The 72,089-nt window shown below is 36.5% G+C and overlaps 4 protein-coding genes, 1 long non-coding RNA gene and 1 pseudogene across 6 annotated transcripts in view; 2 read left to right on the forward strand and 4 right to left on the reverse strand.

Moving 5' to 3' along the window:
• Positions 1–2,357: 2,357 nt before the first annotated feature.
• On the forward strand, positions 2,358–44,506 carry LOC126918197 (plastin-2). Of its 2 annotated transcripts, none has more exons than XM_050725854.1 (4): positions 2,358–2,727; positions 40,360–40,790; positions 42,099–43,317; positions 44,098–44,506. In XM_050725854.1, exons 1-4 carry the CDS (start codon positions 2,677–2,679, stop codon positions 44,293–44,295), a joined length of 1,899 nt encoding a protein of 632 aa, XP_050581811.1. In that variant the 5' UTR covers positions 2,358–2,676; the 3' UTR covers positions 44,296–44,506. The 2 variants fall into 2 exon arrangements, with proteins under 2 accessions (XP_050581811.1, XP_050581810.1); XM_050725853.1 differs by lacking the exon at positions 2,358–2,727 and adding an exon at positions 38,044–38,218.
• Positions 44,507–47,682: 3,176 nt separating this feature from the next.
• On the reverse strand, positions 47,683–50,490 carry LOC126918182 (uncharacterized; annotated as a pseudogene).
• Positions 50,491–50,721: 231 nt separating this feature from the next.
• LOC126918214 (uncharacterized) lies at positions 50,722–53,338 on the reverse strand. Its single transcript, XM_050725900.1, has 3 exons — positions 53,195–53,338; positions 51,629–52,284; positions 50,722–51,058 (listed from the first exon to the last, which is right to left on the reverse strand). The coding sequence occupies exons 1-3, from the start codon at positions 53,223–53,225 to the stop codon at positions 50,828–50,830; spliced, it is 918 nt and encodes a 305-aa protein (XP_050581857.1). The 5' UTR covers positions 53,226–53,338; the 3' UTR covers positions 50,722–50,827.
• LOC126918228 (uncharacterized) lies at positions 52,284–59,583 on the forward strand. The gene is made up of 2 exons (XR_007711273.1): positions 52,284–54,271; positions 58,268–59,583. It is a non-coding gene; the product is annotated as an uncharacterized LOC126918228 (long non-coding RNA).
• Positions 59,584–60,624: 1,041 nt separating this feature from the next.
• Positions 60,625–68,384, reverse strand: LOC126918212 (vitellogenin-like). The gene is made up of 3 exons (XM_050725898.1): positions 68,238–68,384; positions 61,604–62,298; positions 60,625–61,450 (listed from the first exon to the last, which is right to left on the reverse strand). Exons 1-3 carry the CDS (start codon positions 68,266–68,268, stop codon positions 61,217–61,219), a joined length of 960 nt encoding a protein of 319 aa, XP_050581855.1. The 5' UTR covers positions 68,269–68,384; the 3' UTR covers positions 60,625–61,216.
• A 3,033-nt stretch (positions 68,385–71,417) lies between these two features.
• Positions 71,418–72,089, reverse strand: part of LOC126918213 (uncharacterized) — a 2,470-nt gene continuing 1,798 nt past the window's right edge. The window contains exons 2-3 of the mRNA XM_050725899.1: positions 72,055–72,089; positions 71,418–71,813 (exon numbers count right to left, since the gene is read on the reverse strand). The exon at positions 72,055–72,089 is cut by the window's right edge and continues 630 nt beyond it. Coding sequence (XP_050581856.1) covers positions 71,562–71,813; positions 72,055–72,089 — 287 coding nt within the window. The 3' untranslated portion in view covers positions 71,418–71,561. The remainder of the gene's footprint in view (positions 71,814–72,054) is intronic.

Genomic DNA, 72,089 nt, shown 5'->3' on the forward strand with positions numbered 1-72,089 from the left:
TGTAATAAAGATAATGGCTATCGAATATCGTGTCACCTTTTCTTTTATTTGTTCTTGATAGAGCAGTTGCCATATCGAAGCAGAATAATAATGTACAGTGGCTCGCGAAAGCTCAAACAATTATCATAGAAAAGTTTCCTGGATGTTCTTATGGTCGTCGTACAACATTTTCCGAAATTTCTTTAACTTTTTAGCGAGATACTACTATCGTAATGTGTTGGCAAAGTTTGAAATGCATAAAGAAGTTACAAGATACGTATCGACAAATGTGTAGAGGTCGTAAAAGTATTTGGTAGACTATGAATAGTTGTTACGAACGTATAGTTAACGTTAAAGGTGTTCTTTTTAAATATATTAAAGGTTTATTAACGTCATTAATAATTGATTGCTCGTATATCTTTGCGATGTGTATGTTTGCAACGAAGATTTTGTAACTTCGGATTCTAAACTTTGATATTAATGATAGCTGTGTCTCGTTACTATACATTTATAGAAAATTTCGAGATATATAATATATCCAAAGTAGATTGCCTATTACAACATTTAGTAGAAATAAACAAAACTCTGCTTATGCTCCACTTCTTTAATTAAAAATGTGAGTTTGCATAAATGTCCGTAACGTAGTCACTACGGTATTAATGAAATTTCAAATTATTTTATATAACGCAAATTACATTCAAATATATTCTTGTGTCATTAAGTTTCCGCTTAAGATATTTAGTTTTATTCTACAGACGACTTTACATATGTGCAATTTCTTGTGTATGGAAGTAACATTTCGTTACTTTTATGGCATGAGATACTAGCAATTCCGTGACACGTTAAACAATTTTATCATAAAGGCAATTCAAGGTAAAAGAAAAGAGCTTAATCCTTCGCAGAACGAGCATTATTTCGTTTAATAAGAATTTTGATTCAATATAATTTGGCGATATATGGTGACGAATCGAAAGGTATTTTATGGTTCGTATTTGGTGAAAGAAGAAAACTATGACGAATGAAGTGATTCATAGAGAGAATGTCTTCTGTCAGATCGAAGAGACGCTCTTTGGACAACTTCCGCCCTCAGGTTTTTAAAAGTAAAACGCTTTGATAGCGGAAGGGAGTGGATCCAAATAAGAGATGCTTTTGTTCTCTAGAATATTCCACATTTCATCCATAAAACATAAGTTGAAGTATAAAATGTCAGAATTGAATATTTTTTACGTTACAGGATATTTATAAGAATATTTTTATCGACCAATATCGAGTAGAATATATCGTAGAAATATAACAGAAACATAGTTAACTACTTGCCTTATATCTTCAAGTCAGTTTCCAAACTGATCTTTTGTTCATATTTTAATTTCATTACGTAAGTAAACGATTAATGTTCAGTTAAAAAAAAAAAACAAATGACTCACGCACTTCCATTAGTTTAAACTTATCACTAAACTTCCATTAGTTTACTTAAGGTAAATAATAATAAATTTTAAGATAAATTTAAGAAACAGCTTCTATTGGGTTGGCAACTAAGTGATTGCGGATCTTGTCATTATATGATACTACTTAGTTGCCAATCCAATACTACATTATCGCTTTCCCGTACTTTTCAATATATGTAATCGATCGATGCTGCTTCAGAACAATTTATATATTATAGTTCTATCCGACTTGAACAGAGGCAGATTAAATTTATAAGAAAGTTTAAATCAAAATCCACTTCCAATAACTCAGACTGCGAGTTATTAAATACAAATTACACATAATATTACAAAAGTAATTTATATGGCATATATTGCTATAACAGTGAACGATTAAACGTTTATTCAAACAGCTTCCAAAGAAATCATAAGGCAAAGAGTCAACGAATATACCTATATATACATATAATAAGTAGACTGCGTATATTTAATAAGTTCATGTTTTCATAAATATAATTAAGAACATGAAATCTGGGTAAAAAATTGTTTTACCTATTAAATATTATAGAGAGTATTGTACTTTGGGTATTTTACATGAATATTGCATATCACATGGATTTTATGCACCTTTGCACCTTTAAATTTTTCATAATGTATAAAAGTCCACAGTCTGATAATAACGATTCGATATTTCTGGTTTGAAATCATCAAAAATTTGTTCCGTCAAAAAATATAACGATTGAAAAGAAAGAAAAGAAGGGAAGAGTCAATAAAGGATTGTTTGTGTGTTAAACAGATAAACTAAGCATGATAATGTTTACAACTTATAACATTTGAAGTTTTTCGATGAACCTGGCACGGACCTGTCCTATGGTGTCAAGACAGCAATGTCCCTTCTTTCTGGTTCGGTCGTTTTCGGGTGCGCTCGGCTGGCTGGCGCGCGCTTCGTTTGGTGTACAATGTACGGAGCCTCAGTATTTGCTGCGACTCCGTAATAGTAGGACGCGTCCTCGCGGTGTTTGACTGGTAACCGCGTCGTAACCAAAAACGCGTACGCGAGGTGCGAGAACGCCCCAGGTAACCGTTTTTGTAACTACCCGCGTGTACCCCGGGTGAAAATTACCGACTCGTGTTACACATTTTCTCTGTCTGATTGGTGTGTACCGCTGTACACTGGACATCAATTAAGAGAGAGGAGAAAGAGGGAGTGAAAAGGGCTACACGCAGGGACTGCAGAGAAAGGAAAGACGGAAGGATTATATATTCGAACAACATGGCCACTGCGATCGACGATCGGCAGGAGTTGCTGGAGCAATTTCAAGCGGTGAGTCCTTTTGCCTTTGTCCTTTTTACTGATCATCGAATTTCGAACAATCGACTCGTAAGGCATCCGTTACTATGGTTCTCGCGTTGATGTTGCACGTATTACTACGTATACCCCGGCTCCTTATCGATCGCCGGTTTTATCAGCATGCTTTCGTGGAAACCCACCCTCGTAGGGACTACGCCGGGTGTCGCCGCCCTGTACTCGGTTTATCCGTTTTTTACGCTAAGCCTTCGCGAAATTTCAAACGTACACATCGCGTTGACAATCGTCTCTATTTACAAATACGTGTATGGTAACAGAATGATTAGTTTGGTCGAAATTTGTTAATACGTCGACTGCCGGGCAAATTTTGTATTTCTTGCACACAGCGCCTGTGTGGTGTCGCTTGTTTCTATTATGTATATAGCATCCCTTAGTGAAGAAATTAGAAATTGTTTAATCTTTCTGTAGGTACAATTAAAACTTTTGTGAAACAGCAAAACTTTCACTACAAGACATATAATATAGAATATAATATATTTTTTTTGTGCATCATTTCTTAGAAATAGGGTTGTGAGTGCCATGATTCTCATTCCTATATTAAATATATTATTTTGAGTTAATATTTAATAATATTCAATCTTTTCCTTCTTACGAATGTTCATGTATGCTAGCTGCAAAAATGAAAGTATATTTTCACATTGTACATACGCGTGACTAATTGGCGAGAAAAATAATTCCCACCGTCCATAAAAGCATTAAGTACTTTATGAAAGAATTTAATATTTTACATTAGAGTATTAAAAACTTTATGAATATGTAATACGTATTATAATTGCCATAAATACTATATTACAATATGTTATATACAATAATGATAATCTATCAGGCAATCAATGTACTATAGCATCTTACCAACTGTTTTTCTAATAAGCCATACAAGCACCTATGAATCAGTGCAACATTATGCGGTTGTATTGTAACGAGGATATGAATCATGTGTAATTCGTTTAGAAAAATGACGCATGTACGTTCTGCGGGCACATTGTGTCGGTCTGAGCTGCATCGAACGTCAACAATTTTTCAAATCGATCGAGCGCGTAATTACGTTCGATATCGAGTATCGTAACCCGGTCACTTTTCACTTATACTCTTCCGTACACAAGTTCACGCACGTGTAACATGTAACCACTCTCTCCACTTATTACTATACGTATACGTAACGTATTTTGCGCTGCGTGCTGTCATGCTTGTTAAATAGTCCGGATGAAGAAGTCCATTAACTGTAACATTCGTTATAAGTCACGCATTATCTATTGTTTTCGCGGTTCGCCTTACCGACATTTGCTTTATTTACATTCTGTCTTATGCCGATACGGCAAGCACCATATATTAACTGTACGAAATTTATTATCTTCCCGTGTTATTTACATGCTATATAAATGGAGGGTTCACGCAAAATCGACCCTTGCATATATTTTTATACTTTCTCAGGGGGAAAAATGTTCAAATAATTTAAGCATTTTTAATGTTTATTGGATAGTTTTTAACGTTTTTAAACAAAATATTCAGTGTATTATATAACATCACAAGTAGATCATGAAATTGGATTAATTGGATCAAGGTGTTTTTGGAGCAAAAAATTGAAAAATAAATTAAATTAGCATAGGGGCCAGTTCATTCTTACGTGGATTGATTGTTCTTCATAGTATAGCAAAAACGAACACATTGAAAAGGATATTGAAAACTATCAATTATCCTTTTTCTTAACTAAGGTTATGTTGTCATGTAAGAAAACAATGAGTTTGATATCTTGCAAAACTAACAATTATACTAATAGGAATATAAAAATAGTTGTATTTATTTAATAAGAACTATTTTGGTGAACATTAGTTTTAATGGAGGTTATTTTTATCAAACAATAAGTCAGGATATAGATCGATTTTAATATCGATTCCACCATGTCGCAAATCTCGCTTGTAACAACCATTAGAAAGCTGTCGCATCTTATTCTGGTTATTTTATCCATGTACCATGAAGATATCGATTTGTATTTGTATCGAAGTATTTATCGATATGGTATTTACCTGATAAATTTAAGACTTAATAATCAGTATGTATCTGAATGTAGTTAGTAACAATAATAATTTGATTATTAAATCTTGTTAATTTACCGATAGAGAAAGAAACGATTATATCGAGTACAATACAATTTGATACGAAGATACCAGAAAGCTGAATCACCAAAGAATGTGACAAAAGTCGCTTTGTATGTAAACCCTATAGTTGCTTCATCGTTTTAAGAGGATTTGCTTTCGATGTAACTTTCCTAACGGAACCGATCGTTCGACCTTTAATTTCCCCCGATAAATGTCTCTAAAATTCCTCGATACCGTTATGCCCATACTCGGAGAAGAGTTTCAGCTCTTGAACACTCGTGTCGCTGCACTCTAATGTACAAAAGGAAGACACGTGACCGTGATCGCACGTGCTCGTCCTTCAAATACCTACGCTTGTTCCAATTATATATCGCTATTACCGTTGGGATCGTTTCTTCGCAGATATACATGGTGCATCAAGATGTATGCACACCATTTACAGTTTTTCGATCGGTTTCGATGGGCGACAGCATCTCGTAACCAAGTGGTTATTCCTCGTTCTTACAAGTTCACTTTTCACGGTTGATTTTAACCGAGCTTGTGTGTCTCGTTTCGTGAAACCTTTTACTCTTGCTCGCGTGTCTGCGGCTGAGCATTAATTGAATTTGTTCTTGTATAGGAGTTTACAATGTTTCAATATAGAGCTCTTTAACCCTTTATAACTGGAATTTTGCTTACAGGAATAGTAATTGTAATTTTGATTTGGAAATTGAGAATCAATGAATATAACGTTATCTTGTAATTTTATTAACGTTATTTTAATTACGAAATTTGCTAGTATTTGTTAGCTAGTATACGAGTTGTTATTAAACTATTATCGGTTAATTTTTATAACAGAGGATTCATTATATTCTACTTTTTTTCTCTGTCGTGGTAAAACGATTTACGAAACCTAAAAGAGAACAGAGAAACAGAAGACGAGCTTCCCATATTTGTTTCTATCTATCGCTAATCCGACTATACGTACTCGTCGTGTTTTTTATTTCACGCGTAACCTATCGTCACCGTTTTATCGATCGAATCTGCAATTCATGAGTCACGGTCCTGGCCACCGTTTGGGTCGGATTTCTCGTGCATTTATTCGTTTCTGAGTATGGAAGGTAGGCAGGCAGCTAGCGTGGCGTTTAAACCAGCAGGATACAATTATAACCGTTGATGCGGATGGTGCTTAGAAACGAGATGAGAATCCCCTCGGAAACAATGACCTTGCTCAAGTACAAGGGAGATGGCGAAATTGCTCCCTTCCGCCGGCATTGTCGAGAAAGTCTTCAATTATCTTATTGATCGCGTTACCGGTGCGAGAACACAACCCCTTCCGCGACATCCTGCCCGTTGCAACGTTGCGAAAACGCACGTACGAATGTGTATGTGTACGTCGAAGAGCACCGAGGGGACCACCCTTGACGTCACGCTCAGCGTGGGCCTAGCCGCGCCACGTTTAAATTTTCAATCGCCATATCTCGCGATTTTATACAGCTGGATAGATTTTGAAGTCGTAAAATGATAAAATAGGAAAATTTGAAATATCGGAGTAATATGGATACACGGGAATCTCAAGATAAACGATTGGAACGATAATCGAGATATTTCTTGATGAAATTATTTGCTAGGTTAATTATATGTAAAAATATCGCGTGATAGGAATAAAAGGCTGTAGGAAGTCGAAAATTTGACGAACGTGTTTATCGAAGTAATATTGAATGACGTTTATAATAGAATAATTGTAGTATATATTGGAATGATCGTGGAATTTAAATATAGTTGGGACTCGTTTAAATTATAGAAATTACATCGTGAAAAGAAAGTACAGTCGATCGTTAAGCGTTATCCTTCAATTGATACGGTTGATATTAATTATATATCGATGTCAATCACATTAATTAAGATTATACATGTACATACTTCAAGATGAAGTATCGTAACTTATATTTACCTCCGACTACTATAATCATTTATGACTCAAACGATATCGTTTATGGGTTACGATCATTTGACCTCTTGGAGTTCTTTGAACTCATAAAACAGACTTTTCACGATCGAGGTACTCGAACTAAAAAAGAAGCTTCATCTTATCAATCAGATTGACCCGAGGCAATTTGATATTCGTCGGGGTAATAGGGTTGTTTAAGTTATTCAAGCAGATCGAATTCTTGGACGGCAATTTCCGACGGTCAAGGTGCTCGAAGTATCGGAGTGCTTAACTCAGTTTCAGCTGGGGTTTAACTCGGTTCGTTTGGTTGGAGGACGCGGGACAGATCTAATAGACGTTCCCTCCGCTTCCTGCGCTGTCTCGGATTTACGTTCCGGTAGCGAAAGTCGTTAGTGGAAGTAATCGAGGTGGGATTCGTATTTGCACTTGGCCAAGAGTGCTCGAAAGGGAGTCGTAGGAGTCCTCGTCACTCTAGACTCTAGAGAGTCCTAAAGCGATTATAGAACACGGTGAAACATCTCGTACTTCTCGTCTCTTTCCTCCTTTATTTCTTTGTAATTGAATATCTTATGGAGGAATTACGTAGGAAACGTGGAATAATTTGGAATATTAATGGAAATAGGTTGTCTCTTACTGCGTTTCGTTAGTAGTGGATGACAAAACGAACAAAGTGTATGTTAATTATTTATCGCTTATATACGTAGACGCGTAATCACTTCGTTAATTTTTCATTCTAGACCTCTTGCTTCTGAGAGGAGAGTCACAGTTTTTATTTGATTATCGTTACGCTGATATTACGAATCCACGATTCAGTAGGTTATAGACTGCGGATGTTTATAGAACGCGTAAAAATATACGAATTACCCAAAGTAGAGTATTCGTTGCGTATGATATATTTGAGGGACGAAACGAATCTCTGTTTAAATTCTATTTCTTAACTTGTATTCCTAAAAGTGTGAATTTGCGCAATCATCCACAGTCTAGTTACGGATATATACAATCAACAATTCTGCGGATGTTACGTAACTTCATCCTTTTAATCTACCTTATTGAGAACGAAGAAACGAACGTTCAGTTTTCCTCTTGGTTAAAAGAGAAGAGAATTTGCGCATTTGCGATTTGACGACATAGGAAAGCCCGAGACTTTATTGACTAAAAAAATAATGGATATTTGGAGAGACAGAAAAGGGGGACTATAACGAAAGAAAATTTGTCGCGGCAAGGAAAAAATTCGCATTGGTCGGTGCGTAATAGGCGGAATTCCAGACACAGATCAGATAACGACATCCGGAGGGACGATTTCGAATTCTCGAAAGCGTCGATTCGACCGTGCCGAGTCCGCTTCGAAAACTCTGGTTACTCTGGTTACTCTGCTGGTTCATGCTGCATCGGCTTTAATGCCTGGCGTAGCAGGCTTTTTTAGCGCATCTAAATCACCCCTCGAGTATGTAAATATGCAGTACGCGATGGTGGCCGTGTGTCGGTGTGGATTACGGTCGCTTCGTTGCACAAGGGGTTGAGAGTCACCCCGTCAGAAACAATGTCGCGAAGAGTGTTCCTGTGAAAAGGGTGGCGATGTAGCCAGCTCCGGATATATCTTTTTCCGCTTTTTCTTCTCGCCTCTGGCGAGTTTCCAATTAAAAAATCCCGGAAATCTTCCGGTCGTATTAAGAATCTTGTCTTTCGTCTAATAGAACCAGAAGTTGGTTGCGTGGTATTTTTGGAAGATAGGTTGCTGGGCTTTGTACCGGTTTTTAAAGATTATCTTTATGGAAGAATCTACTCCATAGTTTTTACTTACTGAGAGAATACGAATAGATTTTCATTCATCGCTGCACTATTTCATGCTGTTGAATGAAAGTTTGAGTCGGTCGACGAAATACTTATAATCGAAGGTTGATGATACGTGAAAATTCATACGTTTGATTATTCTCGAGTTTAATAGAATGGAAATAAGCGACAGTTATATATTTAAAAACATATATTTTTCGCTTCTTTTTCTTCCTGCGAATCTCTTTTTTTAATTATGTTTTTAAGACACCTATACCTTCGGATATCAGTAAATGGAAGCTAGATTACAATCTAAAAAGTAACTTAAACTAGCTTATAGTAATATAAACATTTTAAGAACTTAATAGTTTAATCTTGGGGAGTACTAAATATACAGCAATATATAATATACTTTTCAATGATTTTTTCATTAACGTATCTTCCAAAAACCCTCGAATTAACTATCGAACATTATTCGTATCTCCTTCGTGTATTCTTTAGAAAAGAAAACGCTCAGAGAATAGAATCAAAGCTTAAAACAATTAAAGTCATGTGGTTAAATAGAGAGTACTAGAAACACATTCACCCTACGGTTGAACTAATTCTTCCGGTTGCGTTGGTAAAATGGCTTGCTGTAAATAAAGGAGCACGTGTTCGCAACCCCCTGAAGCGTCCTTACGGCGCGTAGGCACGTGTCGTTCTTTTCTTATCCAGACCATCGTGCTGTTGGTCCTTTCCAGCAAAGCGAAAATAGACTATCGACGTTGGACTCCTGAGAATTAAATACCCTACGTTTACGCGGACCCAGTTTACCATTCTCAGTTCGCAGCAGGGAATGAAAACACGCCTCCCCGAAACGATCGTAGAATGCATTTACGGCCGGTTTAGGGCGTAACCTAAATTTCGTGGAAGTAAAGGAACGTTATATATATTTAGCATAAATATTTTAAAAGCATTTATAAAGTAATCCTTAACAATGCGTTTATCGTTGATAAAATTTTCGTTGTACGTTTGCCTGTGCTGCGTGTTAACAAATAAATGACTTTCATACAGAAATTAATTTTATATTGTGAAATTTTGCACGAGTGCTTTGCGCCAATTGTTATTCAAGCTTTTCCCACGATTTCGTGGTTTTTTCATTTTTATTTAAATGTCCTTTTATTTTATTCTTTTATTTATTTATCTGATTAATTTTAATTTACGTTGCGCTTTACGTTGATATAACACAAACATACGATATATGATAATAAAATAATTTCATATATATTATGAAATTATTACTATATTATTACTATACTATTCATCGTATTTATCGAGTATTTTAGAAGATTTCAGTGACATCATATTCATAATTTATAATTTATATTTATATTAAGTTACTTGAATTATAATTTATGGTAGAAGCATATGCCTTGAATTTCAAATACGCCCAATGAACGCTTTAAGTAATTGAATAGCATTTAAATGGGTAATAGCAAACAACAGTAAAATTAGTTGTGTTCACCGATGTTTGTAACAGGCTCGTTTAAATAAAACCGAACGCGTTCAAATAAAACTGAACGCGTTCAGAGCAATTTCACAGAAGGTGCTCGGGATTTGTTATTATATTTCATGCATCGGGTGTTTCTCAGGTAACCGTGAGATCGTGGCTTCGGACCAAAACTATTTCACACCTGTGCGAGCATGAAATTAATGCAGCAATGCGTTATAATGTTCACGAAGGAGGTGTTGCAGGTTGTATCAGGTATACGTTATCGAGCTTGTGCCTGTGGATCGACCGAAACCATTCGTTTTTCGAGTTAAAGTAACCCATAAATAACTTACATTATCTGTTTGCTATTTACGCAATACGCAATTTCAACGATGCTTGGTTCTCTCGTTCTTGTTGTCTTTGAAAAATATTAATCAAACTAAGCCAACGTTGTATCTTGCTCATTCAATTTAAATATCTCACTTGTCGCCATACCAGATGCTACAGTTACATTCTCAACGATCCTCGGTCTCTTCTTCTTCGAAAATTTTTAATTAAATCGAACAATTTTTTATCTTATTCGTTTAATTAAATCGAATAACCTCCTATCTTATTCATTGAATTTAGTATCTCATTTATCGTCGTACGAGACGTTTTATTGGTTTTAAGCTTCAACGATGCTTGGTCTCATTTTCCCTTCGAGGAACTTAAGTAAATCGAACGATCTTTGTCATTCAGTTCGATATGTAATTTATCTTAACGCGAGATGTGACAATTACATTGGTTCCGAATCAAGGATGTCACGGAGATTAGAAGTTTGTTTAAAATGTGTCTCGCGAATATTGCTCAAGATAGAACGTTCGTTGAGCCTCGACGATGTCGTAATATCGCGGCGAACAATTCATTGTCAGCTCGTTGTACGCCGAATTTCTCCTTCTTTTCTCTCGTTTTCTCTGTGGTGCGCCGTGGTGTAACCGTATGGCACGTGGTTCGAGTAAAAGCTCGTTCATAGGCCAACAATGCGTTCTGTTCGAATTGTTGCTCAACGAGTCTCTGTTGTAATGGCGTGCCGTGATTATTATGCAACTACTCGTCGCTGGAATAGTAAATGGACTGCGATCGGTCGCTTAAAATATAAAGTCGCCATGAAGCGTCGTGTTCCTAGGTGCAGCGGTGTGTTTTATGCCATTTTCCAGACGTTATTCTCGATTCGTGGATTTTTCCCATGTGAAAAGACGAACGAAACAATGGCATCGGCGCGGAAAATTCTTCGTCCATGATTCTTTCTCGTACAAACGCGAAAGAAAGCGCGACGATATTGAATCGGAAAATTCTTCATCCATGGATTTTCCTTATATAAAAAACAAAAGATAATACCGAATGGAAAAATCAATCGAGGAATAACGATGAATTAAATAAAAGATTCTTATCATTCGTATGAGTCACCGGTTGCTCGCATGTTCCAAATTTCGTCTGACAATCGCACTTCCTCGATGATACATTATCAGAACGAAAACATGCATTTTGGTCGAAAAACTCTTCAGGAATATCGCGTTTTTCGTTGTTGCATCATAAAACGAATGTACTTTCGAAGGCGACGCGATCGCGCAGAATTTTAGAACGCTTTCAATTTGATAACAGCTGTGACGAGTTTGATTGATCATCTGTCGTTTGTTATATTTACCGTCTGTCGTATTTCGATTCACGCTAATTAGTCTCTGCATTAAAACGGATGATGTTATGCAATAGCGTGTTTAAATGTTGCCACACTATTTAATTTGTGTTTCATTTATTTTCCGTTAATTGTAAATTGTAATATCGAAACGTACGTTTAACGTATGTTTAATGTATAACGTATGTTTTGTTATTGCGATTTTGTATTATTATTTGCGATAGAAATTGCGTAACGATCGAAATTCTAGCCTATGTGAATATATATAGTTTCAGTATTAACGTTCGGTAATAATTGCAATGTTATTTATACGAGCAATTATTATTTCACTTTTAATCCGATATCGAGTAATAATGAAACGTTTAATTCCATTTTCGTTCGAGTTTATTGATTTCTAAAATAAAATTCTCCAAATGTAAACGAGATGAAATTTCATCCTATGATGATATTAATCTTATTTCCTCTCACGATAATTTTGTAGTGGTCAAACTCATTAACGTTCTATGGGCCTGTTAGGATTAAAATTTCTTATAATTTATAAACTTTGGTTACTTTCCCATTCGTGCAATTCACCTTTATTTTTGTTTTCTTGTTATTTACTTTTATCGAGTAATATTCTCTTCCTTGTTTCAACGCGATTTTCATCGTACTTTCATCATATTTTTCAACGCTCTGCGAGTTGAGAACCGGCGTATTTTTACTTTCTTGTGCACAAGAGGAGAACCGGAAGTCGAACGAGTGTTGAACCTCGGGTGAAAAGTTCGACAGTGAATCACTCATAGCGTTCATAATGGATGCTAAATGGCATGATAATTGCCAGCCTTGAAATCTCCATATAAATGGAGCATGTCAAAGAACACGCTGAACCATTCGGTCGATAATCAACATCGCGATGTATACATAATTACTTTATCGTGTTTCGTGCCAAAAGACCGTTAAGTGTTCGATGACCATCTGCAACTTTTTAATCACAAGCGACTTCCGTTTTTCTAATTACCAATTCGTATGAATATCATTTCATTGTTTATGATCGAAGTGAGTAACGAATGCTCCTGCAAGTAAATATCTAATCGGTAATGTCTTCATATGCATAGAAGCAAAAGGGAACTAAAGCCAATTTTATGCACAGAGTATTGGTATTCGTCAAATATTCATCACGCGACCAGCAACGATACGATCTAATTGTCGTAATCTATCGAGCTTTGGGGAACAGTTCGATGATTCACGAATATGTATTCGTTGTTAGTAGACAGTTTTCTATACTAATCTTTTCTATATCTGTTGCAAAGTTCCTATGTTTTTCCAAATTACATAGCTTTTTATTTGCGTTTCAAATTATTTAACTTGCTCGCGATGAACGTGTCCACTTATTCTACTCGGTACATAATCGTCTTTGAAGACTTAAATCGTTGTTCTTGGATAACAGATGAACGATAGAACTACGAGGGAAGCCAAAACCATTAATTCGTAATTTTTCATAGAAATTGTATAAATTTAATGTAATGTAATGTAATGTAAAGTACATTACGTTATATATTCCTGAGCAAATTTTCCATTTTTATTTCCTCGACGCAAGTCTTGTATTTCAGCAGCCGGTAGTTCTAGCGTTAATAACAACAACCGCTTTTCGAAGCCTATCTATCGTTCTCTGTGCCTTAACCATCGAATAATACGTAGCTTAAGGTCCAGCGAGATTTCCACTTTATTCGTTCGTACTTTGATCATTTAGCAACGTGTAAAGCTCGTTTGTTCGAGCTTGTTTCTTGCTTAACGCACGTTGTACCTTGTAAAACTTAATGCCCCGCTATTTGCGCTCGTCCCGTCGGAGGAAAGAAAAGACGAGAAATTTCTCTCGTTTTGCATCCAGTGTAATTTCGTGGTGCACAATGTTTCTGCTGTTTCTGCGTGCAGCGGTGGAAAAATGCGGTCATAACTTGCATCAGGAATTTCTCGTCTATGAATGTGCTCTTTATAAAGATAAAATATGTTGGTTTACGAAGCTCCAGCAGGGGTGAATCGGCCTGCTGATTTTTCATGTGCGTCGTATTCCCCTCGAACATTTGAATTTGATCGATTCCTCTTCTTCCTTCAACAACTCGGCTGATTGTATTTTTATAGTAAGGTTCTGTTTGTATAAGGAAATGTTTCATATCGAGTTGTCCTCTTTCGTTGAATAAGTCAGCTGGTCATATTTTTTGCGACAGAATTTTATTTATTCGTAGAATCGTCTGAATATCGTTTCCATTGTTGGGACGCGATCGATGGCAATCGGAGGTTTGAAGTTGGATGGTCGTTGCTGCAGTTCTATAGATAAGCTAAAACGATTGCGAGTATTCGATGGTATCCATTGGCGATAGATATCGGGGATGGAGGATAATAAAAAGCGCATGCTGTCGATATTAGCTGTTGTTTTTTAGGTTGTTCGAGATATCGTTTAGCTGGCTGACGATGAGTCGTGGTAGAGCAACAACGACGCGTCTACGAATAATAAGCAAAGATGAATAACAAGCAGTGGAGATAATCGTACGAAGAACAGCTCATTTCCTCGAAACACTGTCAGATTATTTGACGGTTAAAGTAATTAACGATTCCTCTTCATTTATTTTCTCATTCCTTAACCATCTGTTATCCTAGTCGATCGTTGAAATTCCCGGTAGTTTCAATCTGCATGACTCTATCCTACGAATTTTACATTAAATGAAAACCAAGTAAAGAACGAAGAGGAATTTTTAATCATTTTATTTCACGTAAAATTTCTAGGATAAAATTGCACTATTAAAAGTTTTGAAGCGCTTCAGTCGAGATAGAATATATTGAGTGTAAAATCATTTTTGAAATTTATTTTACTGCAAATTTAAGAGCAACTGGTACGATTAAGATATTCGGTAAATCTTGTTCGAATATTTTGCTCCACCAACTGTATAGGTTTTACAGCCAGTATATGAAAACATGGTCGAGTGTTGTTAATTCCACTCATAGTAGAGAGTATCAAAGTGCTGTTTCCTGGTTCTTTTTTCTCACATAAATACACACGCGTACGTTTGCAGGGTGTCGTGTGCATGTACACGCGTCCTGTGCCAGTTCGGTTCCCACGCTTAGCTCCTTATTACGCCTGTATTTCTAATTAATTCCTTTTCCAACGAGATTCCAGACTTGCAAGTGCCGCGATAAGGCGTCAATGAAACGAACTTCCTTCGACGAATCGAACGTACGATTAAGGAAAGAGTACTTTATATTTACTCGATTTTCATAAGTAAATTGGATCTCAATTATAACGATAGCATGAAATCAATCGAATTAACGTTGTAACGAAGATTAACGACAGCTTGTAAAAGTATGTAAAATCGTCGTAGAGAGAAATATCTGGTCAGTTCGATGAAGTATGTCCAATCTTATAAGAAGATAGATTCTCGCGGAAAAGATCGACTTAAATATATATATTGTACGCGTGTAGCGTTGAGTACTGCGAATACATGTAGTTTTGCATGATGGCTTAGGAGAATACCAAATGCTACTATTCACAGGAAATGAGCGGCGGGTGATTCATGTGAACCGGTCGATGAAAACGTTTTTGGCGTTTGGGAACGAGAGGAAGAAGTCATAGATGTACACGAGGGACATTTGGCGGTGTATTTACGGTGGAGAAAATTTGACAATTCGGTGATCAGAGATTTGACAATTTTTATGGTCGGGAGTATATTTGAAAATTCGAATTTGGACGATTGGAACGTTCGGAAATTCGATGACTGCTGGAATATTTTAAAATCTCAGACATTGACCATTGGAATAGTAAAAAAAATTAGGAATCGAAATGTTTAAAAATCGGAGATTGGAAGATTAAGACAATTTGGAAATATGGCTGTTGGAATATTTAAGGATTTTGAATTATCGGAGTTTGCACTATTGGAGAATATTTAAGAATTCCGAATTCTGGCCATTGGAATATTTGACAATTGAAAAATTTAATTCTTGGAATATTTGACAATTGAAAAATTTAATTCTTGGAATATTTGACAATTGAAAAATTTAATTCTTGGAATATTTGAAAATTCGTCGATCAAACGAATTCCATAATTCCCCCTCTTTTCGCATGACGATATGCAATTCGTTTTCTCTATAAATTGCAAAACTGTCGGCGCGAATATTCTTTACGTAGGCCATTTCTCTAGCACGAAAGTGCACCTTGTACACGTTCGATCGGGCGAGCGGATATTCCCATCCTGCAGCGTTTACAAGGACCTTCAAGATCAACAAAGATTTCCTGCCACACTAGCTTCGAGTTTTCGCAGACTTTCCCGTATACGTAAACGAAGTTACGGTAAAGAGAAACAGAGTTCGTCGACATTTTTGGAACACAATTTCATCGCTTCGCTTGTTCAAGCTTCCTAAACAATCCACGTTTCAAACAATCTTCTGGAAAATATGAACTGAATCATCGACGAACCATACACTTTCTCAACAACAACATACTTCTCCATACACGATAACAAAATTCTTTAAACCTCTAAAAACAGAATTTTTAACACGTTCGTTTCTACCGACCGTTGAATATGTTGAGAAACAATATACTAATGAAAAACATATTTTCTGTCTTTTATAGGTGGACAATTTTAATTTTGTCTTTAATTTTTAAATTAAATATACGTTTTCGTCATCCCTTTGAATACTTACAAATATTAATCGCGTTTCTTATAGGGAATAATGTTATTTAAGTTAAATAAACAAAAGTATTAGACAGGAAATTGTGGATTTACTATCTACTTATTGTCTATTTATTACTTATTTATAATAATTCCCTTCTACGAATATTTCGTATTAAAATGTTTCTTTTTACTCAGAGAAAACATACAAAAATTAATTCTATCTATTTTTTTATCTACTTTGAATATTAATTCTTCGATAAGTCTCTGATGAAAAAGATATGCAGCTTCTGAGAAAGGAAAAATATATCGTATTTCGATAACGACGAATGTCTTAACTCTCGGGTAGCTGTATTTTCATAGCAAGTGGTTTTTTGCGTCTTAAGATATTCCCAAAATCTCTTGGAATACTCTTCCAAGTTACTAGAATGCCATCCAATAACTTTTACCGCTATATCTTACTTCTTTTATTACCAACTTTTTAAGCAAAGTAAAATTTAACCAAAAATATGAAGAAACAGAAAAGAAATGGAGAATTACTTGAAATTACCGATCAAAAACGACGTCGTATGCAGATGAAGGGTTAAATTCGTAATGATCTTATTCTCGGTGAAACTTTCCAACTTTCCAACGTCTCCGAAACGTATCCAGAATTCTTCGGCATTTCGAATCCTCTTTTGCCGAGCGATAACCCAACCATTAAACCAACCATTCGCAAGAGAAAAAGAGTCGTTCGCCTCGATAAGCTTCCGAGCACTCACCCTTAATGCGCCTTATGGATAAATAAGGTATCTCGAAATTGATGAGTCACGGGGCGGATGTATCTTCTTACAGGGTAGCTGTTGATCCCTTGGATTAATAAGTTTGGTCGAGTTACCGATCTGTGAGAATGACAGTATCGTGTGCATGTGTGTGTGTGTGTGTGAGAGAGAGAGAAAGAGAGAGAGAGTATTACTGTACCGGTGCATACGTTTCAATCTGTCAACCGGTGCGGTGGTTTTGCGTTTCGCCCCGTAGCTTTGCTAATCGAAACACGACTCCCGAAGGTCGATCGTAATAGAAACGTTAGCATGACGATCGGCGAGGACTCGTGATTAAGTCGTGCTAACGAGTCTGCGTAAAACGAAGTCATGCCCACCTCTAGCCTCTTAATTGCTCGCTAAAGACGTTTCCGTTTGCGTCTATAACGATTCTCAGTGTCGAGGTAAATGCCTCGTTGGTTTTCTTTTTGCATAATTTTTATCAATAAAGTATCATACGATGTTTATGCTTCGAGTTCGTTATCCGGATACTTTAGCCTCGATACATTCAATGTAAAGCGAATGACGATGGTTAATTGGACGTTAAAAATGCAGAAGGTGAAACGACGATGGCTAATTGAATATTAGAGACGACGAGATTAATAAGATCGTACGATTACGTTCAAAGATACTTATCATTTTCTCGTCGTGACCCATTCTGCGAGTGGAATTATATATTCCGTTTTAAAAATAATATTTATCGATTATATTCTTTTACGTCGAGAATATTTTCAAGGTTCGAGTAAGAATAAAAGAGGAACATACGCGTACACGCTTTCGTAACTATCATCGATCTCACGGCACTCGAGACGCCAGTCGTTCGAGTTTGTCCTTAGCTAGCCAGACTTTTTCAAATTCCAAAGCGAAAGAGGCCGCGTGTTTTCTCGAAACAGTCAGGTTCTCGCGTTCTCGTGGGACGAAAATATCCTCCGTTGAAAATATCCGGAATGCCCGTAAAACCGTTAGTCCTCTCACACTGGTCTCGTACGGTTCTCAATGTAAATTCCACCGAGTGTCGGAGCATTTGCCTCTAATTAATACGAGAGTCGTCGAACAATGGGGCAAGAAGATCAGACTTTCTGCATTCCCTTGGCAGGTCGCGTTCGGAAGAAACCGGCGAATGGATAGATAACCGAGACGGTCTATATCCTGGGAACTTCCTCGGTGTTGCGCGGACCGTTCGTCATCCGGTGGTTTTACCATTTCCTCGTGATAATTATCGATGTTTCCAATGTCGAAAGAGGAAATATGGCTTCTGCGTGATTTCGAATTCTTTCGATGGAAACTTCTCGTTCCTCCACTCACTACCACCTCGTCTTTTTCATTCGCCTTGCTGCTCCGTTATTTTATTTATTTATCTGGTTTATCGACGCGGCATAATCTCGATGCATTTACCAAACAGTCTCTCGTGCAGTGTATTTCAAGATTTAACGGTCGAACGTTCTCGAGATATTCTAAATACAATAGGCATAGTGGAGCAGAAGGTGCGATATAAGGATAGGTCGTTTAAAATTTGGTTAAAAAGTTAATTATAAAAATACAAGATAGAAAGAAGCTGATACTTTGGTCTTCAATATCATCTACGATTTCGCGATGAAACTCTTATGCGGCGATGACTTCGAAGAAGAAAGGTATACCAGGGAAGAATTAGATTTATTCATCGAGGTGAAACAAAATCAAAACGAGCTTCATAGAATATATCTTGCAAGCTTTACTCGCTGTTATACCCTGCTGAATCAACCTCTATAAATATAATAGCATTCTTTTTTAATTTTCAATATTGTCCTTAACTTTCGCAAATAGCAATACTATGTTTATACCATATTACGCAGATAAAACGCGGATCGTGTGTCATCGCATTAAGAAAGCTCGAGACCTTGTCAGCTGAGTCAACAGTGTACAGAGCCGCGCAGATGTGATGTTCTAGCTTTTATACAAAACAATCTCGCGACTATACTTGGAAAGGGATTAAAGCGCAGTTGGCAATCGAAACTGTATAACTGTAACGGCCACACCGTATAGCGTGTCTACGTGTCGCGTGTAAAGACCGGTGGATGACCACAGGAAACAAGATCCATCGAGAGAGTCGTTTCAGTGTCTGCATCTCGTCGACTACTTTCAGATCACCGTATCTGCGTAACTCTGTACCCCTTTTTGCAGCTCCAGGCTATTGTGGCGAATGTTGATAAATTCTTTCGCTGTGCATCCGCTACTGCCATCGCGCGTTCAGTTGTACTACTTTTATCGCTCTAGAATTTCTACGAATTTCCTTCGATAAGTTTTGACAAATCGATCGTTGTTTTATCGGTATATGTAACAAGTATGACGATATATATCGTTCGATGCAAAGCCACAAAAGGCAAAAGCGTGTTTCGTTTGTAAGCTCGCGTGTTATATTGGATCGATGGAAAAATTGATACGTCGGTCCTTGATCGTGTCGAGATAAATTATTTCAAACGAGTTACGCGTCATCGTTCGGAACAAACCCAGGTTGCTGGACGTTTTCACGGGTTTTAATTTAAACGATAAGACTGTAAGAATCGATGTATGCAGCGTTGTTTTCAATCGAATATTGCACAGAGACTTGACGATAGTCTGATCGTAACAGCAATAAAATTTCGAAATATTTCCTGCAACGCATACAGTATATTCGTAAAAAGTTTCTATAAGCGTTGGAACGCTTTCGCGAGTCGCTACATGTGATTAGTTCTTCCTTTTTTATTCTTTCTTTATGGTAACTAATTTTTGTCAAAAGTTATTTTATCGTTGGAACGGGGTGACTGGCCGGAAACCGAAGATAGCATTAAAAATAGAGTCGAATTATACGGAACAAGGAACCTTATCTGAGATATTGTTCCGTGTAAGCAATATGAATCGCGTGGAGATGATCGCGCTTCTTTCGAACTTATTGGCGATGCATCGACACGCTTGTTTTAATTCGCGATCGAGGGTTGCGCTCTGATTTTCTTCGTCTCCGACTTCTTGTCGACTCTGCGCAAGAAAGTGGGCCACTGTCGTTTCGTTAAGTCCGCGTAGATCGTTGCTGACGATTTCCAGTACATTTGTGCTCCGGGCGAGTCTTACAAAGGGAGAGTTTCTAGGGTAACATTAAAGAAGAAGATGAAAGTGTATTGTTCGAATATTAAATATCGTACGATGCATTATAATTACATATAATATCGAATATCGACTAGTATCGTTATAGCGATTAGAGTGGTTTACATAAAATTTCAATTATTATAATAACGATAATTATTTATATAAGATGTTAGTTTACACTACATTTCAGTTAGGTTTCTGCAACAAATTTCCTGCTCGTGAAAAAGAGAAAGTTACTTAATTTTAGAACATTGAATTTTAATTCCTCTTCCTACCTCTTATACGATGGATATCATTTATTAACTCTTAAATGTAATCTTCAATTAACTACGGTAAAATGGAAATGCATTAATTCTGTTTCATAACTGGTTTCTTAACAAGTTTTAAATCTAAACCTATACATAAATTGTAATTATAGTGCTCGAGATAATCGAAGATTACCGAGGTGGAAATTCGAAAAAATTGTAGTATTTTCCAATTTATACATATGGCGCGCTTCTATGTCAATTATTATTATAATTTTCGGTACATCGACAGAACGATAACTTAACATTGCGCTCGCGCAATTTTTACATATTAATTCACCGCTTGATCCTTGACGGGTTAATAAATGTGTCGTCGAGTGACACAGCGATAATGGGGTAGTTTGTAGGAACGTTTATGGAAAGACTAACGGGGTGAAGGTTATGGTTGTTAAGATATACCATCGGTGAGTAAGTCGGAGTTGTTAGGAACTCGAAGGAGGATACTCCAAGTATGTCGATGAATAACACTTTTGGAAAGCAGCTAGTTCGAAGAAATTCTTCTTCAACCGACGATCATTGTTCCATGCAATTAGCATTTATGATTTCTACTATTCTTGGAACGAGAACTGCCGATTAATTATACGCGTGCTGTGAATGAATGCTCGTGTGCAGGTTTAGCAACAGAGAAATAATTAGACGTTATATTATAAATAATACGAAGCGTAAAGAGTACTGTAATGCAAGCTATGTATAAAGTATAACGAAAATATAGTATTCACACGTACGTAATTAATTGAACTGCAATTTCGATCGTTAATAATTGTTAGCGAGCTATATCTTTAACTGTATTCATCGTATCATAAAAGTATAAATTTTGATAAATGTCCGCGTCCTAGAAAACCACAAATCGAACGTTGCATTAAGGAAATATCAGTCCTCGATTAATGGTTTCGCCTCATTAAACCGGCAAGTTCGATTTTAACGTACAGCATTTATTTTCCAAACTGCATTTTCAACGTCCTATTCCTCACGCGTTCGCCTTACACTCGTTAGAACTCGGATCAAGTATCGGTGCTTCCACCGACATCTTTCATCGTTTATGGACGTTTGCTTGGCAGTCGAGGTTTTTAGTCAGAGGGAAACTTTCCAGCCTCGCCAGCACGACCGCGATGTCGCAAGCGGAAAGCGCTTCTGAATCGAGCAGCGTTAAATTACCTACCTGCAACGCGACAGGTTCACAAAACCTCAACGAAACTATTATCCGATGTCACTGGAGTCGTTTGCGCAAAATGTCGCTATGCCACGTTAATTGGCCCCGTGCGATTAACTCCGTGGCTGGAAGAGGCGTAGATGCACGCTTTAGTACATTCGGATCATCGTGACATGTTTCTTGTTAAACCGACACGACCTTAGATATATTGTTGCATGAAATGAGAAAATTAACTCGTTGTAATGTTACGTAATTTTGAAATACAAAAGACCTATGTGTCGGAGTAGCGAGAGTACAAGTGTAGCGGCTAACGTAGATATATCGTATAGTACTGGGATAATAAGCGCAAGTGAATGATATTTATGTTCTACTAACGATCGTTTACAGCAAACAATAATCGTTATTTCTCTCTTCTGAGAAAAAACAGAACTAGGATGAGCGGCAAGTTCTTTTTACAAGCAAAGAGGAACTCGATTATAGCAGGTTAATGCTAATCTCTACAGTGATGATTAATTCGCGAATTTTGTATCGCGTACGATCGATGGCTTTGGAATAGGTTGCCTGGAGTTGAGATTTCGAAAGCTAGAAGTTACGCGAACGAAGCAAAGAATTTTTAGAGATACTGCAATTCCCACGTCTTGGTACAATTTCTATAATCTAAAATCTACGATCTCAGATCTATGATAATTTCAACCTTTATAAAAGTTGCGCGCGCGAAATTAGACGTGCGAAATTAAAATGAAAAACGCAATCTCTCTATTGAGGCAAACAATGGTGGTTTAAAAAGGTTGAAACAACGTGCCCCAGATTCGGGTAAACAGGCAAAAACACAATGTATACCGAAATTAAATCGGTGGAGCGCGATTGTCACGCGCGCGCACAAAGTGGTGAATGGAAGGTTCTCTCGTGGGACAGAGAAACACGACTTGGGTTTATGTTTAGAGGCGTATGCACGTATAAGGAGGTCCTGCGAGCGCATCGAGCAATGAAATAAAATCAGAGGTGATCGTACTTGGAAGAATGCGAGCTTGACTCACCGTCACCGATCTCGCTCGGTCGACTCGTAAGTTGAGAATTTGTTGGATCACACGTGGTCACGTATATACCATCGGATTCCTTTTTACAAACTCTATGTTATAATACAGGCAACTGGAATATTTTGTCGAATAATTCGTTTGTTGCTCGTAGGAAGTTGATTCATTGGATTGAACACGATCGTTATATGATTGGAGGAATGATAGTTTGCGATTATTGAAGTTATCGTTTGGTCAATCTTCAGAGTGTAGCAGAATGTGATTTGTAGCCATTAGTCATGGATGGAATGTCTTATTGATTGGTTAGTCTCAATTTGTTCACTGTTTCGTAAGATTCCTAATCAAATTACTCATATTTTTCTGACTCATTTTGTGTTTCATTATGTAGGTAGAATATTATCTTGAATATGTTTTCCAAGATGTTTAAACGTGTCTTCTGTCATACAAATACATATGCTTTTGAAGATGTTCAAACACGTCTCTTGTTATTTAAATATGTCTTTCAATGTATTTCTCTTTCCCATTCGAACGTGTGTTTGAATCCTACGTTTCGAGTAAACGCGGTCGTGAAATTATTTCACGTAAAATATCATGTATATTCGCGTTGAAAAATATCCGGACACCTGGTTATTTTTGACAAATTTAATTTTAATTATCTAATATAAATTAGCGTATCGGTATGCAATAATAAAACTGGCATTCGTAATTGTCAAATTCTTACTGAATTATTTCGTCGCTTGACAGACTTGCTTTAGAGTTTTTAATTTTCCAATTAAATGACGGTTAAGAAGAATCATCTAAACCGATAGGAAAACTTTTGATGCAGCGGTATACAGCAAATAATAAAATATATTACCGCTGTGTTTCTTAATAGGTAATTTAGATTTATCGACTGGCGATTCCACAAGAATTTCCCCTTCGAATGAGTAATTCATCATTAATTTATGCACTTTGATAAAACTGACATACCGCTACCATAAATCGATCAGCGTCCCTATACTTACAAGCGGAAATGCACGAGTCTTATTAACAACAATAAACAACCCGAAGCTTATCCAATATGTTATAGAGCTGCACCTTTCACAAACCTCGATTTTCAACTCAATTCGTGCCGCGATACACACTCTCGTTCCGTAGTACAACCCCGAAGCACTGGAATTAGCTAATAGCCCAATTCCCGGCGACTTACTGGATAGTGTTTGCACTTTAGAGAGCAAGACCAACGAGCCAACGTAAATTGAACGTTACAACGTTTTGTCCCATTTTCCGTGCAAGCAGAAACTAGTTCCAACGACTTGCTAGTAGTCGTAACTATAGGGTTCAAGGCGTTCTACTTTCGAATTGTATTTATTACATCTCGAGCGTGCAACCAAAATTGGAGCACGAGCCGCGTGTGTAGCGTATGTCTCTTACAAGGGAAAGAGCCAATCGGTCGATTTTATGTACCTTTAGTTTGCACTTGCGTTTATTATTTATGTTTATTTTATGTTTGTACATGTACTTGAGAGTTTCAATGTACTTTTGCAGGATTATATAAGATTACGATTATAGTATACGGATCATTAATATGAAATAATAAAATATATTGTTATATAGATGTTTGGTAATTTATTAGAGATTTATTAGAGTTTTGTTCGTACAGAATAGTATCAAAGCGGTTCGATAAAATTCAAATGCTTTACCGCGAATACGCGGAAAATGCTGCAACGTCTTAGGCGTTACTCGTATTTTTCAAAGTTATATTTTTATAATTTGTAAAACGTTAAATCCTCGGGTAGATTGGTGTGTAATTTTTTGAAGTTACGGGGCCAAACTTTACTTTTTAATATATCCATTAAAAGAAACAAAAAGGTTCTTAATTCTTGATTAACGCGTCCAAGAGAAATTGAAATTGAACATATGTTTTAAGAAGGTATTGTTAAAGTGCATAAAAGGCTTTGTAAATCCGAAAGTTATGGCTTCTTAGGTTACGTTGAAGACCCTTTTTCTTTGAACTCTCTTGTGCACCCTGTAGAGAAAACCTATCTGGGCCGTGCAGCGGTCAATTGGCAAAGGGGCCTTTAGGAAAGGAACGTAGGAGGGAGGAGGTGGTTGGTCACTTAACAAGACAAGAAAAGCTCTAATATTATATACATATGTCGGAGATGGAAGGACACCGGAGCCTTCCCTTTGGAACTTCAATCCGACTGTATTTGTTCAAGATTTATGATAGTGAGCTTGGGCTCGAGACGACAACCAGTCGCCGAACGTAGGATGAACGTTTTGTCTAACAAAGTTGTGGAAAAATCCTATAGCTCCCCTTAAAAGAAATAGCCGTAGCGGCACTCGACAGTAAACGTTCCAACGGTTTCTGTCCCGTGGCTCGTCATACGCAGACCCTATTCTTCGGGTAGGATGATTGTCAGATGTCGATGCATATCCACAGTACACGTTCAGCTAGCCTGATGATGATAAATCTTAAGTTTTAGTTATCGAAAACAGACAAACAGTCCTTGTCCCAACTACAGGAAGATAAGAGAAATCTATTTTTTTCACGAACGACGCTTCCCGCTAGCAACTTTCCCTCAAAGGCGGCTAGCATCCTTCTCTAACCACTACCATGGAAATTGACCACCTTCTTCACCCTCCGAAAGAAGACTTTTCTCCACGAATCTGATGACCTCGTGCCCTTAGACATACCCCTCATAGTTTTCCTTGAGAGCGTCACCGTGACGGAGAGATACTCTCTCGTACGATCTCATCAACGATTGAAGTATCGTTCTTACACGCAGTGATTACTCCACGTTCTAAGATTGAGTACAACTTAGACGTTGACCGCGGATTCGTTATCGAACCTAAGACCATTGTCATTAGTGTTACGAGTGCCCAATCGCCGCAGTTAATTGTCAAATCTGTTATATCCATATTTGTGTTAATAAACTCAATCATTCGTTGTACCACACCGATGGCTAATCCCAGTGGAGATTCATCAAACGCCCACAACCCCGATTCTAACACCGACCCGACAAATATACATATAATTCAATAATAAGTTCCAGAAAAACGTGGACAAAAATTTGGAATTGAAGTTACGCACGCATTGTAGAAAATCATTGTCATTAGTTTGCGGTTATTGCAAAGTGTGTTCTTTTTATGGGTATTAAATGGTCGTAAAGTTTTTTCTGACAAATCTCCGATGGATTGAAACATACGGAAGCTGGATCAGCGAAAATAGTTGGCATTCCCCGCGTACATCCGCCACGCGATTCGGTGCTCGGTGATTAATTATACCGGTAATTGATCGGCATCGTTAACCTTGATCGCGCTAGATCTCACTTTCGCCTACGTTGGAAACCGAATCACGCACGAATCGAATGGCGTGTGACACGACCGGTGGAGGCAAAAGTCTCGACGTATAGAGAACGGCTACGAGGACAACCGTGTAACGATTAATCGATGGCTAACGTCTCAAGACGCTGCAACAATTCTTAATAAATACTGAATAATCAATAGACTAACATTGATACCATACTTTTCCGTTGACTGGTCGAACTACACCTGGCCTTTAGAATACGCTATACAACACGGGATTATTCCTTCATCGTTATCGCGAAATGCGTGAAGCTTCCATATGTTGTCGTACGTCTTCCTTAATCCCTCGCGTATACGAAGCGTTGCTTTTCACGATGAAACTACGCTTCGGAGGATTGTGCTTGCCGTTGAGTATGTAACGTCCAGGGATGATAAACGTAGCTATAAAGTAAGGAAAGGTTAAATCATTACGTAAGAGAGAACATTCGTTTCTCGTATGTCCTTTGTGTCTCTTGGCCTTATTCCATTGTGGCGAAAGTGACAGCATAGTTTTGACAACTGTTACTTTTGTGTTCTAAAAGAGGACAATAGGGGCCCCCGTGTACGATCATTTACTAATTAATAATATTATTGAATTGGCAAGTGAGACGAGTTGTACAATTTTTCAATTTTGCTAATGGAATGATGCGCTGATGTTATAAATACTGTGTTTTAAATTTACTATTATTCATATAGAAGATTTATAAAAATTGAAAATTAATCGCGTATTTATGTACTTAGGAAAATTTTAAAAATTAGCGAAATATTCGAATTGATTACTTTGTCTGCTGAGCCGGTCATGTACGCGATCGTTTATTTTAATAATAATTTCACTAACCAAGAACGATTTAATTTATAATATTATACGTATACACGTGGTCGTTAAAGAAACGAAATATCTACGCGTGCTCTTAATTCAACGATCGTACTATAGAAATAAATACCACTATAAAAATTCTTATAGAATTGTGGAAGTATTCATTCATCCACGTTCTCTTTAAATTTGTCGATTATTCGTTTGTATTGCAATTGAAAGGTAAAATATAGAGGAAGACGAAATTATTAGTTACGCAAATCTCAGTTGTACGACTCGAAGCTTTACTTTGCCGTATGGTAATTTCTAGGTATATCTGATGATTTGTGGCAAAATATCAATGGAATTAGATTAAACGTGTAGCGAGAGAAACCAAGGAGCGCCAGCGAAACGTATCCTTCAATCAAGAACGATTCGCTCGAAGCTGTTCAATTATCGCCACTTGAACTAACTCCGAAGCGACTAGCGAACTTTTTACTCTGTCGTGACGCCCATTAAGGGATCATTGCCGAGCTTTCAGCAGCGCGTGTAAAACGCGGCCGTAATTTATTCCGCGTGACAACGCATCGTGCAGTCTGCCGCATATAAATTAAACCTGCTGACAAAAACTTACCAACCGTACCATCCAGTATCACTATTCGTTACGAAAACTGTTATTTCGTCGGACGTTACAGGCAGTTTCCCTGTTGCGTGGTTTCCACACCAGAATTATTTGATCACCGGGATATTCCTGCGCCATACGTTTTTGTTTAAGCGACTTTCGATGTCCGGAGACGGATCGTCTAATTCGCGTCCACTGTAGTTTCGATACTCGGCCATTTATATTTTTCGTTGAAAAACTGTAGAGACTGGAAATCGAAGGGTCGCTACAACAACGAAGCAAATTCATTTTCTAACAATTCGACTAAACGTGCGAAGATGAATTTAAAATCAAGCAGAATCGAATTACTCTGGAAGCGCGCTATAAATTCCTGAATTTATATAGATTGACCGAAATAATTATCCATAGTAATGAAATTTCACACTTTCGAATACGAAGCTTATGACTTTCTCTTTCAATAAGTGCCTTTTTATTGCTATGTTTTATTTTACAAAAGCTCCAATCGCTGTTGGTAAATTAGAGACGCATAGACTCAATGGAGGAGACCTGGAAACCGTTCAGCCTAGATATATGTAATCTTGAACTCGTTGAATATAATGTAGAAGTTCTCAAGCTTGTTTAGAATTAATATACATAATACCGAAGTCATTAAATTCTATTAAGCAAATGGTATATGTAAGCATCAGCAGGCACCAGCATTGATTACGATGTTAGCCTGTAAATCGTTGAGCGAGGCACTTTATATCCGGGTTATGCGAATTTCTATGAGACTCGATGCCGTGGGATTCAAAGATTTATTAGAGTCTCGATAGTTTAAGGATTTTCAGAATCCTGTAGAGTCACAGAGATCCAGAAATATTATAGTTTCTAGGTCTTGGAGCTCCAAAAATGTCACAGTCTCAAGGTCTCAGAGATGTGTTAGAGAAATGAGATGATCTCTGAAACCTTGGATGTTTGAAGGTCCTTTAGAGTTAGAGTTCAGAGGTTCAATTGACGTTGAGAATTCTAATGGCAAATCCGGAGTTTCAATTATGCTACGGTAGAGCCAATTATCCGAATGACTGCTACGATGGAAGATCTCACTGACCTCAGAAATCCTAATGACCACGAAGGTCTCGTGGGTCTCAAGAATCCTAATGATCTTAAGAGTCCCTATTTCTAGTTCTGCCTTCTTACTGTCGAGTACTACCTTCGTTCGTCTAGTATCTTGACTTCTTTAGTACTTTGGCTTGTCTAGCTTTCCTAGTTATTTCTATTGGTTGCAGATTGAGTCTCATATCGAGCCTCGTGATTTCTATGGTTCTTTCTATAGAGCTTTCTGAGCTTGTAGTTGACTACGTGTGTCAATTATTAAACGTCTTACTGTTTCAGTGTCATAAGTTTTACCATCAATATCGACCACTCTTCCTCAAAAGACGTAAAGTCGTGCAGTTACATAGAAACCATTTTATTTTCTGCCACCCTATCTACTGTTAAATTAGATCAATAATTTATTGCAATTAGTAGCTTTGTTCCGCGGAACTTCCGTGTTCAGCGAAAGATAAAGAAAGTTTAAGCTGAACGGCATTGTTCCAAGGAATTTTAACGTCAGATACGTACAGTTATTTTTTCCGCATTAGACTGCTAACCACTAGTCTTCGTCTGCATTCTAATTACGTCTAATTGCGTTTTATCTTCATTCCGCAGGCGATAAGCCAGCGTCGATGTATTTCCGATGACGAGTCGTCGACGTTTCGAAAATTCTAGCGAACGTTATAAATCGAACCGACGATAGTCATCAATGACTAATCAGCCTTCGCCATCATTGACTGTCATCTTATTCGTGATCGTATTCAACGATTAGTAGGTGTGTCTTGCGAATAACCATCGTTCTTACTCGGCTTTCTTAACATTTTACGATTTTTTACGGCCACGAAACAGTATATAGGCACAGACATATACACACAGTCTAGCACAAAAGTCATAGTTTAATTTTATCAGTTGGCCTTTAGCCCATTATCGATGCCTATACAGCACTTATACTCTACTTTTTTATGGCTCCGTGTAAGCACAACAGGTGTACGTACACCTTTGTAACTTACTATTCCTGTAAAGCAATCCTCCCACATAACCGCGATACATTGCGCTATCTTTTGAAATATTTATACCTAATATACAATTAATACACAATTCGATCCCAGGAATATTGGAAAATATTGGCAAAGGCATCGTAACATATTGTGCTATATTTTAGAATATATTTACATTTAACGAATGCAAAATTTGACGTCGACAAAATTACTGGAGTTAAAGTTTCTGTAATACTGCATATATATATATACGTATATGTATATACATAATGCGCAATATGTAAATATATGTACGTACATAATACGTACATGTACATTGGTGTTCTTTAAAATGTATCTAGGGTCAGTTGATAGAAAATTTACGAAACTGATATGAAAGTCAATCGAATATATTGTCAGCGTTTAATATTAGCATTAAATATTAAATATCGTCAATTCTGTTATTATGTTTCAAGGAATATATGCAAAATTATGCGGCTGACTGTATATTCCATATACACCTCCACGATTGCATATGATTACGTAATTACCAGTAGAATCCACTACGCGTACGTATCCGCAAGCTCGACTTCAGTCCATCGAGCATTCGCCGTGGAAGAAGAAACTCGTCGCACGTGTTTCATGTAGGTGGAACCTCATCGTGATGTAGCTAAGTCACTTCTATCGTTACCTTGAAATCAAGGAAACCCGTTGACTCAACGATCGAAATCTGGAACGCGTCGTATACGCTTTGTACTTGAATCCTTCCATATCCCCCAAATTTACGCTATCGCTTTACCAGGAATTTCTCTTCCCCGGTCTCGTAAAGGCGTCCCTTTACGAAACTTCTTATCGCTGTTGTCATGTTTGCACTGTCAGATTTACAATTACAACTCCTACCTCGATTTTACCACAATTTTGCAATATCGTTGATTCTTGCTCGTGACACGCCGAGAAGACGATTTCGTCATCGTAACGATTACTTATATGCGGTGAAAGAGATACATTAATATCGAAAATGAAAACGTTGATGCATCGATGTATCTGTGTTTAGTTGTACGTATTTTATGGAAATATTTTGTATTTCAAATTATAGAAAGCGTTCGAAGATGACCGGGGGAAAGCTTCGTAGAAACACTTGTTGATTCTAACGTCACCTCCAGGCTAAGAAGGAATATTTTAATGTGAAATAACTAAAAATAGGAAGGATCTGTTAGGTGTCACAGTCAAAGGTGTAATCGCTATACAAACAATATTCCAATATTACGACAAGTAATACTTTAAATTGTGGAAGAGGATGGAGAAATATATGTTTCAGCTCGAAATCGAATAAAAAGAGAATTTTGATAACGCGGGATTAATTAACGCGATCGATTTTATCGCGTCCTTCTTCTATAGCCTTTCTACAATGGATCGCACATTGTATAGAATATTTTTAAATATGCCACGAAGGAACAAACAATTCCAGATTAACGCTGCACGCTCTTGCACGAACTTTCTTATCTCCACTTATACACACTTATGCACACTACCAGCCAAAACTTTGGAATTGTACGTGTTTCATAAAACCGAAGCGTCTAGAAAACCCTGGAAGAGAAATTGCAGAATTCTACCAGCTTCAGTATTCCCCAAAATTTTATTCACGCGAGAGAAATTATTACTCATATCCTGCAAGCACTGATTCAATGAAATAAGTGGTAATTTTGAAAAGTTTCTCACGACACACCTAATATACTGATAAAAGATATATCTATGTAAATGTCCAGATATTTTCGCCAGCTACTGTACATCTCCAATTGCTTCTGCTCTTCGAACACACAAACTTTAATACCTGAACGACACTATGACTTGTCCATGTATCACTTCCACCAACGATGCTGATACTTGGCGAGGAGACGATCGTCCGTTAGATTAAGAAAGTGAGGCAAAAGTTGTTATGCCGCATTAAGGGCAATACCGTTCCCTCGCGAGTTCACGGTGGTTTCTTCTGGCCTAGTCCAGATTGTCTATTAACGCAACCGCGTACAGTACAAATAACAGCGGAGCTGACTACTTTTTCCTCGAGGGTAATTCAATCGTGATTTCCAAAGAGGGACGAGGAGGGAACACGCGAACACAGAAGGGCGGGGACAGAGAGCGCAATGCGACGCGACGCCAGCGAAACCAGTTCTCAGGATGAAAGCAAACCGAGAGAGAAGTCTGACCCCGGCTGAGCAGTGTGAACAGTGTGAGCACCCGCGTCTACAGGGTGTCCGAGCAACCTATCTGCCGAAGCCTCGTGGCGAGATTGGATATCCCCTCGTGCGCCCTTCGCGACCTATTCTACGATATCTCGCCGCGAAATCACCGGGCGCTCCCTTTCGCATCGTTGGCAATTATAGGAACGCGGCTATGCGGAAGAAATCGATAGTTTTGGAGTAGTTTGGACCCTCCTGGAGATAGTTTTTGAGTATGTTTAAAGTAATTAACGAATATAGCGAAATTATGCTATTTAAAGGAAATTAAAAAATGCGGAGAAATAGCGCGCAGGTATAGATGAACTTGAAAATTCTGTTCACGGTTTCCTATTGTAAAGGATGATGCTTTTTTAACGTCTTCAGGAATATACGTAGACGTGTGTACATTTAGTTATCACACTGAAAGATTAAGATAAAATATAAGTATCTCTTCCTGTAGCCTCGAAGAGGCTCGGATCGTTGCACAGTGCGGCATTTGCACGAGGATTCCCGATGAAAATCAAAGCTAGCCACGTTCGTAGAACAGGTTCGCGCGTTCGCAGGCAACGTTCGCGAGCTTCGTTCTCGCGTACGGCGTCTGAGCGAAGATTCGGGACGAAGATAAAAGATGGGATCCGACGTGAGTAAAAGTCTGCTTATCAAATCTTTATTAGCGTTTTCCCTACTACCTGCCACGGTTGAAATATCTTGAATATTTATTTATTTGTCTAACCATACGCAGTGACGTTTATGTAAATAGTACCGATGTCGGGAGCAGTCTTTTCAATTAAAAAAAAAAATGCTTTTCTCAAGTGTCGCGCGGGAATCATTTATCTCAGCCTTCTATTCTGTCAGATATTGATATTTAGCAAAGAACAAAGCTTTTGCGTAGCTTTAAAAATTTTCTTGGAACAGGCGTGGTCAGAAATCCAGTCTTCGAGCAACTCGCGATTACGAATTTTATTAAATAGATAACATTCGGGCTAGCAGTTCGTGGCGGAAGGAAATTATATAGCAACGTAATATAATAACTTCTTGATACAGGACAATCAAAATTACAAGATGGTTGGAATCGGGTTTTAAAATTGTTCTTTAAAGAAAGAAAGACATACGCTATTTGACAAGAATTGGCAAAAGAGAATGTACAACGAGCGAGCTAGTTTTCAAGTGATCAGATTTCGATGTACGATCGATTTTTGCTAATCCTCTGTCGATATTTTCTTTAAATTTATATTACATACAGACTGACTTTATCGTCGAATAATAAGATCAAAATCGAACAACGATTATTTCGATTTTTGTCCACTGGCGATTCTAATAATTTAGGATACACATTATAATTTTTAATTTGTATTCGTTGATCGTGTACGATTTTTGTAAAATAAAATTAAACACGTACAAATTAAGTAACACACGTCAAACTTCTGTAATCGATATTATACGCGAGTTAAGTTGAAATACCTCTAGATCAATGATTACGAGCAGGATGTTATGAAACAAATTGTTATATTTACACCTTTCCTAACTACATATTAAAGACAGCACTGTACGGCAATCAGTTTCTGATTTATTCCGCTTCAAACGACTTTCAATTGCGAAAGTATTAAAACCGTGTACAAGACTAAATTAAAAGAATTGCTTGCACGATAATTTACAAGGATAAATCAATTACAAGGAAAATTAGGATCGTTGTTTGGATACGATTGTTCTTCGAGACATCGCTGACACATGTAAAATATCAGACATCATACGTTCTTGTAAGTAAAATCTCTAACACCATAGCGTCTTTCAAGCGCTCGACCAGCTCCATTATAAACTGAGATTCGAATCTCGGAGAGGTTGCATTTGCTCGTACCAGAGGCTGGCTACAATAATATCGTGCCTTTGTAATTCCAAGCGTATGAGATCACAGTCGGCCAACGAAAAACTCGAGAAAGTCATTACACAGCACGGTGTTTCAGCTTTTTGTACTCATTATTCCGAAACGCCGTGACCACGGGGGGAAACGCAATCACGCTTATGTTAGGAGTACGAATATAGTACGTAATTTACCTATTTGTGAAACGGGTCCTGACTAACGTGCTTTGAAAAAGGCACGAGGCCTTCAATGAAAATTGCATTTGCAAATGAAAACGATTTAGTTCCAGAGTAAAGGTAAATTAATGGAAAATAAAATGAACTATCATTATAACGTAAACGTAAAATGAGATACCTTTACATATCGTGAAAGAGCAGCAGCTCTTCTCGAATAATTTCTGGTCATTGTTATCATTATACTGTGGAATTAATAATGGAAATTTGGCATAAATTATAATTAGAGCAGGTGATTGAATTTCGAGTGTCGAAGATGCAAGAACAAGTATGTATAATAATTATTAGTTGAGATTAGAATACTATAATTTGTTAGAATATTGATACTCGATATTTGATCAAACACTGAAGTTCAACTTTAGTTCAAATTACTAATATAGATATATTGAGCTAGATTCTTGGTTGACCCAACTTCTCTAGATTTTACTAATTTAACTCTTTACGATCATCACATTTCGTTACTATTCAATTACGAGACAACTGGATTCGATAAACATTTTTATTTTCGTACGATAAAATAAAATTGCCTATTTAACTAATGCACAGTTTTATATCTGCGTCACATTTTATTAGAATCCAATCATGAAATAACCGAATTAGATAAATAAAATAAAACAAAAATCTCTATTCGTATTTTCATAAAAAATCACGCATGGAATTGCGCAAATAAAGACCCTTCGATGAAACGAAAGACAAGGTACAAACTAAAATTGCAGAACCGTTGTTCGCGTTCGAACACCGTGGAACGAAAAGAGAGAGAACAGAGTCTTCGATGCGAAACATTCTCGGGCATACTCGCGCAATCGATGCTGCTCCTTACGTTACGATCCACCTTCCGGATGCCAGAGAACGCTGATGCGTTTCGTATGCAAAAATGCGTTTCCAACGATACGCCTGTAATTCCTCTTCACGTCCCGCGGATCGCGGCCGATCGTCGCAGCCCATAGAATTCGAGAAAGCGAACAATCTAGCCGAGTAAGCAACCGGTAGGCGTTTCAAGCTTGAGTAAATGTATAACTCTTGCCAGTTGCACAATCAGCGTGCCAACTCTGTAATGTGCTATATTGTTCTTCGTTTGTTTTCCTGGTTGGTCACTGTCTTTGCGCGCTAACGTTGTGCTTTCTCACGTCTTTGCGTGTTATTCAGTTCACAGTCGACCCGTGTCCGAGATTGCACGGAGATGCGGGTAGTTGCATACTTTAAGGGGCAAGATCGACCGATCGTTGCGAACGTTTGAGAGGCAAACGAAACGCAAAGAAATGTCGATTTGTTGATGGAATAGTGATTTTTATTATTATTTTTAATACTTTTTGGTATTTTTTAAAGGTATAGATATCGCTGTATTGTTTATACAATGTGTATTATAACGAAATGTAAGAAAAATTGAAAGGTGTCTTTTGGTAGAATTTTCTCGAATAATGATATTAACGATATTAAATTCTTGCGATGAGAGGGGTTCTTGTGGCAGTTTTTATTTATTTTTTAAATAAATTCAAGATTGAGTTCCTAAAAACCTTGATCTATACAGTGGCGAATTTCTTTTTTAGTAGATTTTGTAGATTCCTAGAATATCCGGAATTTCTTATCATAGAAAATAGGGTACGATGATAGGACGATGGTTGTGTAAATGGGACACACGGGGTCGAATGTTTGAACAGAAGTTCAACGTTATTTACTTGCTCTTCGTCGATCTAACCTCGGATTTAACATCGATTTGATTCGTTTAGAACCGTTCTTCTTTTCTATTAAACCGATCTCAATCTCTTCCATTAATCGATCCCAAAGAGGATATTTCTTTTTAATCCCTGCATTGAATATCGAATTAGCAATAACATTTGTTCAAGTTAATTCATTTTATTACTGGATAAGAGTTTAATCTCATTAAATACACGGCAGACTATTTCCATTAATATATAATTATAAGAGTTTCGAAAGTTGTAATGTTAAATATTATACGACAGCAAACGTTATGCAATATCTCAAACAACTCGATCTAGGTTTATTAACATTAATGTAATGCGATTACACAGAATTAGCGCAATGAGAAACATTATGAATTGATTGATAAAGCGGATCGGATCGTGCGCCGAGTGAAAAACGAGACAGTTATCGATACTCGACTTCATAGAGAGAATGGTAGGTGGAAAGGTAGATTTACGTTGACCTGGTTACAAATTACCCACGATCGAATTGCCGCATTTTGCCGGGTCAACGCGCTCCGCTTGACTTCTCGGTATTTCGAGCGCAATACCACGATATTAAGTCATCGTGACGTTACTTTCATATCGTTTAATCAAGAACGCTCGCTTATCCCGTTTGGCACTACGTTTTTTAGTCTTTTAATCTCGTAGAAAATTATGCGAATATTTGCTTCGTCCACAAAACTTGGATTTATCTCTGACAATACTGAAAATTCGACGAGAAACGCGTCTATTACTCGACTTTCTATTTCGTTCTGTTTCTTTCGCTTTTCCCATACAAAACACTCGCGGTTATCCGGAAAGCCACCTATCGATCGCATGAAAATCAAAGTAGTTAAAAATCTAAATAATTCGATCTTTCAAATATTATAACGAATATATATTTTGCTTTGGGTATTTTGCATATTTTTATATCTACATTCTAATTCTTAAGAAACGTATAAGCAGTCCAGTCTGGTTGTTAGCTATACGAAAATATATTTGTGGTTTGCTGCAACGAGATGGTTACAAAAAGGAGTTAGAAAATTCACGGCTAAATAATTTCTGACACAGGAGTTGCCGCTGTCTCGAACTTTTTTCCTAATACGAAAAGAGAGAATCAAAACTTAGGCTGTTTGCGTTTCCTACGTTGGCTTTGGTAGTTTTCGGAGAAAGTTTATTTTACGTAAAATCCTTGCATTGCATGTACGAATGCTATTACAGTCATTTCTGGATAGAACTCGAAATCGTCGTTCTTTTATATAAAATATACAATAGCTTATTTTTAATAATTGCAATTTACGAATATATGACATCGGCGCTTCTTGCATCAACTTACACGCATAAATACATACATTTCGGAATTTCAAATTTCCATTAAAGTTATAAAAATAGTAGAAAAGTGTAGCAGGAGACCACCAAGTTATCAAAAGTGATTTTCTCAAAAGAACGAATAATGGTGAAATGTTGTAGCTACAAGAGTTTTCCGTATACCCCGATTATCACGAGCTTGTTACAAAATTTTTAAAAAGTCACTCGTTATCGCTCCCGATCGCTAATCGTTATGCGATTGCCTTTTTTCAGATAGACGATTATTATCGTTCTATTAGGGATTGTTACACGGAACAATTAGCCGGCCATTTAATCGCGGTACTTTAATGCGATAAACCCTGGGAAACCGCTTTAATCAGTTTGTTGTGCTTTCGGTCTATCAATAATGGCGTGGGTTTATAATCGGGTTTTACGAGATGTATCGTTTCTACCTTCTGTTTACCTTTTAAGTCGCGGATGGAACGTTTTCGTGGCGCGAAGCTTTGACCATGAAAATAAAGAAACGATCGAACGGTTGACGATAATCAGAGAAAAAATCGTTCGAGTGTATTATTTTGCTGTAAAACAGATAAGTACAGGAGACAATATAATAGTATCTATACTTATCTAAAGTCATCTAATACCTAAACTTATTTCCCGTGATAATGTCGACATCTAATTCTTTTAACGTTTGAATACACTCGAAGATAGATATTTTATTCGCGTGGAATATTCAAGCCCAAAAATTTAGACACGTACACGATCCTTTAACCCTATTCGATTTATAAATCGAAAATATGAAACGATAAATAAGATTTCTATTTATTTTATCAGATCGATCGACGCGACATTTCCTGTTGATAGTGGCTAGTATCGTTCGATGCATCGATATCCGTAAACACATAGAGATTTTTCTGTTAAATACCAATTTGATCCGCAATTTTCTCAACGATCTTGCTACTCGTATTACTTATACTCCGAGGCTCTCAATTAACAAGTCGCATGAGATAAGCGATAGCATCCAGATAAACAATCTGTTACGCCACTTTCTTTCGCGATTTGGTATACAAATGAAGTTCCGAATAATTGGAAAATCATTCGATACGACTTACATTATTATGTCATTGTATCGATAAGGCGTTAAGTTATCGTATGAATTTCTTTTCTTGGCCGTTCCTTTTTATCGAACATCCGATAACGGTGATAACAACCGAGTCTAAATGCAACATTCAGTCCCTCGCAGCATCGTAACCCGGTTTGATCATTTTTGTCGGAGCGTGTTACCTTCCACGTTCTCGTTCCTCTACTCTTGCCATGGAGCTCCGCGAGATAAAAAAATGGGACGTTCTCGAGGAATTCTCGAAGGATTTCTCTTCTTTTTTCAGCCTAGTAAGTAGCTTCAATCGGTTTTCCGTCGAGTTACGCCTTTACGTAAGCCGCTCGAGTGTCCGCGAAGCGAATCGATTAATCGTTGGGCGTGAAAGGTACGCCACGATCATCTGCCGGCCCATTTTTAACCGTCAAATCAGATTTCTCGACGAATGCTCGTGAAATAAGTGTGAACCATAATGTGAATCGAAAGTGTCGTAAAATAGCTTGGGCGGATCGTAATTGCGCGTTGAATCATTCGTTGATTTATCTGTCGTGTAGAAGTTTATCAGTGAATTCCAAGAATGGAACAATATTACACCGAATGAATTTAGAAACTTCCGAATCAAGATGTTGCGTTCGAAAGTTAGAAGAATCTCGTGCGTTAGATCTGGAAGCTCGAACATCCGAATCTTCGAAAAGGAGATTTATTTTTTTCTTTTGCCAACATTGAGCTCCTCTAGGTAATTTTCACCACGCAAAATCTCGAAGAATCTTATGGTAAATTTGAATACTCTGGGATCTGTGTTCTCAAGAATCGAAACTACTTCTTCTTTGTTGTTTTTTTCTATCTCTATTGTATAATCGTGGCGGAACAAACACAGTACAACCGTCTAAGCTAGTTTAAACATAGATATCTCCATTGATAGAAATACCAAGGCTGCTTTTTTTTTTAATTCATTAATATTTCATAATTGGAGAGATAAAACGGAGTAACCAGATTCAGTTATTCCTTTATATCAGTAGGTAGCGTTAAAGTATGCGTAATGTTCTTTAATCGGAGTATTCGAAAGAGTTAAGAGGCGATGAAAACTGTCTCGCGATGATAGAAGAGAAACGACCGACTCGGTGAATGAAGAACGATTCAGTGGCAAGAATAAAATGGTAATTAGTCGATTGTAACACGGTTTCCCGCGAACTGGCATAAAGAACTGTCGATTAACCCCGATGCAGCTTTCCAAGAAGGCGCATGCACGACCATTCCTAACGTCGTCATTGACTATTGTTCTCCGTGGAAATTACACCGCCTATAATCACGACTGCACACTTGAAAACTAACGACGAGACTTTTATTGCAGACGACCTAGATATCGTTGGTTGAAAGGCGGCGATGAAACATTATTCCCTCCATTCACACGTGCGATACGCTCGTGTTTAAACGATCGGGGATTGGCCGAGCATATGTCGAAGGGTTTCTTTTTCCTTCGGAACGCGGTTGTTTCTCGGAAAGTTCCGCTACCGAACTCGCGTGAATTTTCACGGTATCTGTTTCTAGTATTTCCGATTCGATTAGATAAGCAATCGAATTATACGAAAGCCGAACTAGGAAAGTTGCCGCGTTTTAGCTAACACGCTAACAGCGTGTACTTAAACGCGTTAATACACAAATGATTACTAGACCATGAATTTTTATGGGCACAATTGAGCTATAGGAATTTCCTACTTTGAATGTTTTATGTATTTTTGTGCGTCGTATATATTCTGTACATTTTTACACCTTGAACATAAGCGAAGCGAAACTATTTTCAATTTTGACGTACGAATCCTACTTTACGTACCTGAAATCGCGATCCTCAAGAACCAGAGCGATTTTTCCTGAACACTGCAGTTCCCCGATTTATCTCTGACATCCAAAGGACCCAAGAATCCTGCGACAGACCCGAAGATTATAAGACCTCCAAATCCCGAAGAATCGAAATTATCCTTCCTCGACGGTGCAACTCTCTGATCCAGCTTTAACATCCAAAGATTCCGCAAATCCTGTTCTATGTACGAATCTGGAAATTCCAAAATCCTGAGTCTTCAAGAACCAAAGCTATTTTTACTGAACACCGCGACTCTTCAGTCCAACTGCGACGTCCAAAGATTCCGAGAATCCTACGATAGATCTGAAAATTAGAAGAATCCTTAAGAGTCAAAGCTATTTTCTTTCTAACATCAACACTCTGCGATTTTGGTCGGATATCCAAAGATTCCAAAAATCCTAAACCCGAGAACTGGAGTACCTGAATCCTCAGCAACCGGAACTATTTTCCTGAATCCCGTGACTCTCGAATCCAGCTCATGCACCCGAACGCTTTACGTACAAAAGCACGTCCTTGGCCTCTTTTAACCGTAGCCGGAAAGAGACTGCAAATCTAAAGGAACTTCGTTTCTGTTAGATCGACGAGAATGGGGACGGGTTCATCAATCTTACGGAGTTGCGAAGCGCTTTGGACATCTGTGGCTTCAAGATGCCCGGTTACAAGGTGCGTCAGATGATCGAGGAATACGACGACAAGCAGAGGTCGGAGCACAAGGGACGACTATCCTTCGAAGAGTTTGAGAAACTCTGTAAAGAACTGAAGGCGAACGAATTGGGATCCACGTTTAAACAAGTTGTCTCGAAGAAGGAGAATTTAGAAACATTGGGAGGAATTTCCGAGGCATCCAGCGAAGGGACTACGCATTCTGTTAGATTGGAGGAACAGCTCGCCTTCAGCGACTGGATCAACACAAATTTGTCACACGATCCTGACTTGAAACATCTGTTGCTCATCGATCCGGAAGGCAAGACCTTATACGACAAGGTTAAGGATGGAATTCTTCTCTGGTATGTAATCTATATTTTCTATTATCTATATATATATATATATATAACTATATATATATATATATATCTATATATATATATATATATAACTATATATATATATATATCTATATATATATATATATATATAACTATATATATATATATATAACTATATATATATATATATAACTATATATATATATATATATAACTATATATATATATATATATAACTATATATATATATATATATATATATGTAACTTGTATAAAATAGATTATTTATTGATACGTTCACGATTCTTTGATCTGTGTGATTATTCATAACGTATGATTAGATATAATACATATGTTTACAACATGTGATTATATATAATAAATCACCTTGACTATGAACCTATCGATATTTCTATTTTTATTAGATTGGTTGGAAAATAGTGTTCGGAAATTTTATTTTTACATTTACGCTTTTATTCGAGGATTTCTACAAATTGCAAGTAATTGTTACAGATCAAAATGTATAATTAGAGTGTGCAATTGCAATTGTATATTTTGATCTATAAAGAGGCGGTACGATATTAACATTGAAATTAATCGCTGTTGAAAATTTCATTAATAAATTGTTCCGTAACAGGGGAACATTTTTAAACTTGTACTTTGTATTAGGTCATCCCATAAGTTCGTTCCGTTTTTCGAGCGGTTGTATATGTTGAGATTGTTTACATACCTTTCAGTTTCATGAAAAAATGTAATCCCCGTCTCGTTGTACAACTTCTTCCCATTTTTCAAGCGCATTGGTCCCTTATCGCCGTATGTTTATAAATCGACACATGAACTGTGATATACACAAAAGTCGGCACGAACTTACGAGATGACTTAATACAAGTTGTATGAGAATAGTCTTTCTCAAATATATCGATATCTGGTCTTAATCTTCATGAATCTTGTCGACGAGATGAATGTTCGAAAATCAGACCAGCTATAAGTTGGAATATTAATATTTTAATAATAAAAATGAAAAATTCGATAGCGATGGAATAAGTGGATTATAGCATAGATAGAAGATGTTCTAGTAACTTACTTATCTATTATTTCTTCTAATAAGTGACAATGAATACTGCATGAAACGCCAATTAATAGAAATTTTATCCAAGATAATTAATTTCTTTCTTTACGAAAAACATTCTGATCGATCAAATAAATCGCTCAGCCTATAAACACACGAATCCTTCTATTTAGACGCTCGGAAAGACAAATCCAATTATTATTTACCTAATCGATTAGAAATTGCTACGTACGATTAAAAAAAAATGTCCTCTATTTCAGCAAAATAATCAATCACTCCTGCCCAGACACGATCGACGAACGTACCATCAACAAGAAAAACCTGACCCTCTACAAGAAACACGAGAACCTAACGCTGGCCCTATCATCAGCCCAAGCTATCGGTTGCAATATCGTGAATATCGACGCGCACGATCTGACGAAAGGTTCGCCTCACCTGGTCCTGGGTCTTCTATGGCAAATTATACGTATCGGCCTGTTCAACCAGATCACCCTGGAAAATTGTCCAGGCTTGGCCACTCTCCTACAAGACGGAGAACGCATCGAAGATCTTCTAAAATTATCACCGGAATCTATCCTGCTCAGATGGGTGAACCATCATCTGGAAAACGCCGGTATAGCCAGACGATGCCACAATTTCCATACGGATATCACCGACTCGGAGGTCTATACGTACCTCATCAAGCAAATCGCACCGAACACGGCTGGAGTTACTCTGGAGGCTCTAATGGAGCCGAACCACACCTCTCGAGCGGAAATTATGTTGCAACAGGCGGCTAAGCTGGGCTGCCGTAGCTTCGTAACACCCAGCGACGTGGTCAATGGCATATACAAGCTGAATCTCGCCTTCGTCGCCAATATGTTCAATAACTATCCTGGCCTGGACAAACCAGAAAGCAGCATCGAAGGCTTAGAATCCCTGGAAGAGACGAGAGAAGAGAAAACGTATCGAAACTGGATGAACTCGATGGGCGTGATGCCTCATGTGAATTGGCTGTACTCCGATCTGGCCGATGGCCTTGTCATCTTCCAGCTTTACGACATCATCAAACCAGGCACCGTGAACTGGAACAGGGTGCACAGAAAGTTCACGAAACTGCGCAAGTTCATGGAGAAATTGGAGAACTGCAATTACGCGGTCGAGCTTGGGAAAACGATGAACTTCTCGTTGGTCGGAATCGCTGGCCAGGATATCAACGATGGAAACGCCACGTTGACTTTGGCTTTGATCTGGCAGTTGATGAGATCGTACACGTTGTCGATTCTCACGTCGCTGGCAGGCACCCAAGGTAGCACTTTGGTCGAGAAGGAGATCGTTCAGTGGGTGAACTCGAAGCTTCAAACGGCAGGGAAGACGAGTGGTATCAAGGGTTTCCAGGATTCGTCGATAGCCGATGGAAAGGTGGTGATCGATCTTATCGATGCCATTAAGCCGGGGTCTGTGAACTACGACCTCGTGAAGGAAGGTGGAACCGAAGAGGTGAGCTGTAGGGATTTCTTGCTTCAAGGCAATAGAATTTGGTTGATTTGTTGATTTTAAAGTTGTTGAGATCGTAAACGTCTCGAGTTAGAGTTCAACCAAGTCGTTTCTTGTTACGAAGCTTTCTCTCGGGAATGAACTCATGGTTGGTGGAAAATTACAAACGAGCCTTTGTTAATATTAGAATATTTTTTCTATAGTTTCGAAATAATCATCGAGCAACTTGTGTCGATTTACATAAAACAATTTGCCATCGCCTTAGAAAATATTGCAAGCCATTTATGGACTGTCGTATCTATGGTATTAAATGACTTTAATGACCTGCAAAATGCATAATTTGCCTGATATACGAACCTTATTTTCTTACTTACGTAATATAATGTAACCTGCCCGAAGGTGAAGTTAAAAAAGATAAGAATAAAATTTACATGAATTTCGATATTTTAAATGTACAATTCAAATTAGAAAATCGCGTTTAATCTTTGAATATTTATATCCGAGTATCTGTATCGTTTTAAGAATAGAAAGACCTAATGTTTTAATAAATAAGTTACCACGAAGTAAAGGCGAAAAACCATATACGTAGACCGATTCTTTCGCATTTTCCACAAACCGAAGAGATTTGTTACCAGTGAAACGGCGCAATTCGGATCGAAACTCTATAAAACCCAAACGATTCGAACATTGTAAAAAATCAACAAGAGGAGACAAACAAACCATCCAAATGATCGTTTCGCTTACACGAAATTAACGCACTAATTCACGTGAATTTCATTTCAGAACAATCTGGACAACGCAAAGTACGCGATATCCTTGGCCCGAAAATGCGGCGCACGCGTGTACGCGCTGCCAGAGGACATAACCGAGGTGAAACCGAAGATGGTGATGACTGTGTTTGCCTGTCTGATGGCGATGGACTACATCCCCAATATGGATTCCATGAAGCAGCAGAACAACATTGCGAACAACGGTCAATAATGTCGCGCCGCTTGCGATTCGTCCGCGTACGGTGTTTTCGCTGTGCACGGCAGGAACTGTGTCGACTGAGCCACGGTTTGCGCGCCGTGTCTCTTCTACGAGCGTAATAATTGTATATACACCTAGGTTAGAGTAGTTTGTTTTCCAAGACCGGAGCGACAAAAAAAAAAACAAAAAAAAAAAAGAAAAAGAAAAGAGAAAGAGAAAAGAATGGAGAAGTAAGAAAAGGAAAATGGAGAAATACCGGACCGAGAGAAGGGGAAGAAAAAATCGCTTAATACAGAGAGACGACGATTTAAACGAACACGTTCTTTTCACGTCGTCCGCTAGTTAGGCAGATACTTCGCAAGATTTCGTTTGATTCAGAGCATGCGACGAAAGTGATTTTCCAAATGGTGGTTTTTGAAATTTTTTAGTAGATAGAGTGGAAGAGAGTACAGGACAAATCGCCACGTAGACTTTCGCTAGCGAGCTTTCAGTAAGAATCGTACGAGGATACAAGTGGAAAGTGTTTGTCATAATCGGACGATTCGGACGACGCTTTAGATAACAATTTTTTTTTCCCGTTTTTTGCGGAAAGGAAACATGTTTCGACGAGATATAATGTTGCTTATCGATCGCTGATTGTTCGCCGAGTATGTACTGTGCACCGTGGTTTGTGATATGGGATTTCTCCTTCTCCGCAATGTTTCCGCAATCATATCCCTCGTCTCACTCTCTCAATATTTGTAACCGTGACCATTTTTTTTTTTTTGATTTGTATAAATCGATTTTGTAACGATGTCTGTCTGTCAATGGTATCGATGATAAGAGGAAGATTCGATACGACGATCACGATCTTATACGAAATATCTGAACGTTAAGAGACTTCGGTACACTCGAGGGGACGAAATAATTCGCGTATACCGGATATACGTGGCTTTCAAATTGTCGATTATATATACATATATACATATATTTACATTCTTAGATCATATATACATATACATTTGAGATGTGTACACGTGTTTGATACTGCGAGTGTGAAAATTGTCAAAACTTTACAATGGCAATGTCTTCGATCAATGAGTCAATCAATCGAGCAATTCAAACGAAACGAAACTTCTAGGAGAACGTTGTATCTAGGCATCTAGTGAAAGAAAGAAACAACAAACTGCTTTATACGAAGCTTATATCGCGGGGTACCATTTTCCAATGTTCATCTCTAAATAGATCTTCGTAAAAAATTGTTCGTATCGTTTTCAGGCAAATATTTCATTTTCATCGAACGATACGTCTGAAGTCGAATTATACACGATATTTGGATTCGTTTAATAAAAAAAAGAAAGAAAGAAAGAATAATACCAATCGAAGGCAACGTACAAAGGAGAACGTATAAGAACTGAAGAAACTATCGTCGTAAATTTGTGACGTGTCAAGCTTTTTTTATTTTCGTGTTGTACCCAGTCATTCGCCATGATTTAACACGGTGAATACGATCGATGCGACGCGTGAACCAATTCCATATATCGTCGACGAACGAAATGAACGCACAAGGATCATTGTAATCGTGCCATTATAAATATCGAAATCGTAATCGTGATTGGATGCTTGTTGTAATATTTAACGATCGATTCCAACAAAACGTACTTACGCATTTAAAAAAGAAAGAAGAGGACGCCTCAACCTACATTCTACAGGGAGCGACGAAACGACGCTGGTTCCTCTTGGTCGTACGAATTTTTTTATATTTGGCGCGCGTATTCCGACGCAACGAAGCGCACCCTGTAACTGAGAGAGCGTGCAAGTTAGGTTCGTTGCAGACGAACTACGCGATATCGTTGCAATTTTGCATCGTTTCTCATCGAATCTTTTATCAACGCAGTTTCGCATCGAATTACTTTGCAGCGATGTCGTACGATTCGACAGATTGATATTTCCAAAGCTATAACGTTTCGCTGTTACAAGGAATCAATGGCTGGCGTAACCGAGCGACGTGAAGTTGTCGCAACTTCACATAGCGCGCCAAATTTGAACCTGCTACAGAAAATTCACGCGCCTTTCCAATCAAACGATTAAACCGTCAATTCGTACATTATCGACGCAAAATCGCAACGATGCCTCACTCGTCTCAACGACGAATCATTCTTTCGTAGTTCGAAGATGTCATTTGGCAATAGAAGCGAAAGGTCGATCGACTGAATTTACTTTATACTTGTTGTACCGTCTTCTTTTCCTCTGTTTTATTAGAGAAGAAATTTTGCGCATTATATGCGATGAACAAGCGCGACGAGCGACTTGTCGAGAGCTTCGTACGGAAAGTTCAGCTTTTAAACGTTTTAGGGACCGCGCTATGTATTCGAGGAAGAATCTAAGTGCATTTTCTACCGCGACTATACGACTATATGTTCGTTAAGTCTCAACTAAATTAAGATTAAAAGTCGGTTGGTTAATCGATGAATCGTACGAGAAGAAGGATCGTACTGGGAAGATCGATCGTAACTTGAGAATTAAATATCGAACGTGCAATCCATCGATGCTTGGGGCATTCCTACGTGAAAACAAAAGGAAACAAGACAAGTTTCTCAAAGAAACAGGACACAAGCTAAGCGTTTCTTAATTAAGGATCAAATTATCCTTTCGACTGTTAGATGAAATCGCGCGTTACGTTATCCATTCCATAGATAACATTCGTACCAGGCTGCATTTGTTTCTGAAGTATCAGGATACGAAATTACATTCCGTGTATCCTGAGTCGAGATAATCGAATTCGAAGGATGAGAAAGAAATTTAGAAACATTCGAAACGCTGAAGAACGCGTTTCGATATTCTCTTCTGTAATCTCCACGAGTATCGGAACGTAAATCTTTTAAAAGAGGGCCGTTTGCAATCCGAACACCTAGATTTAAGATTTAGTAAGGAGAGAGAAATTTTGCTCTGTTCCCTAAGGCGAAAATTAGATTAGGAAAAGAAACAAACAAAAAAAAAAAAAAAAAAAAGGAAAAAGAAAAAAAAGAAAAAGAAGAAAGAAAGACACGCGTGGACACAGGGGGAAGATCACGAATCACGTTACGCTAAAAGATTTTTTTTCCCTGTATTTTTGTTTTAATCGATTCGTCAATCAATTTCAACTTACAATGATCGCTGAACCAGAGAAAAGAAATGTGTATACGTTCACATACACACGATATTCTGTGCGTATATGGACGTGTGTGGGTCACCGTAGATATATAATTTAATGTATCCGTAATTTAAATAAAAAGAAATTTATCTAATAAGATTTGTGTAAGATTTTAAGAATGTAAATGGTAAACGCGTTATTTAAGGTGAATAATGTATGATACCGATAAAATAGTATACATAATAGGAGAGATCGTAGGTATTTTGATGTATTTTGATATGAGACTATTTATTGTCTTTCGTTTATTTTTTTATCATAAATTGGACAAAACATTCTATGGTACATTAATATCTTGTCTGTTTTTAACTTAGTGCTTGATGTCGACAGATTATAATTTGTCTTTTTAATCTATAACTGTATTTCAAATTATCCCAGAAATCGTTTATTTCATCGGAAATATCCTCTTCGTCTCTGAATTCGCCACGATGGTAGTTATCGATGAATCAGGAATTTCAAGCAATTCTCGTTTGGCTGCTCGAATATCTCTCAGAGACAGACTTACGTATTGCGTCATAGCCGACAGTTTCTTCTTTTCCGTGCCCAAAGTGCCCATCCTTGTCATCGACGAGACGAACTGATAGTCGCTCACGAAGACACGCGTAGTCGAGCTCTCCTAGAAACATGAGAAGAATCGTTAGAGCGGGTCTAATTTTTTAATTAGCAAGTTTTTTCATTTGATATAACTTTCGTATCGGTAAATTCGATATAATAAAAGTACAAAGAATCGCGAAACTAATAACGTCAGATCCACGAAGAATTAGAAAATTGCTGCTTGCAATTTCTAAGAAATTACGAAATTACCAATAAGATTAAACCTACAAAAGGATGACTAGTGGCAAATTTACAAAGAGTCATAAAATTACCAAAATGAGATTTACAAGGAATTACGCAATCACAGATTACAAAGAATAATATTAGAATAATTCTAGAATAATTGGCACAAATTTGACGAAAGCTAAAAGAAAAGAAGTTTCTTCTAAATCGTCGAATATCATGGAAAAAGTCGCTCACTAGATGCGAATCGAGATCCGCTTCGACCACGATATTGGCACCGTAAGATCCGAAGTAGAAGGATGCGTAGTAGCTGCAGTTATTCAGATTAGTCGTTTTCTGGATCAGTATAGTCTCGCTGGGAACTTTGTTCAATCGTGCCAGAGATTCCAGCTCGTATCTGTTATTCTTTATCTTGTTCATCATTCTCTTGGAGGGATAGTGATTTATCGTAACGGTCACGTCGCATTCTCCGATCGTCGTGTTCTCCGTAACGTGGAACGTTCCATCGGGCACGCCATTCAAGTCCACTCCGATATTAAGTCGTTCGGCGATCAATTTAAAATTATTCAAATGTTCAACTTCGACTTGATCGTTCACCGTCAGATGGTCGATGCCGGACTCGCTGAATTTTATTTCGAATGGTTCCTCGCTCATTAGGTGTCTCGATTGTTCCTCTGGTATGTCGATTTTATTGTCGTTCGTGATGTCGATGCTTTGCCGTCTGACGTTTCCCAAATGACAGTACAATCTATCAGAACCTGTCGGCCTACAGAAGAGGTTCATCACTGTGTAGTTTGACGTTTGAACTCCATCGTGGTTCATCGGAGTCGAAGTAACGTTCATCTCTACGTCGAACACGTACTCTGGTCCATATTTCCAGACGCTCTCGTCGATCGTCACCCGGGCCACTGAAATACAATAAAATTCTGAATAATTTTTATCGTTCGACGCACGTTACGGTATCGTTGTTAATTCTTTCATACGTTGGATCAGTTAATTTCGTTCGTCAATTCTGTTTTCCCTTAACTCTTTGAGATTTTTATTAGATATTTCATTAGACACAGCTTTTATACAATTCAGCGCAAACACATGGCATTGCAAGTATTTATTATTAATTTTCTTGTAATTTTCTTTACCTCGGTCGATTTATTTTTTATAATTTTTAATATATTGTACTTTTGCACTTGATACACCTGCTCTAATTGGTACAGTTATAGTTTCCAACTCGTTGTCACACAGAATTCTAAGTTCTCGTTAGACACTTTGATCAGATAGTTTTAGTTTAGACGATTTACTTCTCCGGATATTTAATCAATTTTGACGTTAATTTTCAAACACTGAACTAGGCTAAACAGCACTTACTCTAGTTGACACAGTCACGGTTTCTTCTTTCAACGCAAGCGGAACTCTACGTTTTTGTCGTTAGCTTCTTTTCACGAGTTATTTTAGTACATTTATTTTCTTTTTTACCGATTTTTTCGGTTTTAGGAAATTTTAATATTAGTTTCTCTGTTCGGACGTGTTAAATTATTATTAAAGCACATTCTCTACGTAACGAAACGACGATGGGACAGGACGACAAAATTCTAATTTTTCCTTTTTATTTTAATATTCGTTCTAATTTGAAAATTTTACGAGCGAAGCGAGTTGTACGTTATGAACAAGCGAATGAGCGAATGATTATGAATAAATAGTTATAAATGATAAATAGCTATTTAATATATCGATTTAAAGTGATTAACGCCTGTAGACGTTTTTTTTTTTTGTGCGCTATCGAAGGAAGTTACGATTTGCAATTAGCTGTGAATTATCGTTTGCATAAGCAGTTCCTGGCCCGATTCAGACAGATTGACGATAAAGACACAGTTAAATGGAAAATTGGCTTACCGACCTAAGAAGAACGGGATTAATAAGGCGAGCATGTCGTAGCACTGCTCTCAACTGGTTTAATACTCTTCTTCGGCTTGAAGGTCCTTTTATATCGCCGATATACTCTGACGACCTCGTCGTGTAATTTAATTAAGCCGTCCCACCACCGACGCTGTAATCGCAAATTATGCTACTTCGATCTGGGATAACTCGCAACATTCGAGATATAAAATGAAATTCTATAACGTTTCCATTGATTCTACGATTACATCCTTTAAAATATATTTTCTCTGACAAAGTGCTTTCGAATAATAATCACAATCTTTATAAGGAGTATATTGACAAAATTTCAATCGGTATATTCGCTTTAATTTATCCTATTACATGGACATTATTTCATTTAACGGTAGTCGGCGTAATTTTAATTCGAATTTTAAAAATAAATGTAATTCATTTCTAGAAAGCAACTCGATAAGGGGCACAGTGTTTTCTACTATACCGACTGTAGCTAGTTTCACATTATCAGTTAAGCAAGAGCGATCTCGCAGTCGTAGATCGTTTTAACAGTACCAAATTCAAAAATCTAGTTGTTCTTTCGAACAGTGAATCGTATTCGAGTTACATAGAGTTAAGAGTTTTTATTGCATATAATTTGATTACAGTTCCTTTACAATATTTCTATCCTCTTATACGGAGAGTAACGTCAATCCTCTACGGGGGTTTTAATATCTAATTATTATTATCGTTGTCCATTGCCTCTATGGGATGTAGTCTCTCAAATTTGTCGAAATTGAGAAACGGCAGTGGATTCGTAGCGGGTTTTATGCAAAGTAGTTTCACGGAAGTAATATCCTGCAGGGTAAAATTTCTTTTGGCTATGTTGTTCGACACCCTCTGGCTTATCCTGGTTTCACTCTCAAACGTGTTATTATTGATAGACATTCTGCTGATATATTCGTCCTGAAAAAGATAAGCGTTAACTCTCTGTTTTACTTAGACGATAATTGTCAGTAATCTGTCAGTTTTTTTTCGTACTTATGGGAAAAATGGTAAAAATATATAAAACGGCCAAAGATCATAGAAATTCATATTTTTTACGGACACGATTGAAAGAAATGTTCGGTTTGAAACGGCGCCTCTTTGAAATCCTTAGATCCAAAGATAAACAAGTTTTCTAAAAATATAAATAATCTAGGAAGTTAATAAATTTATGAAATTCTATAAAACGACCAAAGGTACATCTGATATTACGACAGTCGACATTTTCTATAAAATTCTAATCTATAAAATTTTTTCTATAAAAATCGACAATTCTATAAAACGACCAAAAGTACATCTGATATTACGACAGTCGACATTTTCGATAAGACTAACTTTCCAATTGCTCGTCATACTATTTTCGCTATGATCCTCATATTACTCAACATGCTATATACGTTCTACGAATGTTCACGTTTCTAAATATCCCATAATAATGCATAAACAACTGCAGCCTACTGATTACGAAATTGGCTAATTTTTGACACATACAATTTCAAAATTCGTCATTGTTTTCTGCAATGTCGGATGACATCTGCTATTGCGTTTGTCCGTCCACTTCTCAAATACGACAGTCTTGTCCGTATTTCGATTTGGTAACGACAAAACCTCCAAATTGTAATTCTGTTTTTTAGATTGATCGTAACTCTCCCCTCGGTTGCTTCTATACAGATTGTCAGAATCGTAGAGCTCGTAAATGACGAACAAAGAGGAACAGTCGTTCAACGGGTAATCTTTATCCCCCGCGTACGAGAGATATGGCAATACGACGTTTGCGTATCTGCTTAGGTCTATTTCGGTGCTTAATTCTTTGAAGATTTTTCGAAGGATATTAAGTTTCTTTTTGTTGATCGCAGATGAGAATCCGATATTTTCGATTCCTCGTGCACTGAATTCTATTACGAATGGAGTTCCTATCTCTCCTAGTTCGATGTGACCTCCGCTTATATCCTCGACCGTGATACCTTCGAAATGACAAAGCAACTGATCCATCGATTTTGGACGACATTTTAGAGTCGTGGTTACGCTCGTTTGGAAGAGTGCATCGCCTAACAGACCATCGGACAATGCGTGTGTGATATTCACGTCGAACACGTATTCTGGACCGTATATCCACGCACGTGAATCGAACGTGGTGACGTTGGCCGCTAAATAAAGGAAATATCGACGAGATTAGTTATTTTATGAGGGCTAGTCAACTCTTAAAAGTCATCGTATTATTCGAAATCATCTTGTTAAAAATTACTAGATTAAAATGAAATGCAACTGAGAGTTTTATCGTCAACGAATATTACGCAAAGATAGTAAAATCTCAGTTTGTAATAATTATAAACAGGATCGCGGTTGTTTTATTTGAATTTTCCTCCTTTTAGACACGTCTGTTTGTGAAATTTTCCAACAGGACTAATTTCGTTCGTAGATATAAAGCAGTGATGGTTCGGTAGTTGTATCACAGATGATCGTAAGAGTTTTGATCAAGATAAATAATTTTGTAAAATACGTAATCGTTTCTACTTCGTAAATAATACAATGTGCAACCTTAATCTACGTCGCTACGTGTCTACTAAAAAAAAAAAAAAAAAAAAAAAAAAAAAAAAAAAAAAAAAAAAAAAAAAAAAAAATATTTAATAAAAAAAAAATAATTTAATAAAAAAAAAATATATATATATATATATTAGAATCTGTACATATTTCAGAAACTCGAAGATTGTAAGATGAAATCTCGTCAACGTAGAACCTTTCAGTCAAAAATTCGTGCGAAACTAAACAAAATTACTATTGACATTTCTAACATTAATTGCTGACTTAATAATAATATTAATAGAACACTTGGTATAGACGCAGCAGGAACATGATACTAAATAACTAAAACCGATATGCCGTATGTGTTTTTCATTTTTCACGATCAAATCGATTTCCCCTCATTACAAATCGATAAGATCGATTCTTCGATGTTTCATGCATTAACGATGGGACCGGCAAAATGTAAATTGGTCTGTGCGAGAAGGTGTACTAGTGTAGGCTGTAATACTGATTAAAATTAAATGGCTTACCGACCTAGAAAAAATGGGATTAGTACGACGTGCATGTTGTTGCAACGTGTTTAGCCACTGGATTGCCCTCGTAGCAGTTGAAAGCTCCTTTATATCAGTGACAGTTCGCACAACCGTGCTTGTGTTTGATAATTCGATATAATCTTTGTCCTACGACGTAGCTAAACATGTGTGTATATATATATATATGTATACAGGTACGCGTAATGCGCGTGTACATCGCATGTAACTTTCATGGTTTGACCATTAGGAGAGTCGTGGCAACTTTCATGAATTGCCTCATTAAACTGAACGCAACTGAACGAGAAAGAGATTCCTTTTAGACTATTCATCTTCGTTAGACTCTATTGACTGTTAAGTTCACACGAACTTCTGTAACATAGTATATAGAATTTTTGTTACTCTTTAATGATACACTTTGACAGGCGATAATTCCTTGATCGGTGGAAACTGGCGCAAAAGTTCGTTTTCATTGAAAATAAAATTATACGATTAACGATGTGACCCAGTGTAAGCTGGCCGAATTAAGCTATCACTTTGACACTTCAACGACCGTAATCCGTACCATGAGTGGTTCGTGTTATCGAAGTGTGTTATTCTATTAAACTCGTTACGCGGTTAACGCGAGAGACCAGTCTGCTCGAGTATGCGTTACCATGTTCCGAGTAGTGTCTCTCGGACTGGTCACGAAATTCGGCTTTTCCAAAAATAAGATATCGCTGCATTTCTCGTATTTCCCATTACTCGTTAAGCACCTTCCGCATTTATAGTCGGGACGAAGTTGCAAGAACTTGACCTGCCTAAGTTAAGAAGGAAGGACGAGAAGGAAACGGAAGGAGAAAAAGTAAATGGAGGGAAAGACAGGACGAAGAGCAGTCGATGGAGATATGTAGAAAAGGATAAGGGAGGAAATAGGAGAGAAAGGAAAAGGTGAGAAAATGGAAGGAAAAAGGTGAAGAAAAGTGGAGAAGAAAACAAGACAGAAGTGAAGGAAGAAACTGTGGAAGGAAAGGGAAGAAGAGATTCTACGAAGAAATGAAATGAAAGAAACGACAGAAGAGAAAAGTATTAGATAATAAAAGTAAGAAGAAAAGTAAAGTAAAGATAGTATTATATATATAATTAATTTCGGAAAAAATAGTTTTGCATCAATTTGACTTTCAGCCACAGATCATTCATTAAGTAGTTATAGGACGCACAGTATAAATCCTGTCTTTCCATCGCTGTGGATTTCGGTATATTTGATATTATAAAGTATTATACATATATATATTTAATCCTCTGTTGCACGCAAGTTACGCGCGAACTTCAAAGTGCAAGCGTGTGTACAGTTGTGTAGTTGACAGCTAAATGCGATTGGATCTCAATGTGTAAACGGGCCACGTTTAATTAATCGATGATGTCGCTTCTTTGATAACGCGTTGTTACTGGTACTTGTTCAATTTTCTCTGTCACGCGTTTGCTTTCCCTCTGTCTTGAACTTTTTAGAGAAAAAGAATAAATCAACTTTTGCATCTGCTTTACGAACTGTCTAGCAACGAACATCTTTCAATTTTTATCAAACTTAATATCTAACACAAATAGAGAATACATTCGAAGAAGAGAAAATATAATATATGTATACAGGAGAATGAATTAACTTGTTAAAACGAAGCCTCTAGTAAGTGGAACAATCGATCAGGTGGTATTAATAAAATTATATCACGCGATTCAAGAAACAATTTTTATTGATTACATTTATCGAATACAATTTTAATCATCACATATATAATAATAATTATAACAATAATTAATAATAATAATTAATATATATAATAATATAATATATATATAATAATATAAATAATAATAATAATTATAGTGATAATTATAACAACATCCATTGATCGATAATTAATATTCATCGGTTTGAGATGATTTAAAACGTAAAAAACGTAACACCTACATGCACATATACCTATCTTTAATCGTGTAACGTACACGAGCGATATCGCATCGTCCATCGGTGACAATTATGCAATGACAACAGTACGATGTCGCATCGCTCATGTGTATTGGCTGTAACTCTAGTTCATCAACATTTAACACTCAGGAAATTGAATATGATTTTCTATTAATTTTGTTGATCCAAGATAGGCGATTTGTTCTGCTTTATTTTCGGTTTCTTTGCAAACATATTTCTTCATCACCTAAGAGATTCTATAACTGCTATGTATAATCATATTTCGAATGGAATAGTCTTTTCTTAAAGAATCTAAAACGTTCACAATATGAAAAATATATATCTTTCGTCTTGCCTACTTTTCTCTTCTAGTATGTACTCTTTTTCTTCTAGTTAGTACTCTTTGTAAAGTATTTAAAAAAATATACGAATGCCTTTCCCGATTTTTGTAATACTAAGAGAAATTTTCGCCAATATATTTGACCATCAAAATACGTAATATGAAAATATCTTTACAATTTAAGAAGTTCAGAAAATATGAGAAATATTATAAAATGTATAATCATATCATCATGAATCAAATTATAGTAATAAGTATTTTAGGAAATGTCAGCTCTCTGTACTAGCTATGATTATCATTGCGTTAGCTGTGTTAGCTTTCATTTTTTCTGCAAAACAAGTAAACTGGGAAAGAGCTAACTCCGATCCTTGTTCAATTCTTATATCGATATCACATCACAGTACAAATTCGCTTTCTCAAAAAATAGCATTCTTTTAATGAAAATACTTTCATATAGAGATATGTAAGGTACGATAATACATTAACAAACATCATAATAGAGTTAGTCGAATTATTTTCAATTTTACTTCTTAGGAAATCTATCTATACAAATAAAGTAATTCTTCCTATTATATTTCTGTGTCTATATATGATATTTAAGATTAAAATATACTCATATCATATCAAAGTAAAAGTAGTATAAAACTTAGTTAGAAGATAATTCTTCCTATTATATTTCTGTGTCTATATATGATATTTAAGATTAAAATATACTCATATCATATCAAAGTAAAAGTAGTATAAAACTTAGTTAGAAGATAATTAAGTGAATAATTCTTCGTTAAACTTATCTCAATTTAAAGCTTTATACCGCGTATTTGTAATGTAGAGGCGGATTGATTCTTAATCAAAATCACATTAATCAAAACTCTAAATCATCCAAGAGAAAATTGATCATTTACCGAGGCATGATTGACAGTTCTACATTCCTGCGATCGTCACAGCGATATCCTCTTTACACAAAATGTACTCGACCATATATAAAACATCCCGCAAATTGAAAGAGTCGCAATTCTGTATCACGACGGAGCGAATATTCAGTTTGCACAAAATGTCCCGTAGCATGGACAACAGGTTAAAAAAATTCTCATTGGTCATTTTGATATTATCCTTATACACCATATGAAACACGTATTTCGAAATTCGTGGATCATAGCTCTGTGTGATAAAGGGAATTCGATCGGTTGGTAAGAAAGGATTTCTAAGTAAATCGACGATACTATCATCTTGCGATTTGCATTCTTTAGAGAAATAACGAATCACGTAAACCATGTGATGTGTCGTATCGCCGTCTATCTCTTTCAATATAGTAAGGTTTCTCGTTTGCTTGTTTTTGTTCTTCTCTTGTTCCATTTTTTTATATAACGAATCAGCGTCTTGCGTAAGAAAGATATTAATATCCAAAAAATACCACTTTATTATTTTTCTATTTGATCGTTCAATTACGTTAAAGTAATTTAAATAATATCGGATAAAATCGCTTGATTGATCGCAACAGGTCATGTAAAAAGGAACTACATGTCCTCGATCGACTGATTCGAACCAACTTCCGCTTCCTAATTTATTGCCCATTTTTGGTAGCCAGAACATCTCTGTTATTATATCTTTAATCGTAGCATCTCGTTTCTTGGACAGCTGTATCAATTTTTGTAAGTTAAAGTCTAGAACAATGTCACAAGTTGAGCTGAAGATGTTCTCGATACTTTCGGTAACGGAATGAACATCGATGTTTAAGAATTCAGAAAAGCGTCTTGTAAAAGGAATGAGAATTTGGTCTGGAGGGATTAAATGGCCGACCAGATGCAAAAGTTGGTTTTCTTCGTGACATATTTTGCGATACTTGACAGATGTGGTGGATTTAATTGTCACGTTACCATTTTCAACGCACATATGGATTACGACTATTGATAATTGCTCGATCATGATCAGACGTAAGATTTCTTTGTTGTTCTTCTTGAAAATTGTAGACTCCATTATTCTGAAATAATTTCATTATTTAGTTTTAGGTCCGTTTTGGCTAAAAAGTATTTTAGGATCAAACATTTGAATCTTTGTTTAGCATAATAATACGAATCTTTTAGCGGATATCTTTCAGAAGATCAAGATACTATTTACATAATTTAATTAAACGCCTATCGTCGAGTTTAAAAGTTTTTTACGTTCGAAGTATTTCATCTATGCATACGAAAAGAGAAACTATTTTTTCAACTCAAGGGTTGAATCATTCACAATCTGAGGCGAAACTGGCTAAATCCACTTTTTGCACATTGTTGAATTTTAATACCAGAGTACACGATTAGTGTTAATTTTTTCACAATCTAAATGATTTAATCAATTTGTTTTCTGTCCGATTCAATTGCTATCATCTAAGAAGGGTGCCTGTTTCTCATAGACCATTGAAATCTCCGGTATTTACGTTACATTTTCATGTCTTTCACTCGAAAACTGATCAATTTCTCAGAACAAAAAAAAAAAGTACCAAAATAGAAAAATTTAAAGAATTAAGAAATGAAGGAAAATTTGACACACAAACAGTATACAGCGGCTACAAAAAATATTTGCAAACAATCTTATTTTCTAATAAAACCTTTCTTCTATCAGGTTCTGCATTTAATTTTCATATTAATTTCATATTCAAGTATTAAATTTTGCTAATCACACGAAAGTACTACCAAAACACACGAAGTTTAATATACCTGGGCTTAATTAATCAATACGTAAATGTTATAGTAATAAATACAATGATGTGCAAATACTTTTCATACAATTGCTTTCTCTTGTTTCTTTACGATAAGGATAATTGAACCCACCTCTTGACGAAGATTGGAATCAACGAAATTCTTGACCACGTTGACCGATAAAGCTTGCTTGTTCTCCAACGTATGTATATCACAGAGTCTCTTCAAATAATTGCAAATGATATTTGCTTTACGTAAATATCACAAAATTTCAAGATAGGGAAGATAGAGGAACCGATATGAGTGTCCTCCGAGTAATCACGACGACGACTTCACTGATATCTGATTTAGTTGGCGAGAGGGTGGAGGTAACATATAAACGTTCGCCAGGAGTACCGCAGGCGCAGAGGCACCCTGTTTTGCTTATCTAATAGTCTACGGGTGGGGGTTTCTACTTCTACCTATCGTGTGCAAGATACTACCCCATGCCACATCCCAGTATTGCATTAGTGTTTAAAGGAGCAACCAGTGGTAGAGGGGGGGGCTAACACCTGTTATGAAGGGGAAGATACGCGAGGTCGGAAGTGACCAGCTTCTACTCGATCAAAACAAAAACTGACCCTTTCTTTGTACCATGTTTTTCCATATTCCGTTCCCTTTACGTCACCTCCTCCGAGCTCTTCATTGAATATTCTCGCTTATTCGATCTTTGTCTTATGAGTCTTCGTTCTTTCTATGTTTATGTGTCCTTTATAATTGTTCATCTTTCTCTGATGTTCTTTATGATTTGCTATGATCCTTCATTGTATTCGGATGACGCGAATGATGATGATTCTGGTACATTACGTTGCCGTCACGTGACGGTCCGTATAGTGTAAATTGATCTTTAATCAAACGTAACTTATCTGAAAGTTTCGATTCGTGTATGAAGATCGTAAATTTCTAGAAATTTTCATGAAATTTTTCTTGTTTTTCCAATAAATTGTTCTACGCACACTTGGTCTTTATTAGTTTTCAATAAAGTTAATCGCACCGGCTATGCGATTCAATTTAATTGGTCAGTTGGTTTGTCCCCGGTTCAGCCAGCAAGGTTCTGGTGCACGTCGATCGAGCGAAAATAACATCAAAAGAGGAGAACGATTACAATATTGCGCATGTCGATGCAACATGTCCCAATTTGTTTTGTTTATTAGTTCATATCATTTTTTGTTTATTGTATGAAAATTTATTACGTATAATAATTACATTATAATAAACAAAAACTGTTTATTATATAAATGTTTATGAAAATTAATTGTACTGTGTTATATCAATACATCGTATGGCCTAAATTAACTTTTCGGAAATAAAAGTACCGCATTTACTTCACAGTTTAAGTTCGAAATTATTTTCAATAAATGTTGAAAGATCTATGATCTTAATGATACAGAAAATAGCAGATACAGAGATCATTTACCGAGATCATCATTGCAATGCGAGTAAGAAGAGAAAATTTAAATACCCTCCTTCCTTGGTTTATTCGATTATTCGTAATCCAGATGCAGAGCTATGTTTGAAACTCAAAGCCTGTTACAGAAAATACATCGGGAGCTCATTAGAAACTAGTGAAATCCATTTCCATTGAGGTCGGGGAATCTCCTGTCAAAGTATGTTTTTCCATCGCGACTATACTTTGAAAACCTCTCATTAAAATATTAATTATAACCAAACATTCAATTGATTTTTACCATGAAAAAGAAATTACAACTAACGACGTACCTATAGTTATAGTTACAGTATATATATTATAGTATAATATAGTTATAGTTATATATATATGTTATATGTTATATGTTATATATATATAGTTAATATATATGTTATAATACAATATAGTTATAGTTATGGTATATATATTATAGTATAATATAGTTATAGTTATAGGATAGGTTAAACACACGACGTGTACGAAACTAGGAAAGTTCATTTCACAGGTAGCATATACATACTCGAGCTTAGAATAGTTCAACGTGGCAAAGCGAAACACGATTAAGTTGATTATATTAATTACGTTGAAGAGAAAATTGTATTTCAGTTTTTTCAACTATACTACGTCTGTCTGGAAAGTATCCGATCTGTGGATATATCCTTTTACCTCGATATTCTGTTATGAAAAACCGAGTAAACAGATTCCAAAAACAGTAGCGTGGGTGGGCGCTTTGAAATTGCGTTTCACTGTTCTGAGGTTTCGTTTTCGGGCATAAGTTTACCTTCACTACGAAACGATTATTCGCTCATTCGTTAATAAGAATTGAGATTCGAAGTAAATAACAAATAGATAGAAATAAATTATCGTCTTGTAATGATGATAACTAAAACCATTTTTACGTTGTTTCTATAATATTGACCGTTTCGATAAAAAATGTGAAATAAAAAATTCGTTTGCTAAAAAGATATTGCCGACTTGGAAAAGCGCTAAAAAGTATGAAATAATGTCTACTTTAGTCGTATTTTATTTAGACGTATATGCAACAATGGTTAGATTATTTATTTACTTACTAGACAGCGCACTAAATATAGCGTAAAATTAAAAATGCTACTAACATGTGATCTATATACATTTGTGGTTGTACGAAATCTGTAATTGTGGCGATTGGATCTCAAGTTAATGATAAGCTTGATGTATACATAATTCCATTGCCCTGTACACTATTAATAAGTTGAGCGTGATTTGTATTCGCACCGGTACAAGTGGCGTTAATCAATATAATTTGCTCACTATTAATTATATCCACTATTAAATATATTCACGTATTAATCCAATTATAATGATTTTTTAACAAGAAATTTATTTTTCACCGAGTAGTGAATAATAATATTTAATTGCGCTTGCTTAACTTCATCCTTTAATGTAAAGAAAACATGCTGTGCTGAATTGTTCTCTCGTGATAGCCTTTAAAACTTAACGCAACTTTGTACATATAAAGATGAAATATAACGTTTAATTAGAATCGTGGTCTTGGTAAATCGTTTATTGTCAAGTGATTGTCATGATTATACAAATTATGCGTAGGATTATTATGTGTCTTATTTGTATTCAGGAACTCGTTCCAAATTAGTGTACGCGTATAAATTAGTTGACGCAGGACTTTTGATTTCGGGTAATGGACTTTGAGCAGGGTTTATACTTTTTAAAGACAAGCCTACTTTCTGATGCATTCGCATCGTTCTTGGTCTATTCAATGTTCTCATTACGCCCTTAGATTCTGTGAACGAGTACATCTTCTCGCGTGAAATGTGCATCTGGCTGATAGAGGTAGTCTGCAAAAGGTGTTACAACATTAAAAAGTTAGATGATAGACTTGATTGTGTAGAAATACGAATGTACAATATATAATAAGGCACTTGTTGTAATGTTTACCGAATAAAACAAACCTGAACCTAGTTTCTATTTCGTTTATTCCAACAACTTACCATATCCATGAAAGTATTCTTGTTCTCTATACTAAAATCCTCATGATTCCCGAAGAAGTATATCTTCCTATTAGGACACTGCTTGGGCTGTCTAACCTTGTCTATAGTCAGACTCGCCACACTCAAAGGCAGCGTATCTGGTCGTTCAGGTTCAAAGACAATGTCGTATCCCTCTTGTCCTACCACTCCCCTTTCATATCCTGCCCTTGACACTTTGACCTCTACTTCACAGTATCCCATACTAGAATCCTCCATGGTAACGAACCGATCCTGTCCATCCTCCAGTTCAAAGCCAACGTTAAGCTGACCAACGATCACCCTTATCATATCCAGGCTCCATCTAGAAATATTTCTCGGCACCACTAAATTCTCTATCCCCTTTGAATTGAATCTAATCTCGAACGGTTCTTCGTTGATAAATCTATCGGTGACTGGAACGAAATTTTTCGAATTCGAGCATCTATCGTCGTTCGGATCGGGCCTGATGATCTTTCCATTCGTAAAACGGCAACTTAGGGTGTCACTGCCTTTCGGACGGCACTTCAGTTCTGACGCGATCATAGAGCAGAAATTGTCCTTCTCGTGGACGATATTGGCCAAAGACATGTTCACCAGCACCTCGTAAGTGCATTCTGGACCGTATCGTTGCCAATCGCTGTTCCCATAAGCGTTGTCGTAGACGGCCACGTGTGCCGCTGCAATGACAAGGAGCCTGTTAAACTAGTTAAAATAGATCACACTTCCCAACAGACAGGATGTATTTTACTCTATCTGCCTGTACCAAGCCGCATTTACGGTCAGTATATCGTGCAGGTATTAATCGATGCTCGCCGGGAACACCCTGGTTACAATCGCGATTATTAATCGCTATGCCAATCATACCTACATATGCTAATCCTATCACGCTGTAGTTTACTCGGAATTCTGGTTCCGCATATTCCGATTATTAAGAAATTTTATTGCAGTGGAGTTCGTCAAATATTTGTATAATTTAATTACCTATGCTTTTGCTATTAGTTACGTTAACTATATTATTGATTAAAAATATATCACGTACCATGTTATCGAGCAATTTCCATAAAAGAAAGTGCAAGGGACTTTAATTTCGATGAGAAGATTATAAAGATTTTCATCTAGATCGCTTTATTTGTCTATTTAGACGTATCTCCTCCATTTAGTAATTTCTTCAGAAACCCTTTTTTCTTGCCATCATGTCAAATCGATAACAAGAAGCTTTTAAAAAAAAAAGACATTTAATATAATGATAAAATTGAAAATTCCTAGAAAACTTATCTTTAATGAATAAAATATATAGTATATTTATTTATTGCGCTATATATAAATATATAAAACCTTAAATTTTTGGCAATTTTTCTTTGATTTAATTTAATTTAATTTAATACAATTTAATTTAATTAAGAGAAATTAAATTCGTGGGATTTATGCGTGGTATTGTTCAAAGGGCAGAAAAATAGCACGAGATTCATTCCTGTAACAGGAAGATATTACGCGAAATATTAATTTAGATTCAGAATAAGAGGGAGGGATAAGTAAGTTTGCAACCCCGGGCTCTATGCTTTAAGAACACCTTGATTTCAGTATTAAATTTTTAAGCTAAATTTTATAAAAGTTACAAATTATATAATCAATTCGAATCTTACATATATTTTTCCAAATGTATATGTATATAGTTTACAGGCTGTTTTTAACATCGTCAATTGTCAACTGTGAAGCTGAAACATACAAGTCAACCACGAAAACCACTAATTTTGACGATATTTATCCGAAATGTGCTTCGTATAATTTTATACGATATTAAAGAATTGGCATGACAGCCTTTTTAATATGCTGTTGTTGCTACTAAATTGTTGCAAGTAATTTGTGATCTTTTCGGGGTAGCCTCTAGCCTTCTCGCGAAACCATAATCCGATCCTGGCAATGCTTGAACGAGAAAATTATTATGTTAATTTCACAGACTAGAACGCGGATAGATTTCGTATTTAAATAAAATAAAGGGATCTATTACTAACGGTGAATTTGTAGTAATTGTTAATTTTTTTTAAAATTGCGAATCGAATACAAAATTATCAGTGACGTAATGAACAACTCATTTGTTGTTCTTTTCTAATATGTAGCAAATTTTCCACCATCACGATAATCCCCCACCCTCCGTAGTTTTTATTTCTTTACAAATAATCATAGAACAAACAGGCTGGTAGACATTTGATTATCGTTTGATTATAAAATTTAATTATAAAATAAATGTCATTGAGTAACAGTGAATTAGTAGCATAAAGGACAGTATCGAGCCTGCATTTTATAGATTTTGTAGATTTCACTGAAACAGTGTGACGGTGCAGGATATTACGCATTGTTTCGTATATTAAATATTGTCAGAGGACCGTCTGGTCCATTAATTTGATACCGGACGTACCACGGTTTTTGACAATTTATTTGTCTTTGACAATTTATTGTGATATCAACAGAGACCGTACTAGAACGGGATTGAGCCATTTTATAGAGAAAATATCGAGGAATACGATAGTAATTTTGTCGGATTTTTAAGAACGCGATCTTCAGATGGAATTTGCAAAATAGAAATTTGTTTACATCTTTCGATATCGCAAAAATCATTCTTCAACGTGATTAAGATTCCTTGTATTATCAATACGGCAGATAATTTCCGGGATAAAAATTCAAACGTACAACCCATTTTCACGAAAATGAGGAAAAATCGCAAAATTGGGACGGTTACATTTTTCAAACAATTTTTATAATCGAAATAAATGAACTGGCGAGTTAACCCCTCGCTCCTCTAACTTCATGTGAACTACTTGGTATCTCATTATCTCATTTCGATTAAATCTCAATTTTAACATATTTCGTTCTGAACAGGACTCGAGACATCTAGGGGAAAAAGTGATCGATATAGCTTAGAATGACACTTCGATATCGAAACGCGACGGTACACAAAGCAGACGCGCGAAAGACACTTCAAATTGATTAATTCCAAAACACTGTCACAGTAGGCCAGAAACTACACTATTACAAAACCACGAACAAATGGCTAAAATTTCAAATTTCATCGAAATTTTCTACAAATTGGTAATTAAGGGATTTTCAGGTCGCTGACAACGAGTGTGACAGAAAAATTACAAATTACCAATGTCAGATTCAGTACTGTGCACAGTGGTCTGGAAATGGTTTTAATAGCTTCCCTTTTAACACAAACCATGTTTTCGCGATAAACTTCATTTAACATTTTCGAAGCAAGCACAAATGTTATTATGTAATGTTAAATGTAAATTTACATACATGTAAGTACATGTATTGCAAGAAAAAGAGATTACTTTTAGAAATAGACTTGGACAAGAAACATAGAAAAATATAATTCAAGATTATTATCTAGAACACCTGCGAATTAATTTCCACGTTGTCTAAATAGCGAGATACAGGTAAATTACATGTATATACGCTGATTATCTTCATCACCGTCAGAGTCTTCGTCGTCATTTTTAATTATCGCAGATTCGAATGTCGATGGTTGCGGTTTGAGACATGGCAAGCGAGGTAACGATATAACTTCTAGTAGAAGTTATTCATTATTTCATATTTTCTTCGCTTTCAGATCATGTTTGTCTCGCTTCTCACGTCGCTGTATCGTGTTTATGAAAGATATACTCGAGATAAACAGGTCTGAAGTACCCAGGGCTTCATTTAAATACGCCTCCGAGGTTATTTATCCTGCTATTTTTCCGTGCGCGATATTATCTACCTTGTTTATAAAATTTATTTCTTGCTTCTATTGCATTTCCCTCGGATAGTTTGGGGGCAAAACATTGTTTCAGTATTTGCTAACATCATCTAAGGGAAATCTGTATAAAACCGTATACTTAATTTTGCGACTTTATGATTAATAAAGTATATTGTGTAAACCAAACTGTATTTGGTAGATACTTTCATAATGAAGGAAAGGACGAAAGAAATGAAATTAAAAAATTCTATTTCGCTACTTAAAATAACGATAAAACGAAAATATTATCTTTATATTATATATTATTGTCTTTAATCACTTTTGATAGCGTTATCGTTGTTCATTTAAATTAAGTTTTGTTGTTTCCCGACCGATACAGTCTTCGTAAGCCCATCTATTACACTGTGCACGTACACTTTCCCCAACTATTTTGCAAGCGGCCCGCACCATATTCTTCCCGACAATATACGCGGATTTGCTATTTGATTTGACTTTTTTAATGATTTAATTAAAAGTGTCAAACTTTAACACGTATAACTTTAGAATCAATAGACTGTGCCACTCAAAATCGGTGTATTTCGTTTCTATTCGCCGATTACCGTCAGATAGCTTTAAGACAAGTAGCATCCCAAACCAAAGTTCAGCTTCGAATTGTTCTAAATTTTATAATGTACATATACTTATAAATTAATGACGTGTAATTAGCTTATGAACGCTATATATAACTATAAGATACGTAACATTAAAAATTATAATAAGTAATAATAGGTGTAATAAATAGATTACATAGAACTTTTAGATTTTAAAAATATATAAAATCAAACAAAATTTAAGAATACGAGGCATGTTTCACTGTGCACATTCGCCAAGACTAATACCATGGAATAGAAATATGCTATGAGAAAATCAATATCTAGCATTTGTAACAACGAATACTAACAACGAGTAAAATTTTCGCGATGAAACTCAACCCTCTTCTTTTAAATCCCTCTTCAAGTAGGATCAGCTTTATGTATGTATTATGCAGCTACAGGCGTCCAAAACGATAGAAATTATCATTTATTGGTTAAAATCGGAACAGAGTTAAAAGCTGCAAGAGGCTGCACTTGAAATTTGTATATTCCTCTTAGCAGCAATTTAATCTTTCATACGAAACAGCTCCGATATTTATCGCTATTAATCATTTTTTTTAAAAACATTATCAAACTTTTAATTGTTATAAACTTTGCACTATTTGTACCTTGAACAAATACTTATGATATAATTATGATACATTAATATTCTAGAACAAACACATGCAGCAATTAGCTTTATTTAAAATTTTTGGACCTTGTTTTCAGAATTGTACTCAAGATCACAGAATTATCTGAAATGAATAGTATCTCGGATTTTGGAGCTTTGAAGACTTGTCACATTATAGTATAACTATAGTATAAAAAATGACTTTTGCCATTTTCTCGCGGTTTCTAGCCCATTGCACTATAAGTAAGTTATTAAAATGAAGCGAGATATACACAGAGTGAATCGCAAAATATGATTAGCTTAAATTATTTCGCCGTTAGCGATATACAATATGGTTCGTAGAGATTTAAGATGATTATAATGCATTTTTATCATCTCTTCTTTTCTCCCACAGTTCCCAAGGTCACGCTTCATTCACTTCAGTTTTTAGATAAACCAATAATTTTTTTAAATTTTTACTATTAGAATCGAAGAAATGTTAGAAAAATAACAGTCGACATTTGCTAAACGGTAATTAATTTGCCGTCTACGCAGGTGACAGATACTTTTTTAATACTTCTGCGATTCAGATGGAAAAAAAGATATTTGTTACATTTGTCGCATTCTTCTCGATATCTGCTAAAAGATAGGTGTAAAGAAAAAGACAGGCTTTTATCTACAAAAACCTGAATGTGACCTTAAAAACTCCGAAGAATTAACAAGAGTTAACGAAAAGCCCATTACGGTCGTCTTAAAGCTGTCTTGGAATCATGTTATATCTACCAAAAAAATGTTCGGTCGGTCGACTATAGATTGATCTAAGCTAACCACGTATCGTGGTTCGCACTGTATAGGACGAAATAGATATTTCCCCGAAATCGTTGGGATATTATTTGTATAATCTTTTGGTACTTTTAATGAATTTCGGTAGAGTGGAGAAATCTGGCGGAAGAAACGAAATCAATATTATTCGTTGAAAAATATCGATGTTTTTCATTCCGATGTTCAAATATCTTCCCCTCCGTTTACATATGTATTGTATGTATATGGTATCGGCGGGTGTATCTCCTCACGCGCGTGCTTCGAAATCACCCTTCAACGTTTTCTTTAAAGCCGTCGGTGGTTGAAACCGCTGGTGTTTTGGCGGAAAGTATACCCAATCGGTCGAACCCCACGAGCGAATTAATAGGATGTGTAGGCAAATAAATTCGTGAAACAGAGGGAAGGGGTAAACAAGCAATAAGTTCACGATATTCGTGTACCGTGAAACGAGGGGGAATTTCGAGAAATCTAGATGATTCGCATTCGCACTTTTCGTTTTTCATAATGCAAATATGATGTTGGCACTGTAAAGTTTCCGATTTTTGAATATTACGGTCACCTATGATCCAATAATGCCAGAAGAGTTAAATTTCGTTGCTTTCGACTTTTAAGGATTGAAATATTAAAAAAAAAAAAAAACACCCTTTTAAGTAACCTAATTCAAATTTATTTGAAACCAAAAATATGCCGATTTTCGGATAGTCTGGTGGGATATAGCAAAGGGAAGAGAGAGAAAAGATTCTGTTGAGAAAATGATGTAATGTAGAGTGACGTATGAGCGACGAGTTTTCATTCATCGAATTATCGGTGAAAAAACGGATCCACGTACGTACGTACCCAGAAAAAATGGTAGAATTATTATCAGCATGTCGAACGGCTTCTACTGAGACGACTGATGCGACCGTGTTCTATCTGTCTCCTCTTTATACGACAGATAACTTGATTCATTGCTGTCTCCTTGAAAACAATTTCATTAACAACCGCTTCCGTGCGGATCGTGGTTCCTGCAGACATCTTCCGTACCGTCTCACACGCCTGATATCATTTTCCATAGTTCCCAGATCGTTCCAGCCTAGACACGCCTTTAAAGATTTTAATGGGCTCCACAATCGTCGTTCTGGGAAACGTTTAAGCCGAATGGAAACAAGGCAACCAGACGAAGGACGCCCTTTTCCATTTTATTTCCTCTCACGTTCATACGCAGTAGATCTGATCAATCATTAGGATTTTTGGAACATTTGAAAGTGATCGATCTGACCGTGACTATATCGGTGATTAGATCTGTTAAATCCTGAAGATTGTTTCGTAATCTTTCGTCAGAGAATGTCATTCTCTAATCATACTTCGTAGTCGTTCTTCATTTCGATCGAAACTACATCGAGATAATTGGAAGGTAGGTGCTGGCCGATCTCCCTGTCGAAAACTCTGATTTTATTAGCCTTAAGTATAGAAATTTGAGTAAAATAGTTACTCAACCTGAAGATTATCTAACTTCAAATTAGGTCATTTGAAAATTGCTGTGCACGCGCTAAAGACAATTTGTTGCGCGATAGTTTTGTCGCTTACGAAAAGGACATTCGTTTATATGGAAGTACGACTGCAGAACGATGTTTCTTGTTATTCAAAGAAGAAATTGAACTTTTGATTGACAAGCCACAGCGACAAAACTGTCGCTAGTGCGCGTATAGCCTTAAAGTTTTTTCATTTCCTTCGAAGTGATATTAAGATCATTTTGGTTGATGGAAGTTTTTGAAAAATTATTTCAGTCCCTTCAAAGTCATCGTCGATAAAAGTCGCGATAATTTGTGTGGCAATCGGGAGTATTATAATTCTTCTCAGGTTCATCAAATCGGACAATTCCCAATTTTAAATCGGTAAGTTGGTATAGACCGTTTCTTCGGAACTATTCTTCATCGCGTCACACTGCACAAATTATTTTATTCGGAGGTTTTTTTCCATTGGGACCATCGTATCGTCATATCGGACCCTGTCATTAGGCCAAAATTGAATTGACCCATTGTCATTCAGCCGACGCGCATTTTTAAGCGCCGATTCGTTTCTCTCCGTTGTATAGACTAGTTGAATCTTATACTAAACGCTAACATCTTTGCAAAACATCAAATACGAAATTCTTGTCCTAAATCCTTCACACAATTTTAAGAAATAATCGACTCGGACGATCGACGTACATTTATCTAATTTCACGTGGAAATCACCAATTAAATATAGCAGCAATTTTTATTTCTCGCTATAACATTTAAATACCATTTAACAAATATTTAACAAAATGGTTTTATTAAACAATTAACACACCTCGGGTTCGTCTAAGCTACTTTCAGCGGTGTTAAGGGGTGGATTTCCCTGACAAGTGAAACTATATTATATTTTTGCCAGGATATGTGAAGTCACCTATCTGCTGCTTAAGTGTTTGAAAAATGAAACATGACGGGGCAGCAGTCCGATGCGTGTGCAGACAGCGACAACATCATTATTTCATGACTGCAGGTTAGTGAAATGGCGTCTACGTTTTCAGTACGGGTAATACATCCATTCATAGTTACAAGGACTTTTTTTTATCTTTAAATATCTTCGGGAATCTTATAAAATGCCTTACCCATTCTACAAATAATTTGCTTATAATACAGCCAGTCTCCGAGCGGAAATTAATTTTTCCTGTTTCTTCGATTCTACTTCGTCCTTGTTGGGATTGCTAGATATCGTTACTGCAAGCAGAAACAGGCATTCGCAATTTTTTTTTTTAACTGGAATATTCCGAAGATATTTATTTTTTATTAATATTTGTACTTTTTTTACGCTCACAATGTTGAGCATTGAGTTTGTGACGTTTTCTGCACAAAAGTCTCTGTAGGATTCGATGTATTGTGGCATATATGCCATGTGTTATATGTGTCAGCTGTCTGGGCAACGCTTTCGTCTTCTTCTACGCTTACCGTACGATGTATCTGATCTTCTGTCGCACTTACATTGCTCACAATACGGACGTATTACTAATGCAAACAAATTCGTTATCGTTAAACGCATCTATTAGGTCATCCCATAAGTTCGTTCCGTTTTTCGAGCGATTATATATGTTAAGATTGTTTACATACCTTTCAGTTTCATGAAAAAATGTAATCCCCCTCTCGTTGTACAACTTCTTCCCATTTTTCAAGCGCATTGGTCCCTTATCGCCGTATGTTTATAAATCGACACATGGAATGTATACACAAAAGTCGGCACGAACTTATGGGATGACCTAACACATCTAACGGTCAAATTCCATTTTGCAGATTCGCTGATAGCATTTCTAATTGATGCAGCTTTGGCATATGCTGCTCCAAGTATAGTTTGCTACATTTCGAAGATCTTAGCAACGCTGTTCACGCAGTGATAAAATTAAAAACACTGCGTGAAGGTGCAAAAATGTGTGAGATATCCAAAATATATTAATACTCGTTACGATATTAAATAGATCTCTGTTCAAGTTTCGTTTTTTAAATTATATTTATAAAAATAGGAATTTGTAAATTTCCGCGTTCTACTTGTTGCTAATGAAACGTAGATATACGATAAAACATAGTTCTTGCTTCCTTCCAGCAAATCGAATTAGCAGTCTGCAATTAAAGCAGAACGCGCTTTTAATCTTTGCATTTTCAATTTCTTCTTGCGTTAATTTATGTAATTACTTAAAGCAGAAATGCTTGAGCAATTTCTATTTAGGTGGATATTCAATTTCCTTTAAATTGACAGCGTTAATGACACCCTAAACGAAGTGTTATTATAAACGAAGATAACAGTGTAATTTTTTATTACAAATTGTTCAAGCAACATTTAAGTGGATATGGATGAATTAACATACGTTGTGTTATTACAAGCAATACAATATTATTATGTACATTAATCTTACAATATTTACCTGCTTAAAAAAAAAATTCATATGTTTCATTAGAAAAATTTATTAACGAAATTCTTTTAAAAAAATGTATAATCTTATAAAACAACATAAATGACTTGAGATTTATGTATGTAAACGAAAGATTACTTTATTATTTACAGAGTCACATGACAATACAATTACACACTATTTACAACAATAGTGATAGATGAATTTTATCGTCATTAGACTACATCAATGAAAATGATCAGATATCGACGCAAATCTTAAACTTCCAATGATAAGTCATCTTCCATCGAACTTTCCATCAACCATCTTCCAATAAACATACTAGCTGGTTCAGGATCCTTTACTTCGGGTGGTTCGTCTAGTGCGGGTAGGATCGACTCTAATCTCACACTTATGTTTTCGTATAAGGTCGTTACCATTTCTTCAGACACTTTGCTGGTAGTTATCACGTTCGTCGTACCAGATATGAACTCGGTGGATGTGATTACTATGTGACTTTCTGACGAACTCTGCAATGAAAGATAGTTTTAAAAGACGTATTTCCATTAGTCGTTAGAAGATTTTAAAAAACTTGTATCAGACCAAATTCTAAATATCAAATTTGAATCACTCAGAAACCGATCGTTTTTCTAAAAATACCAATTAGCAATTCTTCCTAATTAACCTCGATGAAATTAAACAATTCGATCCCCCTCTCCCAAAAATTTCCAATCCAAATCAATATTCAACCAAATACTTCCAAATACTCACAACAGTAGACACCACGTCGCTGACTTGTCTGATGC

This window comes from Bombus affinis, chromosome 7 (genome assembly GCF_024516045.1).
Source record: "Bombus affinis isolate iyBomAffi1 chromosome 7, iyBomAffi1.2, whole genome shotgun sequence".
Classification (NCBI taxonomy): domain Eukaryota; kingdom Metazoa; phylum Arthropoda; class Insecta; order Hymenoptera; family Apidae; genus Bombus; species Bombus affinis.

Bases quoted from the DNA above. Each gene is read 5' to 3' on its own strand.
- LOC126918212 (XM_050725898.1), bottom strand. From the start codon at position 68,268: ATGCTGATAATAATTCTACCATTTTTTCTGG. The intron at 62,299-68,237 runs GTACGTACGTAC...TTGTCATTGCAG, and splicing joins AATTCTACCATTTTTTCTGG to CGGCACACGTGGCCGTCTAC. The intron at 61,451-61,603 runs GTAAGTTGTTGG...CACCTTTTGCAG, and splicing joins AGAATACTTTCATGGATATG to ACTACCTCTATCAGCCAGAT.
- LOC126918197 (XM_050725853.1), top strand. From the start codon at position 38,144: ATGGAGCTCCGCGAGATAAAAAAATGGGACGTTCTCGAGGAATTCTCG. The intron at 38,219-40,359 runs GTAAGTAGCTTC...CGTTTCTGTTAG, and splicing joins TCTCTTCTTTTTTCAGCCTA to ATCGACGAGAATGGGGACGG. The intron at 43,318-44,097 runs GTGAGCTGTAGG...ATTTCATTTCAG, and splicing joins AGGAAGGTGGAACCGAAGAG to AACAATCTGGACAACGCAAA.
- LOC126918214 (XM_050725900.1), bottom strand. From the start codon at position 53,225: ATGCACGTCGTACTAATCCCATTTTTTCTAG. The intron at 52,285-53,194 runs GTCGGTAAGCCA...TCCTTTATTTAG, and splicing joins ACTAATCCCATTTTTTCTAG to CGGCCAACGTCACCACGTTC. The intron at 51,059-51,628 runs GTATGTGTCAAA...TATCTTTTTCAG, and splicing joins CAATGACGAATTTTGAAATT to GACGAATATATCAGCAGAAT.